At 39.2% G+C, this 72,089-nt stretch overlaps 2 protein-coding genes, 1 non-coding gene and 1 pseudogene across 3 annotated transcripts; 2 read left to right on the top strand and 2 right to left on the bottom strand.

Annotated features, from left to right (window-relative positions):
• The first annotated feature begins 18,254 nt into the window (after positions 1-18,254).
• Positions 18,255-18,361, top strand: LOC133058112 (U6 spliceosomal RNA). Its single transcript, XR_009693232.1, has one exon. It is a non-coding gene; the product is annotated as a U6 spliceosomal RNA (small nuclear RNA).
• A 4,909-nt stretch (positions 18,362-23,270) lies between these two features.
• LOC133055595 (small ribosomal subunit protein eS1-like) lies at positions 23,271-24,001 on the bottom strand (annotated as a pseudogene).
• Positions 24,002-29,488: 5,487 nt separating this feature from the next.
• On the top strand, positions 29,489-55,159 carry NUFIP2 (nuclear FMR1 interacting protein 2). The gene is made up of 4 exons (XM_061142962.1): positions 29,489-29,874; positions 34,507-36,234; positions 46,840-46,872; positions 48,745-55,159. The coding sequence occupies exons 1-4, from the start codon at positions 29,586-29,588 to the stop codon at positions 48,795-48,797; spliced, it is 2,103 nt and encodes a 700-aa protein (XP_060998945.1). The 5' UTR covers positions 29,489-29,585; the 3' UTR covers positions 48,798-55,159.
• Positions 55,160-57,732: 2,573 nt separating this feature from the next.
• Positions 57,733-64,772, bottom strand: CRYBA1 (crystallin beta A1). The gene is made up of 6 exons (XM_061142963.1): positions 64,742-64,772; positions 63,081-63,145; positions 61,960-62,078; positions 60,479-60,620; positions 58,763-58,905; positions 57,733-58,177 (listed from the first exon to the last, which is right to left on the bottom strand). Exons 1-6 carry the CDS (start codon positions 64,770-64,772, stop codon positions 58,030-58,032), a joined length of 648 nt encoding a protein of 215 aa, XP_060998946.1. The 3' UTR covers positions 57,733-58,029.
• Positions 64,773-72,089: the final 7,317 nt, after the last annotated feature.

The following is a 72,089-nucleotide window of genomic DNA, read 5'->3' as shown; positions in this document are numbered from 1 at the left end:
CAGCTGCTTCATTGGCAAATATTTTCTCCCATTCTGAGGGTTGTCCTTTCGTCTTGTTTATGGTTTCCTTTGTTGTGCAAAAGTTTTTAAGTTTGATTAGGTTCCATTTGTATATATTTGTTTTTATTTTCATTACTCTAGGAGGTGGATCAAAAAACAGCTTGCTGTGATTTATTTGTATCTCATCTTTATTTATTTATTAAAAAAAATTTTTTTTGTATCTCATCTTTAGTGAACTTGTCCTACCCATGTCCCCTAGAAGAGAGGGTAACATGAAGCAAACTAGACCAATCAGATTCCCTCTCCCAAGAATTTGGAATTGCGAAGCCAAGAGACTGAGGCAACTAGTAGGTGGTGGGTACTTGAATGAAAAAGTACCATTGAGACTAGGCCACAGATCAAAACCATGTGAGGATCAAAATTTGGTGGATGCACTGAAACTCATCTGCAGAGAAAATGGAGACAGTAGACCAAGCAGTACTATGAGAGGTGAAGTGAGGAGCCCAGTTTACCACTCAATTGGTTGTCCTGTTCTGAACTGGTAGGGTCTAATTTTAAGTGATAAAATTTGTCTTATACTTCTTTGATATCACGAATCTGTTCACTATCTTCATTACCACTGTTATCACCACAGACTAAAGCCTCCTTGTCTCCTCATCTTTTTTTTTTCCAACTAAATTTCTGGCATAGCATCTCTATCTTTTGAACACTTTCTATTTTTATTTATTTTTAAAATTCATTTATGTTTGTCTGCACTAGGTCTTTATTGCTTTGCTTATAAATTTCTCTAGCTGCAGAGAGCACGGGCTTCTCACTGCAGTGGTTTCTCTTATTGCAGAGCATGGGGTCTATGCATACAGGCTTAGCAGCTGTGGCACACGGGCTTAATTGCTCTGCAGTATGTGGGATCTTCCTGGACCAGGGATTGAACCCATGTCCCCTGCATTGGCAGGTGGATTCTTAGCCACTTCTCCACTAGAGAAATCCAAGCCTCATCTTTCACCTGGAGTGTTCCAATTGTCTCCTCATCGGTCTTCTTGCTTCAACTCTTGCCCAACCTATTTGCCATGTTACAGTCAGAGCAAGCTTGAGAAACAAATTAGAATGTGCTACATCTCAGCTTAAAACCCTTAATGACCTCTAGTACTTTAAAATGAAAACTAAGCTTCCTTATATGACTTCAAGTAACTATGACTGGTCCCTTGCTTCCCTCTCTAATCACGTCATATATCACTCCTCTCCAAACTCATTATTTTCATATCTATAGCCTATTTGTGTTTGTATGTGCTGTAGTCTACTTCCCTACCTGGAATATACTTCACTAGTTTTAAAGGTTTATTTATGTCTTGTCTTTCAGGTCTCAATTCATGTCACAAGCTCTAAGAGGTACTACTTTAATGCAGTGGTTCTTAACTGGGGGTGATTTTTGTCCCCCAGAGATTTGGCAACATTTAGAGACTTTTTTTTTGGTTTTCGCTATTTTATTTTAAAAAAATTTTAGACAGTGCCATGAGGCATACAGGATCTTAATTGCCCAACCAGGAATAGCACCTCACTCCCCGCAGCCCCTGCCCCTCAACGGAAATGAGGAGTCTACCAGTGGACCGTCAGGAAAGCCCTGAGATATTTCTATCATAACCGGAAGGGTCGTTACTGGCATCTAGTGGACAGAGGCCAGAAATGTTATTAAACATCCTACTGTGCACAGGACGGCCCCCTGCAAACAAGAATTATCCATTCCAAAATGACAATAGTGCACAAGTTGAGAAACCCTACAAATAACACTTTAAATAACACCCTTATGAGAGTGACTCTCTTTCATTGCCCTGTTTATTTCCTTCACAGTACTCATCCCAATCTGAATTTACCTTTTTGTTTGCTTGTTTGTTTGCTGATTCTCTCCATGTCCCATTAAAACATAAGCTTCGAGATCCTCATTTGCCTGTTCAATGCTGAATGAATGAATTTCATGCACCTGTAGCTACTCATTGTATTTCCCCACTATTTAAAGTTTCAGTTTACAAATTAATCTAATTCATTTCCAAAAGCAGCTACTTTCATTCATTACTTCAACCATTATTTTTTGAGTACCAGTTCAATGTGCCAAGCAATGAGCTAGGTGAAAGTGAAAGTCACCCTGTCATGTCCAACTCTTTGCGATCCCATGGACTATACAGTCCATGGAATTCTTCAGGCTAGAATACTGGAGTGGGTAGCCATTCCCTTTTCCAGGGGATCTTCCCAACCCAGGGATCGAACCCAGATGTTCTGCACTGGAGGCAGATTCTTTACTAGCTGAGCCACAAGGGAAGCCCAAGAATAGTGGAGTGGGTAACCTATCCCTTCTCCAGCAGATCTTCCCGACCCAGGGTCTACTACTTTGCAGGCAGATTCTTTACCAACTAAGCTATTAGGGAAGCCCGTGAGCTATGTATTGGGTATATAAAAGGGTACAAGACATGGCCCTTGGTCTTAAAAAGCTTATAAGTCAAGAGTCTGTAGGGGAAGGATACCTGTAAGTAAAAAGGCCATTTATAGTTTGGAATGCTATAGGGAATCAGGGAGAATATATGTTCTCTGCTCACAAGGGGCTTAATCTCTTCTGGGGGAAGGGAAGGTGGATAAAAGATGCATACGAACAACCATATATACCAGGAAAGAACACGAATAAAAAAAGCAAGAAATGTACTCGCAGTGGAAATCAGGGAAAGCTTTGTGGAAGAGGTGTTATTTGATTTGAGACATATAGGAAGAGAGATGGGATAGAATAGAAGGAGGAAATGGAGAAAAGGGGAGAGGGCATTCCAGGCAGAGATGGCAAGAGCCAAGGCACAGAAGTGTGTGTGCCAGGAACAAGTAGACGTGTTTGGCTAAAGCACAGGAGACGAGCGAGAGCTCAGGCTGCAGGAAGACTGGGTCCAAAGTGGGTCAGTTGAATATGAATACAAATGACCCAAATCTTGCCCATGTTTCCCATAATTTAGGGCAGCATTCCCCCCATGCACACTGGGAAAGGGAAGCTTACAGAAATCTGGTGACTCACAAGTCATCAGTAGACCTTTACTGTTTTGATCGCCAGTTTTCGGGGGAAGTTCCTGCCTTACCATACTTCCATGATGACACTCATGGAGGGACAGAATTTCTGTATAATAGACACTTCCCGTCTCAATGTATGAGCAAACAAAGTGTTACTGGATTTTATTGGGGAGGAGGAGATAAAAAGTCTCAAAAAAGAATACTTTTCCTTTTCATTCCAAGGTATGATGGGAAGGTAACAAAGGGAGGATAAGGGAAACAGGAGGGGAACCAAAGAATGGAAAGAATAGGTCAGTTTGTTTGAGAAACAAGCTATGCTGAAGTATTTATTTGCAAAATTCCAGTTGCCATAGCAATTGGGTGCTGCTTTTTCCTCTGTTCCTCTCTCTATCGTTTGCATGGCCTTTAAAGAAGTCATTTCCGAGGCACATGTAGTCCTCACCATTTATCTTAAAGAAGAGTTTGGAACATTTCTTTCCACCTGCTTTTCCTCTTCCTTTCTTTTGAAGTCCAAATTCAGCCACTTATCCCGGAAGAGCCAGATGGTGCTGGCCATTTCAGGAGCAGGATCTTAGGATCAGAGAAGCATAACAAAGGCAGATCCACGTGGAAATGCCCAGGTGCTTCTTTCTGTAGCATCTCAGCATATACGTAAGTGATTAGTACAAGCATTAGGTAAGATGAAGAATGGGTTTAAAAAAAAAAAAAAAAACCGAAACAACTTGCAGGTTACAGACACTGTAGTCCAAATTCTCTAAAACCCAAGGTCAGAATAACCCTCCATAGGGAGGGAACAATAATGATGATGAGTATCATACTGTCTTATCCTACTGGATCCTTACGACAAAATATGAGCCAACCCTACGAGTGCTTACTCTGTGCCGGAAACTCTTCAGATCCTGTGTTGTCTAAGCTCTCACTGCAACCTTTGTTGCAGATAATTATCCTTATTTCCAAATTGAAAGAAGATTTAACAGTTATTGAACACATAGTTGACCCTTGAACAACACTTGTTTGAACTATGTAGGTTCACTTACACATGGATTTTTTCGAGTAAATACTACAGTACTACATAATATGATTTGCAGTTAACTGAATCCCCAGACGTGGAACTGTGGCTAGGGAGTACCAACTGTAAATTAAACATGGATTTGTCCACTACATGAAGGGTCAGTACTCCTAATGCCCGCGTTGTTCAGTGGTCATCTTACTATGTGCCAAGGCACTGTGCTAAATCTAGACAGCATATTAAAAAGCAGAGACATCACTTTGCCAACAAAGGTTCATATAGTCAAAGCTATGGTTTTCCGAGTGGTCATGTACAGATGTGAGAGTGGACCATAAAGAAGGCTGAGCACCAAAGAATTGATGCTTTCCAATTGTGGTGCTGGAAAGACTCTTGAGAGTCTCTTGGACAGCAAGGAGATCAAACCCGTCACTCCTAAAGGAAATCAACCTTGAATATTAATTGGAAGGACTGATGCTGAAACTGAAGCTCCGGTACTTTGGCTACCTTATACGAAGAGCTGACTCATGGGAAAAGACTCTGATACTGGGAAAGATTGAGGGTGGGAGATGGGGGAGGATGAGATGGTTGGATGGTATCACAGATTCAATGGACGTGAGTTTGAGCAAACTCTGGGAGATAGTGAAGGATAGGGAAGCCTGGCATGCTGCAGTCTATGTGGTTACAGAGAGTCGGACACGACTGAGTGGCTGAACAACTGTGCTAACACTTGACATGCATTTTCCCAAGACAAACTTCTGAAGTGGGTCTCTATTTTACTGAGGATAAAGAAGGTTAAATAGCTTGCCCAAGTCTACATGTCAAAGAAGAAAAAGCAATTTTCAGAGCTTGGTTTTCTTATTCCAAAAAGCTCATGAGTTTGAACACTCCAAAAATAGAAATGAAAGTTCAGAGGGTTTAAGAGACTTGCCCAGTTTTACACAGCCAGCAAATCACAGACTGGTATCTGAATCCAGGTTTGTCTGATTCCAGAATTAAAATGCTGACATTTTGCAGGAAGAAAAATTACGGAAAAATAATTTAGTTCTCTGATTTGAAGCTAATTCTGAAAGTATAGCAATCTAACTGGGTTTTATTTCATTGTACTCTTTGAATATAGTTCCTGTAGGAGTTAGTTTGTAAATCATTAGCCAGACTCTTTGGTATTTGACTACTAAACTGTAAACTTACAGGACAAATAGTTTCTATCCTAAAGGTGTTTATTGCCTAATTAAGGGAACCAGACATTTAAAAAGAAAAGGAAAGAAGGGAAGAGAGACAGGCAGATAAGAAATGAGGAAGGAAGTCAGGGGATAAAAATAATAAGAACATGAAATGAGATAGATGGAGTATTTACTTTTCAAAAATTTATTTATTTATCTTCGTTGTTGCATGCTGGCTTTCTCTAGTTGCAATGAGTGGGGGTGATTCTCTAGTTGCAGTACTTGGGCTTCTCATTGCAGCATCCTCTCTTGTTGAGGAACATGCGCTCTAGGTGTGTGGGCTTCAGTAGCTGCAGCACATGGGCTTAGTTGTTCTGTCACATGAGAAATCTTCCTAGACCCATGTCCTCTGCATTGGCAGGTAGACTCTTAACCACTGGACCACCCGGGAAATCCTGGAGCATTTAACTTCATCTTTAACTTCTGTAGTTAGCAAAGAAGGATTTTTACTACCTACATTTTGTAGGTGAGACCAGGATGGATTTTACTAATAATCGGTGAATGTTCAAACTCAGTGCTTTTTAAACTTTAGTGTATGGATGAATCATTCAGAGGGCCTTGCTAAATGCAGATTCTGATTCAGTACATCTAGGGTGGGGGCTGAGATTCTGTATTTCCGATGGGATCCCAGAAGATGTTGATGCAGGTAGTTGTGGATCATACTTTGAGTGTCAAGGCTCTAGCTTAAGAAATGTGATTTATTTCAACTCAAAAATTTTGAACATAAATATTTTAGAAGGAAAAATGCTAATTCACCTTAAATTCTAAGCATTGATATTTACCTTATTGTTTAAAGATTGTAATGAAGGTCTGCTTCCTCCAAAATATAATCTCCACTGACCTGACCCAGCATCCAACATTTCTTACTCTGATATAGTTCTCCTTTGGGCTAGAGTACCCACTCTTAAAAGGTAAACATAACTAGCTTGCTTTCTTGATTGCCGTCTTGCACTCCTGACTTACTCTCCTCCTGAATAATTCAATTAAAATGTCAGGACTTCCCTGATGGTCCAGCGGTTAAGACTGTGCTTCTGATGCAGGGGATATGGCTTCAATCCCTGGTTGGGGAACTAATCCCACATGCCACACAATCAAAAGAATAAATTTTTTTCAAAAGCCATTATGTGGGGGCCAAGCAAGGTAGATGTCCGCAGGAAAGGAGGAAGAAGGGCAGTGTTAACCAGGTGCAGGCTGTTGAAAGAAGAGTAGGATGAAGAGAATGTTTGCCTGGAAAGCAGGTATTATGATTTGGACAATTAGTCACTTTGCGGAATATTGGAGGGATTGATTCAATGAGTAAATATCAAAGATATTTGCAATGGGAATTACAAATACGGAAGTGGAGAAAACTAGAATGCCCTCTAATGTTATATTAGAATTGAACTTATCAGTGTGAACACATGGTTTAAAATATAGAGACATGGTCCAGGGGTTAAGAATCCGCCTGCCAATGCAGGGGGCACGGGTTTGATCCCTGGTCAGGGAAGATTCCACTTGCTGCGGGGCAACTAAGCCTATGTGCCACAACTACTGTGCCTGAGCTCTAGAGCCCATGAGCTGCAACTACTGAAGCCCTTGCGCCTAGAGCCCATGCTCTGCAACTAAAGAAGCCACTGCAATGAGAAGCCTGCATGTCGCAAATAAAGAAAGCCCAACTGAAGCAAGGAAGACCCAGCACAGCCAAAAATAAAATAAATACTTAAAATAGAGAGACATAAAAACAAATATAAATAAACATATGCATACTTAAAAATACGTATAAGAGATATATATGTATATACATAAAGGATACTAATACTGCTAGCTATGTGATTTGTAATTTCACATGTTTTACAAAATTGCTGTTTCTTATATTACCAAATGTGTGACTGTAAAATAATATAGAGTTCCATATGATATAGATGATTGCAATAATACAACTCTAGGTATAGGAAGAAGCAACAAGAGGAAATATTTTCCTGCACTGCAAGAGGCTAGTAAGACAGGTGGTCCAGAGAATTTTGGATACTGTTTCACGGCCTAGTCCAATAACAGCACATTTCATGGCTTATCACAAAATTTTTGCCAGAACTGGGAATGAGCATTCCAGTACCATGGGATGAAATGGTCATGAAATGCCCCCCTCAAACCATGGTCAAATTTATAACCATGAAGGGGCCCTGCTAACTGGAAACTGGCACTTGCTATCTCTCTCTACAAAGATTAAATCAGGGTTACTGCAGCTGTTGACCTTCAACACCCCATGAGAGGCGTTCAGCCTGGAAATCAGGAATGAGGCACTCTGTGCTCTAGGAAAAACTGGCAGAATAGGCCCGAGAGTTAGATATTTTCAGGAGAAGATTTGATGAGTTCCAGTTCTTGTATCTTCTCATACCTAGAGAAACACTAACATCGTTAACAGTGACATCAGCTTTGGCTCTTAAGGAGAATATTACAATTAAGAGTCAAAATAGAGTAGATACGGTTCAGACACCCAAGGAAATGACTATGTGACACTATGAGTATAATTTCAGACTAGTCCTTGTACTGCTAAGAACTTGAGTTTTCTGAATTGTGTCAAACTTAGATGTCACTGGACATTCTCAAAACAATGTCTGCTGGCAGCTAGTAACTGCAGCCTTACTTTTTATAAAACTAGGTAATTGGCTACCTGGCTACAAGTCTCCCAGAGTGCCAGGTCCAGACTGGATCTCAGGCCTATTCTTCTGAAAAGAAATGAAATTTATTTTGCCTATTAAAATTCTAGTTGTCACTCCTCTAACTACTTCTAACTGGGTCTGTTCCTTGGTGGCTCAGACAGTAAAGAATCCACCTGCAGTGCAGGAGACCCAGTTTCAATCCTTGAGTCGGTAAAATCCCCTGGAGAAGGGAATGGATATGCACTCCAGTATCATTGCCTGGAGAATCCCATGGACAGAGGCACCTGGCAGGCTACAGTCCACGGGGTCTCAAAGAGTCGGACACAACTGAGCGACTAAACAAAAGCACATGAGCACAATAAGGGATATGTGTGGGTGTGTATGTATATAGAAAAGGGATATATATATATATATATAACTAATAAAAAATATATACATATAACTAATAAATGTAGAAAGAATACTGGAATTAGAAAATCACCATTTGGCAACCTATAGTGATATTTAATTCAGCCAAGAAATATCGTGGATACTAAAGTTAATGGGAGAAAATTTGATGAGGAAAAAGAAATTTACATAGTCTCAAAATATCCCCTTACAAAACACTTAATTACGAAGTGAAAAAGAGTAATTTTGGAATGGAGCATCCTGGTAAATATCGCATTAACCAAGTGATGAAAGTTAATGGGGCACACTGAAGTTGTGTACCACCTGATAGGATGCAATGAAAAAAAACACTGTACCACTTTGTCATAATTCTGTCAAAAATGTGTTACCTGAATCTAATCATTAGCAAACATGAGACTAACCCAGACTGAGTGATATTCTACAAAATAATTGGTATGTAATCTTCAAAAGTGTAAAGTATTGAAAGTCAAGGAAAGATTGAGGAAATACTATTCTAGATTGAAGGTCACAACTGAACAACATATGATCTTGGATCCTGTATCTACAAAGAGCATTACTGGGACAATGGCTGAAAATGGAATAAATTCTGAGTATTAGGTGGTGATCATGTGTCAGTTTTGATGGTTGTATTGTGGTCATGTAGGAAAATACTCATGTTTTTAAGAACTATATTTTGAAGTATTTCTGAATAATGGGGCATCATGTGGGCAACTTTTACCCAAATGGATTGGGACTGGAGGAGGAGTTATCTGTATTATTCTTGCCCTCCCCAAAAGTAAACCTATAATGTTGAAGAAGTTTCATTAAAAGCTCCATTATCAATGACATCGATCGTGTATGTGCTGTGCTAAGTCATTTAAGTCATGTCCAGTTCTTTGCAACCCCATGGACTGTAGCTTGCCAGGATCCTCTGTCCAGGATATTAATATTAGCCTATGAGCAAGATGACATCAAATAACAGCTATTTAGAAGTGTGGTAGACCCTGTTTGTTGCCTACCCAACTGTAGTTCGGTTTTCCATTCTTTCTTGCTAACAGAACCCCAGTTTTATTAAGATATAGATATATAGGTCCTTCATATCTCTAGGATGTGAATTTTTATTGACCTAAGGGAATCATAACTTTAAGCTTGGACATGTAAAGAAATTCTAGCTAGTGATACATGAAAACAGGTCTTCTGGGTGCTTTGGGGGAAAGGGGTATGTTTGGGGGAAGATTTTTTGTAGGAGTGTCATATTATTAACAAGGAAAAACCATTAAGTTTCTAGAAACATCATGTTAAGCTTCATGTGTGAACTAAATAAGTGATCAGTTCACTATCTTCTTCTACGAGCTCAAATTCCACCCAAATTTGTGGAAATAGAGTACATGTGAGTCTGTTTAGGCAGAGGGATATTTCTCTTAGGGGAACTAGATCTGCCTTAGAAAATCAGTGGGCTAAAAATTTCTCTTGGCAGACTTTCTCAATTAGGCTGCTTTTGATTACAGGAAACAGAAAACTCCAGCTCAAATTATTTAAATAAAGGAAATGTATTATCTCACATAATAAGCAAGAGATAGGGTAGTTACTAGGCTGGTTAATTTAGCAGCAAATAACATTATCAAGGATGGAGGATTTTTGTATTTTTTTCCCCTAACTGTCTGCTCTTCAGTGTATTGGTTTTTGTCCTCAGGCTTATCTCCTCATGGTTGGTTGTAAGATGGCTGCCATGCTTCCAGGGTACCACATGTAGACATAATCACATCAAGTAGTCTATTTAATGCCACATTTTTGCACTTTCTGTTGGTGATTTCCCTACTTACTATGTCCCCCAAGCATATTGCTGAAGTGCAGTCCACTGTTCCTAGATGCAAGAGGGCTGCTATGAAGAAGAGATGGACAAAATAAACATTAGATACAGGCATGAGTTATAAGGCTGTTGGCCATGAGTTCAATGTTAAGGAATCAATAGTATATAATAAATACAGTGTCTTTAAACAGAGACACACATAAACTAAGATTATGTATTTGTCCATTGATGAAAATATTATGACTAGAGGTTTAAATTAGGAACCTAACCCTCTGTTTCCATTAGGAGCAATGGTTTGATAGTCATTAATTTGGTGTTTGTGGCCACTCTATAGAATATACCGATAATTACCAAAAGGAATGAGAATTGACACATATGACTCTCATACGGTTGTTACAGCAGGGCTTAACTGAAAACTATGGCAGGAAACTGTTCAGCATTGTTCCCAGCACATTTGGGGTGAGGGTGAGACTATGGATGCATTATTTTCAGTTTGATTGTGGCACTTGTCTAAGTACCACACAGTCTAAAGCAGGAGTATAGAGTGAAAGACTTGAAGATGTAGAAACTTCACAATAAAACTCTAGGCTAAGTTAACGGATTTCCCTTGAGAAAGTTTCGAATAGACCACTCTCTTGCAAATAACAGTTTACTTTCACAAAAATAGATGACCTAGCTCATGATTGTAATCAGTCTTCTGGAATTGAATGACAATTGCAAATGAGTGAATATAGTTCTCTTTTCACTTTCGTAAACATGTGGGTAGCTCCTACTCTTTTTCCTCAGGATGTGCATTTGTAACATCATAAAAAGGGCAAGTATTTTACAGATTAAATACAATGAAATTTCAAAGAGGTTCAAGAAGGAAATCCATTAATTCTCATTTTGAAGATGCTGAAACAAAGTCCAGACATAAGCAGCTAAGTGATAGACCTGATTGAGACCTGTGCTGCTGCCACCTGCGCCTTATCTCATTGCCTTGTGCTCTGTTCTCACTGGAATGAGGAAAAGTGGAGCCTAGACATGCCTTTCCATAAGAGATCGCACCAGTTTTGCAATTACTCCTAAGGCTTCAAGCTTTTTTCTACCTTATGGTATTTGCATATGCCACTTTCCCTTCCTAGAATACTCCACTCTTCCCCTGACTCTTGCTCATCTTTTGACTGAAATGTCACTTACTCTGAGAGATCAGGTCTGACGACTCTCTTCATCTACCCCCGAAACATCTCCTCTGCCAACTCCCTTCCTTTTTTTTTTTTAAAGATTGATTTATTTGGCTGTGGTGTCCGACTCTTTGCAACCCTATGAACTATAGCCTGCCAGGCTCCTCTGTCCATGGGATTCTCTAGGCAAGAATATTGAAGTGGGTTGCCATGCCCTCCTCCAGGGGAATCTTCCTGACCCAGGGATCAAACCTGCATCTATTATGTCTCCTGCATTAGCAGGGAGATTCTTTATTACTAGCACCAACTGGGAAGCTCTAGCCTCTCTCAATTTGGAGACTGATGTTTGGAACAGATATATGTACCAGAACTGATTCAGTTTGTAGGGTTTAGGCTTGGAAGTTCTTACTGACATAAAGTTTGATTTCATATTATTTTGGAGTCACTCCAGGCATTCACCATTCAATGTGAATAATTCAATATTATTCTGGAGTAACTCCAAGGCATTCACTATTCAGAGGAAAAGACATTTGTTTTGTTTTGCTAAAACTGAACCCAAGCTATATGAAAGACACTTCTGTATTTATAGATAATTTTGTGCATTTTAGGTGTTTAAGAATGGATATTGCTTTTGGACAGTTATATTTTTCTATTTATGTTGATATCCAACAGACTTTTTGCTATGTATTTTAATTTTAATTAATCTCTTTTTATGATTGTAAAGCAAGCATATTCTTTGTAGGCATTTTGAAAAATGCAAAAAAGCATGGAGGAGAAACAAATATAAAGAAATTTTTAAAAAATCTGACTTCTACCACCTAGAGATAACCATAGTTTTTTTTTAAATCGAAGTATATTTGATTTACAAAGTTGTTGGTTTTAGAGATAACCATTGTTAACAATTTGATTTAATTCTTCTTGGCCCTATTTCTATGTGTATGTGTGTATAGGCACACATCTATATTGTATATATTACACATGACACATACATACATATATGTATAACATGCATTTTGCAAACATGTTATTTATATTTCAAATATATGTACACACATATATGAATAATTTATGTGTATATATACATATATTATATATAAATAATACACACAAATATATGATAGTTATTAAGTGGGTATGTCAGATATCTTGATTTCCTTTTATACAGTTTTTCTCTTGTAATCCTTTCAATAGTTTTATGAGAAGATACTATTATTCTTACTTTATAGATGAGTAAATGGAGGCTGAGAGTATTAAATTGTTTGACTAAGGTCAATAGTCAGTAAATGGTGAATTTGAGATACAAATCTAGATCCAATTCTAAAGTTTATCACCTCAACCATTAGGCTGTATGACTGCCTGTACTTTTCCATGTCTTAAATCAAATTGGAATTGCTATAGAAATAATTTTGATTCTGTTTTTTGACCTTTTATTATATTTTCTATATAACATTTCATTATCTTCTACTAACCTAATTTTAATGGCTTTATGATACTCCATAAGATTATTGAAACAATAGCTGAATGAATGAAAATATCATTTATTACACACTACTTGGGTAAAGAATGGATTAGGTAGATACTCTGATGTTTTAGATTCTTTCTGTCATCTTATTTTCTTAATTTGTTTCATATTCTGCAATGATTTTTTTTGTTTCTCTTGTCTCTCACTATATGAACTATGTATGTTTGCTTTTGAAATTCTGTGTCATACTTTGGATGTCACACATCCTGTTTTTATTCTCAAAATGCTTACCTCTAGGTTAAAGAAAAACACCTTATTTTCAATATCACAATGCAATAATATCTTTTTATTTCTCTTGTTAAAGATGGTGTGTGTAGCACAATTTTTTAGCACATTTTTATTTCCCTTCATTTTTTTACCTTCCACTCCTCCAGGCTTGGTTTTTGTTCATTCAATTTGTCCTTTTTGACCTTGATTATCTCTCTTGGAAAAAGACATTTCTTTCCTACATTATGTACTTTCTGTTATGAGAGTTATTTTAGACATTTAAATAAAGTTCTTTTATGCGTAAGTTTTTATGTTCTGACTCTTTCTTCCTCCTTATTCTTTTTTTTGGCCACACCACATGGAATGTGAGATCTTAGTTCCTTGATCCAGGATCGAAGCCACAACCCCTGCATTGGAAGCACAGAGTCTTAACCACTGGACCGCCAGGGAAGTCCCTCTTCTTCCTTATTCTTGACTTCTCATTCAGTAGTACATGTTTGAGAAGTTTTTTCTTTCAGAGCAGGTAACTGGGTAGTGTAATTTTTGAGCACTTTGTATCTTAGTACTTATTCCCAGATGACTCAGTGGTAAAGAATCCTCCTGTAAGTGCAGGAGATATCAGAGACAGGGGTTTGATCCCTGAGTTGGGAAGATCCCCTGGAGGAGGAAATGGCAATCCACTCTAGGATTCTTGCTAGGAAAATCCCAGGGACAGAGGAGCCTGGCAGGCTACAGTCCATGGGATAGGAAAGAGTTGGACATGACTGAGTACATGCGTGCACGCGCGCACACACACACACACACACACACATACACACACACACACACTTATTTAAGAGGTCTTCACAACTTTATAACAACTTTGCTGAGTGTAAAATTCTTAAATTATAAACATTTACCCTCAGAATTCTGTAGGATGTGCTTTATTGATTTGTGTCTTAGAGTGCACAATTCTGAGGCCATTTTGAATTTAGTACCTTTGGAGATAATCTGCTCCCTCCCCAAACCCCTCCTCCTTTCCCAGCCTGAATCCTTGAAGGCTTTTTTCTTTACCCCAGAAATATTTTAAAATGTCACCTTGCTGGTCTAGGTGTTGCTTTTGTTTCATTCATTTTGCCAGCAGGTTTAAGTCTTAGGAAAATTATTTAATTATTGCTTCTATTCCTATTCTGTTTCCTCCTTCTGAGATTCCTAAATGTATTCAGTCAATTTACTCAGTAACTATTCTATGCTAGACACTAATTTGGGTACTGGGGATATATCATCAGGGAACATAAATGCTTACATTTTTGTTGTTTGGATCTTCTGACTCTACTGTGTATACCAACCACCTTTGTTCTGATTTTTCAAGGAGACCTCATCCTTTGAGCTGAAGCGTATTTTCATAGTCCTATGGGTTTTTTCCACTAGCTCATCTTAACATGGAGAGGTCTATATGCGTCCAGCTTTCGTTAATATTTAAGTAGGAATTGCTAAGGGTTCTGTCAGAGACTGAAGCGGATCTGAGTATATGCCCTGCCTTGCTCTCCATCTACTTTCATCTAGCCTTCAACCTTGAGTAAGGGGTTGTTCACGGAATTCTATTGGGGTGATAATATATTTTACAGAAGTGGAATATTGGACTGACCATTCCTCCTAATTGAGCCCTTCTACACTCTAACTAGAAGACAGTCCTCCAAGTTTCTGGCATACGGAAGGTTTTTCCCTCTATTTTTATTCCTTTGATCTTTTCTATGTGAATTTAGAATGAGGCAATTTAGAAGTCTGTCCTCACAAAGACATTTTTATTTAAAAACCACAAAGTAATATTTTTTTCCTCTGTGTTAAGAGGGTTAGAAAAAATGTTCAAGACTGATAATTATATGTAGTTTTGAATTTTTTCATAAAGGGTCTTAAACCCCTTGGGAAACTACATGGTCTAGAGAGGTCGGGGGAATGGAGTCTGACTGTGGTATGTAATTTCACTGTGGCTTTGAATAAACTATCTGAACTCCAGGTTCTCTAATCTCAGATCTTCTGACATCATAGCATGACAGGGAAAGTACCAGAAAAAAATAAATGTGGAAGCTCTTTGAACTCTTCAAAGATAGAAACCATGGAAATCTGAGGACTTTTTGTTGTTTGAATGCTATTATAGCTTTGAGCACTTTCAAGCTAGCCTGAAGAGTACCTGCTGGGGGCATAACAAATGAGGTCTGGTTGCTGGGAAGCCCAGGTATGCAAAGCAGTTCTGAAGTATGGCCAGGAAGCCGCATTGCTTTGCACGCTGTCATGTCATGTAAGATCCAAGAGAGTGTTAAATGTGGACCCATTTTTCTGTTCGGTCAAATAACTATGCCTGGGTAATGTGAAATTAGTTTGTTTCTCCTCTTCACGGAAATGAAGGCTTCTGGGTGGGTGAATCATGCCTTAATAAACAACTTTTGTACTTCTGGCCAGCACAGGCAGCAGATGTTGTCTATCTTTGTGAGATGACTTGGAAGAGTACAAAGAGAAACATCTGTATGGTTGTTTCCGAAGCTTAAAGAAAATATCTTACTGCCTCCGGGCCAAACTTTTCAGGTTCTACCCCTTCCTACTATGAATCCTTTCTGTATTTTATGACTCAATTTCTTTATGAAACTCCTGTAAGATTCAGTATTAAATTTCCCTAATCGTGGGAAAAAATATTGTCTATATTAAGGTCCATGACACTGCAGCTGTTTCGGCACTATGGAGATAAATGGCTATGTCATTAGTCTCAGACAGTGACTTTTTTTTTTTTCATAATGGACATGAAATGGAGGAATTAGAATTTTTCCCTCCTAAGCAACATTGTGCGAATGCATCATACTTGTAACACATAGACTGAGACAGAATAAGGTGCCTTAATTTAGTCAACAACTGATTAATCACCTGCTGTGTGCCAGACACCACACTAGGGACTAGATATGCCTTAGTGAACAAGACGCAGTTCCTGCCCTCACGTTGCCTCAAATCTAGTAGAGAAGACCAGTCAAAATATATTAATTGGGATAAAGTGCTATGAAGAGACTATGTAGGATACAATAAATGCAAATAAGACTAGGAGAGGAGATGAGCAATTGTATACCAAAGAATTGGACCTATAAGAAATGGACAAGTTTCTAGAAACATACAGGCCACCAAAACTGAATCATGAAGAAATAAATATTTGAGCAGACCAATCACTAGAAGTGAAATAGAATCTGTAATTTTAAAGCTCCCTGCAAAAACAAAAGGCTATGACCAGATGGTTTCACTGGGGAATTCTATCAAACATACAAAGAAGAACTTAACACTGATCCTTCTCAAACTCTTCCAAAAGACGCTGAGGAGGGAGCACTACTAAAGACGCCACACAAAAACTACTAGAATGGATAAACGAGTTCAGCCAGGTAGCAGGATACAAGATTAACACACAGAAATTGGCTGTATTTCTTCTTTTAAATTTATTTTTTAATTGAAGGATAATTGCTTTACAGAATTTTGTTGTTTTCTGTCAAACCTCAATATGAATCAGCCATAGGTGTACATATATCCCCTCCCTTTTGAACCTCTGTCCCATCTCCCTCCCCATCCCACCCCTCTAGGTTGATACAGAGCCCCTGTTTGAGTATCCTGAGCCACACAGAAAATTCCCTTTGGCTATCTGTTTTACATATAGTAAGTTTCCATGTTACTCTCTCCGTACATCTCACCCTCTCCTCCCTTCTCCCCAAGTCCACTAAGTCTATTCTCTATGTCTGTTTCTCCATTGCTGTCCTGTAAATAAATTTTTCAGTACCATTTTTCTAGATTCTGTATATATGCGCTAGGATACGATATTTATCTTCCACTTTCTGACTTACTTCACTCTGTATAATAGGTTCTAGGTTCATCCACCTCATTAGAACTGACTCAAATGCACTCCTTTTTATGGCTGAGTAATATTCCATTGTGTATATGTACCACAACTTCTTTATCCATTCACCTGTCAATGGACATCTAGGTTGCTTCCATGTTTTAGGTATTGTAAATAGTGCTGTAATGAACAGTGGGATACATGTGTCTTTTTCAATTTTTGTTTCCTCAGGGTATATGTCTAGGAGTGGGATTGCTGGGTCATATGGTGGTTTTATTCCTAATTTTTTAAGGAATCTCCATATCATCTTCCATAGTGGCTGCATCAATGTACATTCCCACCAACAATGCAAGAGCATTTCCTTTTCTCCACACCCTCTCCAGCATTTATTGTTTGTGACTTTTTGATGATGGCCATTCTGACTGGTGTGAGGTGATATCTCATTGTAGTTTCGATTTGCATGTTTCTAATAATGAGTGATGTTAAGCATCTGTTCATGTGTTTGTTAGGCATCTGTATGTCTTTGGAGAAATGTCTGTTTAGGTCTTTTTCCCACTTTTTGATTGAGTTGTTTGTTTTTCTGGTATTGAATGTAAGAGCTGCTTGTATATTTTAGAAATTAATCCTGTGTCAGCTGTTTCATTTGCTATTATTTTCTCCCATTCTGAGGATTGTCTTTTCACCTTGCTTATAGTTTCCTTTGCTGTGCAAACGCTTTTAAGTTTAATCAGGTCCCACTTGTTTACTTTTGTGTTTATTTCCATTACTGTTAGAGGTGGGTCATAGAGGATCTTGCTTTGATTTATGTCATTGAGTGTTCTGCCTATGTTTTCCTCTAAGAGTTTTATAGTTTCTGGTCTTATATTTACGTCTTTAATCCATTTTGAGTTTATCTTTGTGTATGCTGTTAGGAAGGCTGCATTTCTTTATACTTACAATGAAATATCAGAAAGGGAAAGTACAAAAATAATCTCTTTTAAAATTGCATCCCCCCCCAAAAAAAACCAAACTTACCAATAAACCTGACCAAGAAGATGAAATACTTATATGCTCAGAACTATAAAACATTGATAAAGAAAATTGAAGATGATTCAAAGAAGTGGAAAGATATCCTATGCTCTTGGATTGGAAGAATTAATATGTTAAATGGCCATACTACCCAAAGCAATCTACAGATTTAATGCAATCCCTACCAAATTACCCATGACATTTTTCGCAGAACTAGAACAAATAATCCTAAAATTTATATAGAACCATCAGTTAAGTTGCTCAGTCATGTCTGACTCTTTGCAACCCCATGAGCCGTAAAGACCCATAATTGCCAAAGTGACCCTGAGGGAAAAGAATGAAGCTGGAGGCATAACCCACCCAGACTTCAGGCAATACTACAAAGCTACAGAAATCAAAACAGGGTGGTATTGTGCTTGCTTTGGCAGCACATACACTAAAATTGGAATAACACAGAGAAGATTGGCATGGTCCCCGTGCAAGGATAACAAAAAACCAAAACAAAACAGTGTGGTATTGGCACAAAAACAGACATATGGATCAATGGAACAGAATAGAGAGCCCAGAAATAAACCCACATACCTACAGTCAATTAATCTTCAACAAAGAAGGTAAGAATATACATAGAAAAATGAGTCTCTTCAGCAAGTAATGTTGGGAAAGCTGGATAGTCACATGTAAAACAATGAAATCAAACACTCCCTCACACCATATGTAAAAATAAACTCAAAATTGCTTAAAGACTGAAATATAAGACATGGTATCATGAAACTCCTAGGAGAGAACATAGACAAGATATTCAGACATATACCAATATTTTCTTAGGTCAGTCTCCTAAAGCAATAGAAATAAAAGCAAAAATAAACAAATGGTACCTAATTAAACTTATAAACTTTTGCACAGAAAAGGAAACAATAAGCAAAATGAAAAGACAACCTATGGACTGACAGAAAATATTTGCAAATTATGTGACCAACAAGGTTTAATTTCCAAAATACACAAACAGTTCACACAACTAAAAAAAAAAAAAGATAGACATTTCTGTAAAGAAGACACACAGATTGTCAATAGGCACATGAAAAGATGTTCAACATTGCTAATTATTAAAGAAATGTAAATCAAAACTTCAAAAAGGTACCACCTCACATCAGTCAAAATGGCCATCTTTAAGTAGTCTACAAATAAATGCTGGAGATATGATCCTGCAGTCCTACTCTTGGGCATATATCTGGAGAAAACTCTAATTCGAAAAGGTACATGCAGCCCAATGTTCACAGCTGCACTCAGTCGAGACACGGAAGCAACCTAAATGACCACAGATAGATGAATGGATAAAGATGTAGGATGATCCCCTGGAAAAGGGCATGGCAATATTCTTGCCTGGAGAATCCCCATGGATAGAAGAGCCTGGCAGGTTATAGTCCATGGGGTCGCAAAGAGCCGGACACAACTGAAGTGACTTAGCATGCATGCACATGTGATAAATTTGAAATGCCTGTGATGTTTCTAAGATAGAACAGTAGGCAGCTGAGAGTCTGGAGCAAAGAGGAGAGGATTAGGGACGTATTTTAGAAATAACACTGTAGGGATAAGATTTTAGACTTGGAGATGGGTCAGATCTCCTAGGAAGAAAGAGTAAAGGGAGAAGAAAGGAAAGCTAGAGATTGAGCCTGGAGAACTAGCCAGGTGTAGAGCTATGCCACTAAAAGAAATGTTGACGGCAATTAAGAGGAGCAGGTGGTTTGGAGAGGCTTCCCCAGTTGCTCAGCAGTAAAGGACCAGCCTTCAATGCAGGAGCCACAGGAGATGCAGGTTCAATCGCTGGGTCGGGAAGATGCCCTGGAGGACGACATGGCAACCCACTCCAATATTCTTGCCTGGAGAATCCCATGGACAGAGGAGCCTGGCAGACTACAGTCCATAGGGTCACAAAGAGTCGGACATGACCGAAGCGACTTAGCACTCACACATGTGTGGTTTGGAAAGGAAACTGATGATTTATATTCGGAACTTGCTAAGTTTGAGGTGCACACTAAAGTCTTGTAACTTCTAGTGTCATGCCTGGGCAAAATGCGTAGGTCCCCTTCAAAATGTGAATGCCATATTTATATTTTACTTTGTGATTTGGTCTTATGATATCTCTGTGAATTTCCCGCATAAAACATTACTAATCATGTTCATGATGGAGTTTGGAGCAGTAGAAACAATTCTGCTAAGATCCATGACACTGCAGCTGTTTCTGAATTATAGAGATAAATAATTTTCTATGTCACCAGTCCTAAACAATAAGTGGCTATTTCATTTTGAGTAATGGACAGGAGATGAAGAAAAAAGAGTTGTCCAACATTGAGCCAATGTGCTTTACGGGAAGTACACAAGCTGAGAATGCAATGAAAATTGAACATTTACCATGTGCCAGGTTCTGTGCTGGGTTTGGGGGATAATTCAGAGAACAAGACATAAAAGTCTTAGATCTTACAAATAAGTAAGGGAGAAGGGAAAAAATTAACCTGCAAATAAAATAACCACAATGTGTGGCAAGTGCTGTGAAAGAAACAAACAGATACAGGAAATACGTGGGAGAGGTGGTATGGCACTTCGAGTCTAGAAAGAGTCTTTAGAGAAATTTTCCTTGGGTAGGTGACATTTATTTAAGTCGATTTCTGAAGGATGAGGAGTCAGTCATATCAAGATGTGGTGACATGGTTTGCTATTGATAAATCACCAAATTGTTTTTTTGCAGAATTTGTCCCTGAAAAGTTAAAGCAGGCCGAAGAGCTCATACTAGGATACAGGCAGTATGGGCACACTGAGGGTGGGGGAAGCTGTGGGAAATGGTCTGCCCCCACGAGTAGTGTTTTATCATTGACATTGTTTAAAATTGCGTGCACAAGGTGATAACAAAAAGTAGACTGATATTTAGTCAATTTTACTATTATTTAAAAAATTTTTTACAGACAACAGCCCCGTCGTGGGCTGAATGATGGCCCTCAAAAAGCTGTGTCTAAAAAAAAAAAAAAAAAAAAGCTGTGTCTATATTCTAATTACTAGAACCTGTGAATATTACCTTACATAGTAAAAGAGTAAATATTCCCTTATATAAAAAGATGTGATTAAGGATTTTGAGACCATGTATCAGATTATCCTTTCATAAGCTGAATGCAGATATTAGATTGAAAAATTAAGCTACCTAGTTCTTAAAATAAATAGATACATGTTTTAATACAGTTATCACTGTAGAATTCAATGCCATGTTGGGAGAAATGCTTTTTTTTATTTGGCTGCACCAGGTCTTAGCTGCATGTGGGATCTAGCTCCCCGATCAGGCATTGAACCTGTGTCCCCTGCATTGGGAGCACAGAGTCTTAATCATTGGACCACCAGGAAGTCCCCAAGGAGAAATGTTTCTTACATACAAGTTTGCTTACAGTCAAGTTACTTAACCCAAGTTAACTTGCCTGGCCATGTAGGTATTTTTCTTCGTTTGTTTAATATTTATTTATTTATTTAGCTGTGCCATGTCTTCATTGCGGCATGTGGGATCTGTAATTGGGGCACGTGAATTCATAGTTGTGGCATTGTGGGATCTAGTTCCCTGGCCAGGGATTGAACACTGACCCACTGCATTAGGAGCATGGCGTCTTAGCCACTGGACCACCAGGGAAGCCCCCATGTAGGTGTTTTATATTGTCATTCCTATTGGAGAAGGAGGCCTCCTGATAGCTCAGGTGGGCCCTCTCAAAGCAGGACTACAGTCCTGGGCCTGGTCACAAGTTTAGGTTTAGATATTAATACTTATCAGCATTAGGAAGACTGAATCACACTTACCAAACTCACAAGGCCAGCAGGTGACAAAATTCAAGTGTTTAAAAATATATACTAATTTAATAAATGATGAGGAACTTCTGTGTGTTATTCAGTGTACTCTCTCTGCTTACAAACAAATGACATATAAGGTGAGATTACATTTGGAATTACAGCTGGTGATGACATCAGAGCAAGCAAAGGAAGTTTAATGAATGGTTTTATACCTGCGGTAGACAAGCTCTGAGATGACCTTCAATGATCTCTTTAATGAAAGTACAGTATTCATGCCCTCCTGTGATCCCCTCCCCTTGTGTATAGGTGTGTACTCACTTCTACTGAATAGAATGCAGCAGAAGGAATGTCATATCTGAGATAAGGTTACAAAAAGACTATGGCTTCATCTTGAGAGCTCCCTCTTGTTCTATTGCTCACTCTGAGGAGAGACAATTGCTATGTTGTGGGTTGCCCTATAGAGAGGCCTCTGGTTAACGACCAGTGAGGAACTGAGGTCTTCGGCCAAAATCTCACGAGGAACTGAATCCTACCATCAACCACATGAGTGACCTCGGAAGCAGATGCTCCCAGCAATTTCACGAGACCTTGAGCCAGAGGCACCCAACTAAGTAGCACCCAAATTCCTGACCCTCAGAAGCTGTGAGATAATAAATGTTTGCTGTTTTAAGGCACTAAGGTTTGGGGTAAATTGTTACCCAGCAATAAATAACACAGCACCAAACATATAACTTTTGAAGTACTAATTAAAAAATACTAAAAGACAATAAGGAGGGAAATAAAACTGAGTAACAACTACAATGGTAGTTTTCATGGATACACTATTTATTTTAATAGCTTCTTAGGCAGTCTAATCACACTCACTAGATTCCCTATTAGTGGTTAATTTCATCCAGTTTATGTTGAGTCTTACTAGTTTTATTCTCAGGGAGTGACATTTTATCCAACTTCTGGATGCATCTAACTTTGGACTCCAAAAAACTAAGTATACACACTGATAACTAAATATTTATTGATTCATTCACAAATAAATTTATTTTGTCTACTGGAGACTAGAAAAGAATCCAAAATGGCATACTAATTCCCTAGCCTTTTTTATTATTTATTTATTTATTTATTTTTTCCATTTATTTTTATTAGTTGGAGGCTAATTACTTTACAGTATTGTAGTGGTTTTTGCCATACATTGACATGAATCAGTCATGGATTTACATGTGTTCCCCATCCTGAACCCCTCACCCACCTCCCTCCCCTCCCTGATCTTTTTTAAAATTAATGTTCACAGGACAGACAGATGTTTAATTCATTTTTTTAAAAAAATACTCTTTTTTAACAAAAGGAATAAATGTACAATGTGCAACTTTAAAAAAAAAAAAATAGAGAAGCTAAGAAGAAAAAAGTGAAAGATAACTTTGAACCTGCTACTCAGAAAGGACTGTTACTGAACACACTATTGATTTTAGTTGACAACAGCTGCCCATTCGATTTTTTTAAACATCACAAATAAGACTTTTTTTTCGTCACCATTAAATATCTGAATTTTGAACAGATTCTTGAATCTGATATGAACCACGAGGCTCATATCCATCATCTCATTCAAGTTTAGCATTCAACTCATCCCCAAACTACTACCTTTACTATGAAGCTCCATTAGTTCACCCAATTCAAATTTTTGCTTCTTAGGATTTTTACTTTTCTAACAAGTAATCATAGACAGGATAAAATGATTGGCAAGGCCTTTTCTATATCTTTCTCAATGCTATCTGCAATCAATTTATTGACAACTTTTTTTCAAGTTGTTTGTCTGCACTTCTCAGGTCATGATTCCAACCATCTTCTTCTGGATTTGGTGAACTTGTTGGTGCTTCCTTAACACAAGAGGTCTTCCAAATCTGACTATTGTGGTTTTTAGTAAAACCAACACAGAATAGATGAAGCAAATAACCATTGGTAGTCTTGACATCAACATGAGATTCAATCATGGCCTGCCACTTTTGGAACATTTTGGAACACAGTTTATCACAGCTACGATCCATACCATGGAAGTTGATTGGCAGTTTTTGCCCTAAACGTTCTCAACACTTAGTTTGTATTTTCTAAATGAAACTCCATTATTCTGCAGATTAGCAAAGCTCACTTTTAAAATATGACCCTGAGGCCATCAGATGCAATTTTGATTCCTTGAGTTTTCCTGACTAGTGTTTATTCAGCATTTCATATACTGAACATAGCTGCTACTTTCACATCATACCAATCTTTCCTAGAGAATGGATTAACCACTTTCTTCTTGGCAACCTTTTTGCCACTTTTCAGAAGGCACTTGTTTTTGCCCCCTGCCATGGTGCTCTCCAACAGCCAAAAGGCCTATTTGTTTATTCTTTTAAAAATTGGGAAAACATTCTATTCTTGGTTAACTTGCTAATTGATTTTTCTAAAACTGTTTCCTTAATGAAATATCATATCTGAAAGTTTAACTTTATATATCTAATATTTAATAAATTTAATAGCATTTAAATTATATCACTAATATTAATATTTAGTACCACTTAACTAACATTATAAACACTTTACTCAACAAATTTATTTACATTATCTAATTTGACTTTCATTATAACTTGTGAGGTAGGCATTAATATTACTTTCATTTTCAGAAAAGTAAACTGAGGCTTAGAGAGGAAAAATAATTCGCTCACACAGGATCACAAAGCTAAGCAGTTTCAGAATAGATTCCATTCTAGTTCTGTCTGACTACAAAATTTACACTCATACCATTCTGCTATAGTTTCTCCCTCAAACTTTTCCCCATAATATTTTTCATTAAAAAAAAGTAATTTTAAAAAACTTTCATATTTAGAAAAGTCGTCATATCCCAGTTATTAAAAGACCAACTTAATTTACCCATACCTCTGTTCAATTCCTTTGAAAGTTTTTTGAAGTTAGTGTCTCAAGGCAAAAATATTGAGATCTAAAGGAAATATACATGAATAAAATTCTTTCTCTGCTGAAATAAACCAGTGGATGTTACCAGTGATTTGCCTTGTTTGAAATTGGAACTATCATCAGAGAACCAATTTCCATTTATATAAAACTACATAATTCTGCTTCTGATTATAATTTCTGTAAAGTTATAATCAATTGTTACAGTTGAAAAACTAGATTTTTATCAGCTACATTTCTTGCTGCTGTATAGTCCATTATAATGAAATAAAGGGGTAATCTGGAAAGAAAGAGCAGTGATAATGATTATGGAATGTTAAGAGTGGGAAGAAATTTGGAGGCCACTTTGCCCATTCTCCAAATTTTGAGAATTCAGAGGTCCAGAGATTCAAATATCTCTGCATCTCTTAAGTGGTCATAGTAGACAAAGGGTAAGAATAAAGGTATATGAAAAATGACTTTCATCTGACAATTAAGACAGTGTCGCCAACATATTTACCCAAGTTCCAAACCTCTATCAATAAGAGAAATTAATTTAAAAAAATCCCAAATAACAAAAAGCATAAGACCTGGTACATAAACAGTACCTAATATATATTTGCGAATGAACAAATGAATAAAAAGGTTTTATTGCTTTCAAGTTCCCTCAGTCCTTGAATTCACATTTTATATGCAATCATAATGTATACATATAATTTATTATCTTGCTTTTTGCCCTTGAGTTATAGCATTTTTCCATGTTGTTATAAAACATGACTATAACCTTTTAAAGTACCTATTGAAGTTACAACACCACTGAGTCAGATTCCCAAATGATTGTTAAAAATCACTATTAACAGGGGTGAATCCAGGTTTTGGGGAGGGCCCTTATGAAGGAAAAAATACAAAATGATATTACTTTAAAAATTTTTACATGGAGAAGGAAATGGCAACCCACTCCAGTATTCTTGCCTGGAAAAGTCCATGGACAGAGGAGCCTGGCAGGCTGAAGTCCATGGGATTACATGACTGAGCACGTGTGCATGAGGGTGGAGGGAGATGGGTTGGTAGCAATAAAGTGGTAGAACTAAAAAAAAAAAAATTTTTTTTTTACAAAGTAAAATACCTAGCTCTTTCAAGAGATCATTTCTAGGACCCCTCCAGGGCCTTGGAGGCCCTGCCTCTGTTGATAACCAGATACTACCTTCATGGGGGTTATGATATAGCTTGAATGTTTTTCAGAGGTTACTACAATTTTAGAAATGTATACCACACTTGATAGTGTTAAAAATTCTTTCTATCCAGCTGACCTGGAATCTGCTTCAGGCTCCAATATAAACTTGGTGGCTTTTAAATTATAAGCAAGTCTCTTTTAACTTCTTCAGGTCTTACATGCCTCATCTGTAGAATGGTCTTAATATCTACCTCAAGGAATTGCACATGAAAACAAAGATAAAATAGTTCAGTTCCTGACACATCATAAATGCTCCATAGATGTTATGAAAACGGTGATAGTTAAAACATTAGCCTACCTTATATAGGAACCGCCTGTTTCTCCATTACAACTTCCTACATTGACTGTAGGTAAAATACGGTGTAAAATGAATTTTAAAGATTGTGTAGATTCAATCTTTTATTATTTTAATTACTTTTTTTGGCCTCAGCATGAAGCATGTGGGATCTCAGTTCCCTGACCAGGAATCAAATAAGGGAAGTCCCTTATTTTAATTTTTAAAAATAACGTTATTATGAAAAGTAGTGACTATGTAACAGCACATTTGGAAAATAGAAGAAAAAAAATAGCACCCATAATTTCTCCAGACTTATACTACATTTCCTTAATGTGTTTTTTTCCCCTTAATGCAGATTTTATTTAAAATATAAAAACATGCTTGAAGTAAGGAGATCAGTCCTGGGTGTTCACTGGAAGGACTGATGTTGAAGCTGAAACTCCAATACTTTGGCTACCTGATGAGAAGAGCTGACTCATTGGAAAAGACCCTGATGCTGGGAAAGATTGAGGGCAGGAAGAGAAGGGGATGACAGAGGATGAGATGGTTGGATGGCATCACTGACTCAATGGACATGAGGCTGAGTGAACTCCGGGAGTTGGTGATGGACAGGGAGGCCTGGCGTGCTGCGGTTCGTGGGGTCACAAAGAGTCGGACACAACTGAGCAACTGAATTGAACTGAAGTAAACCCAATTATTCTCTTTTCAAGGAAGTTTGGTATTATGGCATTATTTTTTTCAAATACATGGCAAATCTTAGAATATGTTTTACATAAAACTATTTTAGAAAAATCAGCAGGAAGAAAAGTTACACATTCTACTGTTGTTGTTCCATACTTACGAGCTGTGCAATGCAGCCAAAGTAAACAAATAAGTAAACAAAGATTCATGTTTTTATAAGGTTATAATCTTACTGTACATAGAATTTAGTACTCTGCATTTTTTTCTTACATTATATCACAAGTCTTTTTCCATACTATTGCACACTACTACAGCAACATTCATAGTTACTAGAGCATATGAGAGCAAGGCTTAGTTTCCTAAACTTCATATAACTGTGTGAAGACACCAAGGCAGGCCAAAGATGTGAAAGGCCAGAAGCTCAGAAAGAGTGTTCTTGGTTTGCTTGCAACTATAATGCAGAAAATATATTAAGAGAAATTATGACTCAAGGATTTTTGATTTTCAATCAAATGTCCAAATCAGCAAAAGAATATAAAGCCCTATCAACATAGTCCTAAATTTCATAAACACGTTTATTTCTTTAAGAGATGGGAAAGTGGTACAATACTATTCAACAGCAAGGACTTATTTGTCACGACATGTTATTAGGATTTTAGTTCTCACAATTGGGTAAACGTATACCCCTTTTACCCAAAGGGGTCTTTCTTTAAAATTTAGTAAGGCAACACAAATCCTCACTATAAAGAATGAGTCAACATCTGGACATGGTTGTCTGAATTCAGTGACACTTGCTCTTGGAAAAAGAGTTTTATTTTTTAATTATTCTTTTGTGCTGATATTCATTAATTGCAAAGTACAACTTTTTTCTTTTAAGCTTCTTTGCTCCTTTAACATGGTCCTGCTGTAGAAATTCAAGCCACATCTAAAAAATTGTTAAGATATACACTAAGGAAGCAATCCACATGTTCATTGCTGAATGAATGGGAAAACAAAATGTGGCATATGCATACAATGGAATGTTATTCAGTGTTAAAAAGGAAGGAAATTCTGATATATACCACAACATGGATGAACCTTGAAGACATTATGTTAAGTGAAATAAGCCAGACACAAAAGGACAAATATTGTATGATTCCACTTATATGAAGTATCATAGAGATAGAAAAATAATTGTTATCAGGGCATGGGGGGAAGGAATGGGGAGTTATTGTTTAATGTGTATAGAGTTTCAATTTCTGATGATGAAAAGTTCTGGAAATGGACGGTGGTGATGGACGCATAAAATGTGAGTGTCCTTACCGACACTGGGCTGCATGCCGAAAAATGAGTAAAATGGTAAATCTTGTGTATTTTACGGTAAATTTTAAAAAATGCCCCCAATATAACACAGACTGAGAAAAAATGTATAATGTAACATTCATGGGCTTCCCTGGTGGCTCAGACAGTAAAGAATTTGCCTGTAATGCAGGAGACCCTATGTCAGGAAGATACCGTGGAGAAGGGAATGGCTGCCCATTCCCGTATTCTTGTCTGGAGAATTCCATGGACAGAGGAGCCTGGTGGGCTAGAGTCTATGGGGTATGGACTGCAAACAGTCCAACATGACTGAGCCACTCACAGTGATGCATACATATTCAGTAAGAAATAATTATACAGCAAATATATCTGTAACCACTATCTAGGTCAAGAAATAAAGACTATCAGAGTGCACCCTCCTGCCCCCATCACAACCCTTTCCTCCTTCCTGAGTAACCACTCTCTTGACTAAACGTTTACTTTTAAAAATCAGGCTGTAATGTGATAAGCCGGATAAGCTAAACCAATGTTACACAACGCAATAGAGTATTTCTTTACATTCCAATATTTTCCATATATGCAAAGCATTTTTTAAAACTTAACTTCTAAAGTGCTCTTTCCCTCTTTCTCTCTTGAAACTTTGCATTCTAAAATCTTTCTTGAATTCACCGTTGACCTCACCTGCAGAGTTAAAAAAAAAAACCACCACCACCAAACAACTGCTTCTGTGTAGATTTTTAGATTTTCATTCCTCCCGCTCTCCCTTGCCTCCAACTACAAAGAAACAATGATTTAAACCCTTTGTGCCCTTTTAGAAAATTACACAGATACCCCATTGTGGAATCCTATAATCCCTTCGTGGAAAGGAAGAGATTAGCATATGAATACAAAGCAAAATGAATCCAGAATACAAAATGATCTACTGGATTGTGAAGCTCTTGTATTCTTAAAAATGTATTTATTTCTTCTTTTTGATTTGCCCCTTTAGTGGTCTCAGGGTTAAGGGAATTGAGCTTCCCCTCTGGTTACCCGGAAAAGGATTTAGAGGGGAAAAAAAAAAAAAGCCAATAGATTCTAGGAGCTGCAAAACCAACAGATGGCTCCCAGAGCCAGTGGAATCGCCAGTGGAATCTGCTGCCCTCGACATGAGCTAGCTTGCTGGCGAGCAGTGTAGAAAGTGCTGTTCGCAGACTGCGCGGTGAAGGAGAGAAAGCGACACAAGAGAGAGCCATAGTGCTGACGTTGAAGGCCCGGCCCTGTGAGGTTGCATAGGGTAAGTGGCGTTGGCCGCGGCTGTGGCGAAGGGGAAGGAAAGAGGATTTGGGCTAGGGGCGGGGCCAGAGGCGCAGCGTGGCTCCTGATTGCTGGGGTGCGGCTGCCAATCTCGCAGAATCGCTCTGTTAACCAGTGCGCTGGCGAGACGCGCTCAGATATACTGAGTGAGCCCTGAGAAGCAGTCTCAGATCCTGACGGTGCAGCAGCCCGCAGCCTCAGTCAGAGAGTCCCAGCCGCTTTCAATGGAGGAGAAGCCCGGCCAGCCACAGTCTCAGCACCATCACAGCCACCACCATCCGCACCATCACCCCCAGCAGCAGCAGCAGCAGCAGCAGCAGCAGCCGCACCACCATCACCATTATTATTTCTACAACCACAGCCACAACCACCATCACCACCACCATCACCAGCAGCCTCACCAATACCTGCAGCATGGAGCCGAGGGCAGCCCCAAGGCCCAGCCAAAGCCGCTGAAACATGAGCAGAAACACGCCCTCCAGCAGCACCAGGAAACGCCGAAGAAGAAAACAGGTCCGGGAGGGAGGACGAGTGGGGGAAGGGGGATGGGGTGGGGGGGTGCGGGAGATGGGGGTGGGGCTGGATCGGAAAAGCGCGGAAGGGGTCGGGGTGTGTGTGCTTGCGTGCGGGTGTCCTGCGGGTGTGGGGAAGCCCCCTTTCATTCTCCGAAAGCTCGGGCTGGGCCTCACGGTTTGCAGCGCCCTCTTCTCCTCAGCATGGGAGAGGCCCAACCAGGCCAGTGTGACCTTCCCGGCCCCCGCCCGGGCTGGAGGGAAACCCGGAGGGTCGGCCTTGGAAGTCTGGCCTTTATATTCCTCTCTCGTTTACCTTCCTGCGGCCCAGGAGGGACCCTAATTTGAGGGCCCTGAGTTGGGGGTGAACCCAGCCCCCCAAAATGCTTCGGGGTGTAACTCAGGAAGGCCTAGCGAATTCCGACTCGGGTGGCGTCGCGAGACCCTTTTGCAGAAGGCGAGGAGAGGGTAGTGGGGCAGAGTTGAGGAAGTGTCCTCCCTCACCCGCCACCCCAAGCCCACCTGTGGCCTTGGGGTTCCCCGTCTGGGGGGGGGCGGTTGGGACCCCTCGTCTCTCGGGTCATTTCCACCCCTAGACGCTTCTTTCGGGCACCGGACCTCCCAGTTTGTCCCTGCGGCTCATTCCGAGGCCGGCGCCCCGGGCCCGCTCCCCCCAGAGCCGGCGCGGCTGGAATGTTCTCTCCTCCTCGCGGGGCCGCTTCCTGTCCGCCATGTTGGAAGCCGATTCCTGTCACCGACTCCGGCCCACTGAAGAGCGGAGGGGGAAGGGTGTCGAGGGGCGCCCGGCGCGGCTGAGCCGGGTGCCTCGGGATCCCCCCCCGCGTCACCTCGCCCCCAGCATTGTGGGGGCGCCGGCGCCCCGGGCCCTCGGCCGCCCCTCCCCCCCCCCCCCGCCGTCGCTGGCCGGGTTGTGTAACCCGGTGGCGGCCGCGCGGCCCCGGGCGGGTCCCTGGGGTGAGGGGCGGGGGCGGTTGGGGTGGGGGAGGGAAGCGGCCACGAGGGGAGCGGCCTGCGCCGGGCCCCGCGCGCCGGCGGCCGCGTTTCCCGCTCCCGGGTGCGGCGGGAGGCGCGGGCGGTCGGGGCGGGGAGCCGGCCTCAAAGCTGACGCGAGGGAGAAGGAGGCCGCGGGCGGCGGCCGCGGGCGCTCCTCTGGGCAGGAGGGCTGGGGGGGCCGAGGGGGGATACATTTTGGGTAGAGGCGGTGCCTGAAGGCCGGGTGGGGTACCCAGCGGGAACCAGGCTCCCCGGTCACGAGTTTCTCTGCCACAGGAACCTCGTCTCCTGCCAGGTTCGCTCACGACTCCGCCTCTCAGGCTTTCACTTGGGTCGTTTTCTTCTAGCAGCTCATTTTTACAAAAAAAGCTTGTTTTATCTTCCTCCAACAACCCCCCCTCCCCCCAACATTTACCTTGTGGGCTTGGGCAGTGGTTTTGAGGAATGAGATTAGAAGAGTGTTTGATTGAATGGAAGAGAGGATGAGGTTTTTTTGACCCCTTTTTCTTGCCCTTAGGGGTGAACCGAGGTGCCTCATCCACGAGGTTTGTGCACTACCATCTTGCCTGGGATGAGACTTATTTCATGTTAATAAGGAAAGATGTTTTCCCATTTTAAAACCGATATGAATCCCCAAACTCTTCTCTTTAACAAATGTTAAATTGAGGGCAAAAGTCATTTTAGAAAACATTTGAGAAGAAATGAACTTAAAAGTTTATAACCATACAGATTTTAGTTGTTCTGTTTATAAGTTGAAGTTGTAAGAAAATATTAAACCCAGGGTGTCAGATTTGATATAAGCTGTTACTGAGAGCTGAAGAAAAACTATTTCTATTACAGAGTTAATAGTACTTGAAGACTGAAATCGATGTATCAGATTTTCCATTTTGGAGGGTGATAGGGACTGATGATGTGCAGTAGAAAAGAACATTAAATTTGTTGAGTGCTTAATCCTAAGGGTTTGGAACAGTTTAAAAGCTGTTAGAAACTGTACATCCTATATTTCTTTTAAACGTTAAATCTTTTTCAGCTTCAGGTGGAAAAAACATCTTAACTATGCTTACTTGGACTCTAAGGCAGTATTACAGTTCAGATTGGAAAATTCAGTTTTGTCTGTCAGGTATTAGTATACTCCCCGCAGGACTTCTCTCTACTTATGGAAGTATCCCCTGAGCTTTATCCTGAAAGGGGATAAATAGTGGAAACTGGGTTTAACAGTTATGAGAGAATGTAAACTGTGGGGGGAGCAACTTTTCTTGTGTGTCCTGGCCATATTACTGTTGCTTCAACATGCATAGGTCTAATTTATTAGGAAAACTGTGAGGATTTTTGAAATGTGTCTGTAGCTTGTTGAGGGGGCTTTTATGACCCATTACCCACAAACCTATAAAGAGGAACAGTTTTTCTTTATCCAGAAGAGGGCGCAAGAGAGGGAGAAATGCAAATATATTCGGTAATTTCAGATACTAATCTAGATTTTTTCAGGACTCGAGTTTTGCTGAGTCCTTTTGAAGTAGGGTTAGATGCTTTAGCATGGCAACCCTAAATAATGAAAGCACTAGGAGGCCTTTGATTTTTCTCAGTAATTCTATAATGTTTACATTTTTTAATACCTAAATTTAAAAAGTTAGACATTTTGCATACCAACAAGGTTACCATGGGAATTTTTGTTTGTTTGTTTTGGTGGAAAATTTTTAATACAGTTAAATGAGAAATACTTTTTGTCATTAAAACTTGGAGGTAAAAGTATAGTGGCTTCTGGGTGGTTTTTAAATCGGTAATTTCTGATATCAGCAACTAAATAGTAAAAATTATTCCAGTTAATTTTAAAGTCTTGGCTTTGGTCCAACTTGATTTGCACTTTGGATTATTTATTTATTTACTTTTGTGTTTAAGACTGCTTATCTTAGAGATGTGAAAAGCTATGACTAATTGGCCCAAGAGTACAAGCCTTTGTTTTAGCCAGTTAGTACATTAATGGTGTATGTAGTTCTGGTTAGTCTAGAGTGGTACACGAGTAAACTTATATCTGTTAAAAATGTTGAGAGTTTGTTGAAGTTTCTGATTCTGGGGAAAAACAAACCTTTAGAAAACATCCTAAGCAGCTCTCTCTCCTGTTTCATAGTTAGAATTTTTTCACCAGAAGTTTCATTTGATTGGTTATCATGCTTTTTTCAGCCAGACGAAAAGTAAAATATAACTCTAGTGGAAGTTAAGAACTTTTTACAAATATATTCTCTCATGGAACAGGTTCTGTGCCACTCTTGCTCAAGAACGGTTATGCCTTAAGTATGTTTTCCTGAGTTATTTTCTGAAAGTTAATATAATTTGCTCATTTCACTGATACAGAGTAAGTGACTTAAAATTATAGCAAACCCTGTTGTGAATCTTCTCAGTGTGTTCTGTTTCACATCAATTTTTTTTTTAAACAATGGTTCTCAAACTTAAAAAAAAAATCTTACTGTTCTTTATCCTCTGAAAATATATGAAGAGGTAATCATATGGGTTATGTTTATTGCTGTTTACCATATTGGATATTAAAACAAAATTTGAAAACAAAAATATACAATCTCATGTGCTTTTTAGCCTTTACAGGCTACAGGCCCAAGAGAATGAATGAAAATGACAAATTATTTAGTATTTTTATTGCAATACTAATACCAAATACTATTGGATTCCCCCCATCCCCCTGAAAAGCTGCTTTAAATGTATGAGAGCGTGTGTGTGTGTGTGAGTCTTATCCTTAACTTTATCTTGTATCTCTTTCTAATGACTTGACCTCACGATGCTGTAGGGAATGTTTCATAGTAAGGTACTTTACTAGTGTCACTATTTTACTAGTGAGGAAATGAGAAAAGTTGTTGACCCAATTGAATTATGTGTAATAATAAACTGATTATGGTGATTGAAGTTCTTAAATTAAACTTGAATACCTTAACATTTTTTTAAATTAGATACCTTTCATTTGTTAGTATTTTCTTACTGAATCATTTGGTTAGGCAGTATAGTATAATGAAATGAAGAAAAATGTAGTAAGAGTCGGCAGATAGGTGTTCTGGTTTCATACAATAACAGTATGATAGAATGTATGGGATGTGTCGAGTTTAACATCATTTTCAAAAAAGTTCACAACTGTTAGATTTTTTGTTTGACAGAATGCAATTAGGAACTTCTTACGGTGACCACCAGACATTTATGGTTTCATAGAAGTTCAGTCTTTATTTTTCCTGTAGTACTTAGATTTACTGTATCCATTTAATTTGATTTTGCCCAAAGGGTAGCTCTGTTCTTAATGGTAAAGGAAATTTTATAACAGCCTTGTGAGAATGATGAGAAGGTTGATGCTGTTAGAGAAAAGATATGCTTAAGAAGTTACATTATTTCTGACTTTGAACTCTGGTTTGATCCTAGGTCAGTTCTGTCTCTTACTTAGTAAACTTCCTAATCTGTAAATGGGGCTAACAAGTGTTTTCTCATAGTTATTAAATAGTAAGATAAAGCTGAAGCTTATAGCGAAGAGTCTAGCACATTGTAAATATTAAATAGTCCTTAAATGTTAGGTACTACTGTAATTTACATATTCTAATTTTTTTTTTTTTTTTAACTTTTTCCCCCCTAGGTTACGGTGAACTAAATGGTAATGCTGGAGAAAGAGAAATATCTTTAAAGAACCTGGGTTCTGAGGAAGCTGCCAACCCTATTTCCAGGGTCCTCAATGGCAACCAACAAGTTGTAGACACTAATCTGAAGCAGACTGTAAAGTCCAGCACCTTTGGGAAAGCAGGAATTAAAACCAGGAATTTTATTCAGAAAAACAGTATGGACAAAAAGAATGGGAAGTCTTACGAAAATAAATCTGGAGAGAACCAATCTATAGACAAGACTGATACCATAGCAATTCCAAATGGTGTTGTAACAAATAATTCTGGCTATATTACTAATGGTTATATGGGCAAAGGAGCAGATAATGATGGTAGTGGATCTGAGAGCGGATATACCACTCCTAAAAAAAGGAAAGCTAGGCGCAATAGTGCCAAGGGTTGTGAAAACCTTAATTTAGTGCAGGACAAAATAATGCAACAAGAGACCAATGTCCCAACCTTAAAACAGGGACTTGAAACTTTCAAGCCTGACTACAGTGAACAAAAGGGAAATCGAGTAGATGGTTCAAAGCCTATTTGGAAGTATGAAACTGGGCCTGGAGGAACAAGTCGAGGAAAACCTGCTGTGGGTGATATGCTGCGGAAAAGCTCTGATATTAAGCCTGGTGTGAGCAGCAAAAAGTTTGATGATCGGCCCAAAGGAAAGCATACTTCTGCTGTTGCCTCCAAAGAGGACTCGTGGACCCTGTTTAAACCACCCCCAGTTTTTCCAGTGGACAATAGCAGTGCTAAAATCGTTCCTAAAATAAGTTATGCAAGCAAAGTTAAGGAAAACCTCAACAAAACTGTACAGAACTCTTCTGTGTCACCATCTTCATCTTCATCCTCCTCATCATCTACTGGGGAAACTCAGACCCAATCTTCAAGTCGATTATCCCAGGTCCCTATGTCAGCGCTGAAATCTGTTACTTCGGCCAGCTTTTCTAATGGGCCAGTTTTAGCAGGGACTGATGCAAGTGTGTATTCTCCAGGGGGTCAGCCACTGCTAACTACTGCTGCTAATACTCTAACACCCATCTCTTCTGGGACTGATTCAGTTCTCCAAGACATGAGTCTGACTTCAGCAGCTGTTGAACAAATTAAGTCCAGCCTTTTTATCTACCCTTCAAATATGCAAACTGTGCTGTTGAGCACAGCACAAGTGGATCTGCCCTCTCAGACAGATCAGCAAAACCTGGGGGATATCTTCCAAAATCAGTGGGGTTTATCATTTATCAATGAGCCCAGTGCTGGCCCTGAAACTGTTACTGGGAAGTCATCATCAGATCATAAAGTGATGGAGGTGACATTTCAAGGGGAATATCCTGCCACTTTGGTTTCACAGGGTGCTGAAATAATCCCCTCAGGAACTGAGCATCCTGTGTTTCCCAAGGCATATGAGCTGGAAAAACGGACTAGTCCTCAAGTTCTGGGTAGCATTCTAAAATCTGGGACTACTAGTGAGAGTGGAGCCTTATCCTTGGAACCCAGTCATATAGGTGACCTGCAAAAAGCAGACACCAGTAGTCAAGGTGCTTTAGTGTTTCTCTCAAAGGACTATGAGATAGAAAATCAAAATCCTCTGGCGTCTCCTACGAACACTTTGTTAGGCTCCGCCAAAGAACAGAGATACCAGAGAGGCCTAGAAAGGAATGATAGCTGGGGTTCTTTTGACCTGAGGGCTGCTATTGTATATCACACTAAAGGTAACTTGTTTGTTTCCTATATGAAATTTCTTACTGGTCGTTTATTAATACATTTATTGGCTGTTATATTAAGGGTGAATTTTGGAAGCTGCTATGAGATTCTTTAGGGATTGCAGAGCTTAGTTGAGAATAACATTATGGATAAGCAGCTGGTATCAAACAATTCAGGGTCTTTGGAAATAGTATGGCTGAAGTTTAGAAGGAATATTCACTTCTGCAACTTAACATTTGTTTTTATATAAACAAGTTATAATCAAGCTCTTGCCTTTTGTTCAGGGAATAAAGAAGTGTGGGGGTGCTAAAGGGATGATGTTTTATTTTCTCTTAAACACTCATAAGAATTCTTTTAATTTTTTTCTTTGAATAGATGTCTCTCCTTTGCTTTTTATATCATATGCTTATTAGTGAGCTCAATTAGTAGTTCTAATTTGCCTAAAATGAATAGGAACAGTGTTTTGGAGAAGTCCAAAAATTAAGAGTGTCAGCTCTTTTGTGTTCTTATAAGAAGGAGTAATGGGTGCTAAAGGTAACTAGAAAATAAACTACACTTACAGGTACAGTTAGCATTATAGGGACCAGGTTTTAGGAAGTCTCTGTATCTCATAGCCCCAAAGCCCATGTTAAAAAGGAACCAGATATCTTTCAAGCTCCATGTTAATAACTTTTTAAGGATATGGTTTATTTGTGCCTTAAAGGAAAATTTGTTTTATGGTGTAAGTAATTTAAATCCTTAAAACAATGTTTTCTTGTTTGTTTTTGCAGTGTTTAAGTAGCAGTTTTTTAAAAACTTATTTTTGAATTGAAGTGTAGTTGAATTAGTGTATTACTGCTCTGCAGCAAAATATCTTTTTCATATTTTCTTTTATGGTATATCACAAGATATTGAGTGTAGTTCCCTGTGCTATACAGTAGGACCTTGTTTATTAGTCCATATATATGCCATATCCCAAACTCCGAACAGTGTTATTTGTTCTGTGAATGATGTTTACAAATGATGTTACAAGCACCTCTTTGCTTTGGAGAACAGTGGTTTTCAGTTTTCCTTCTGTCTCCCGCACCTCCCCTGAAAGAAATCCTTACCCCCTGCATGCATGCGCACACCTAATATATACTGCACAGCCCCATTTTGAACAGTAACTCATTTAGGCAATGATTTGCAACTATAAGGAAGAGGTAGCATATCTGATCAGGTGGTGATGAAGCAATTCATATTTTCCTTAGAAGAATCACTGCCTTATAGATGAATAACAAAGCTATTTATGTGACTTCTAAGCAAATTATCTAGTCTCCATACCTCTCTATCTGCAGATTGTAAAACATTTAGTAGTAAACAGATACCCATTAAAATTTTTCTTCCTTTAAAAAATGGGAATAAATAGAATTGCCTATGGGACTTTAGGAGTGGAAATCCTGGCAGATAAAATTATCTGTCTTCATTTTTCTCTAGCACTGCTCTTTGGAAGTAAATATATGTTAACTAAGAGCTGTATATTTTTAGGAAAGTTTAGGGGAAAAATAAATAGTTTTTTAAGACATTGGTTAATTATAAGTTAAATTCTGCCAGGGTGTTTGTTGTAATATTTTCTGTGCCATCTGGCCTCCAGAGACCACTATACTTGGAAAGTCTTTGCCAAAGTATTTTACAGCCATGGTGGTTGTGTGAACCTGAGAGGATGTATGGTTATGTTATGATCTCCCACAACCTGGAAGAATTCTGGGGCAAGTTGTTCCATTAGGTACTTGGTTGGTGATATGTCTGATTATTATGGAAAAAAGGCAGACCTTTTTAAATGAGAGTATTAATTCTTGTTTATTCTTAGATATTATGTGTATGTATTTGTCCTCCAGATGGGCTAAACAGATATGAAATCAGTGATACTTATAGAAACTAAATACCCCTACATGGATGCAGTTATATTTAGTTTTGGTGATGTTACTGAAAGATTAGCTTTAGTAAAAGTGCATCAGTTTGAGTTTTGTAGTTGGACATTATTGAGAAGAAATTGGTATTGTTTTTTTTCTACCTAGAACAAACAGTGTTCAGTTCAGTGAGGTCACAAAGTGGCAGATTCTTTGAATTTCTGCCAAATGTAGATTGATCCATCAGGTCACTAATTTTTCTTTTATTTGAATTTTGTTTTGTGTCACAACCTTTGAAAGATAGGAAGATCTTTTTAAATTAAGGCAAGTTTTCTAAAACTCTAAAAGAGGTAATCGGTGGGGCTTTTTGGAATACCCTTTGAAAGATCCTTTGTCCTTTAAAAGAATCCTTTAGTATGGTCTTTTCAAGTGTTCAAAAGTAATCGGTAAGTAAAGTTGATTGAAGTTCATCTTTGTTTAATTGCTAAGTGGTGTCTGACTCTTTTGTGACCCCATGAGCTATAGCCCAACAGGCTCCTGTGTGCATGGAATTTCCCAGGGACGAATACTGGAGTGGGTTGCCATTTCCTACTTCAGGGGATCTTCCTGACCCAAGGATCAAACCTGTGTCTCCTGCATTGGCAGGTGGATTCTTTACCATTGTGTGTCCTCAGTCACTTTAATCATGGCTGACTCTTTGTGATCCCATGGACTGTAGCCCACCAGGCTCCTCTGTCCATGGTATTCTCTAGGCAAGAACACTGGAGTGGGTTGCCATTCTCTTCTCCAGGGAATCTTGCCGACCCAGGGATCGAACCCATGTCTCTTAACATGTCCTGCATTGGCAGGCAGTTTCTTTACCACTACTGCCAACTGGGAAGCCTCTTGATGATTGAGCCACCAGGGAAGTGCTGGGTAAAGTTGGGAGTCAGGATTTTATTCATTGACACTTTTGAGTATGTTATAGAGAGGTGGCTTTTAATGAACATACCCAAGACATATAACCATTGCCACCTTCAAAGTAGTTACTCAGAAATGTTAATTTGTTATCTGAGGCTTAAAATTTTAGATTTCTAACTTTCTGAGGTGATGTCATTGATTTTGAAATGGTCTAAACTTATTTGAAGCCAAGTCTTCAGAAGTAACATTGATTTGTGTTTGGTTATAGTGTTAAACTGGTTAATTTACCTTGCCTGGCTAATATTGCACTAAATGATATCAGGCATTCAAAATGCTGACATTTTGGAGTATTCATTAAATACTTTGATATGGTAAGTTTTATCCAACACATAGAACTGTAGGGGGGGATAAATTTTAATTTTTGATGGTTGGGGTAAGTCAAAGTGAAAGTTATCTAGTATAAAATATTCCTGAGGCAATTCTAGGCTATTGCATGAAAATAACTATTGCTATTTTTCTGGTGACTGAAAAAATTTCTCTATTACCTCCACAGCTGGCAGGTTATTGGCATAAGTGGTTTGATCCAGTAGATCTGAGTTGAACCCTGAATTTAAAAAAAAGATTTTAACTCACTGAGTGATGCTAATTACAGACTAGGATTGGAACTCTAGGTCTGTAGGGAGGTTTCCTCAGCTTAATCTTTTTTTTTTTTTCTGTCATAGTTTTCCATACTACTGAAGAGTTGTACAATAAATTGTTTTCCTTTCCCTTGTATTGTACCTTCATAGGCAGAGTACTTTGCTTAGTTATGAAAGACTTGCTTTTTCAGGGTGAGTCTTTTCCTTTAAAGAACTTCAGTACAGGAGAAAATAATACACAGGTTTTAAGGCATGGATTTTAAATGTTTTAAGAAGGGTACAGATAAGAGATTTTAGTGAGGGGAGAGAGAATTTCTTTTTTGGGGGGGCAGGGAGAGAGAATTTCTAATGGAGTAAAGGTAGGAAGAGTAAGTGCAGGGTATGTTTTCCTGGAGACAGTGGCATTTAAGCTGGATTTTGATGGATGAGGGAAGACTTTTTACTTAATGAAAATGCAGAGAACGAAACATAAAGAACAGAAAAGTTGGAAAACAAGAGTGATGTGAATCTTGAAAGGTATCCACTTTGGATGTGGTGAGAGGACACACACACACACACATATAAAAGAGAAGAAAGGTAAATTACTGTCAAATCATGGAGGCTTTTAATTCCCATCAGAGGGCAGGGGGAGCCTCTGAGTATCGGAGATAGATTGGTAGTATGTAACTTAAACTGACAAAAGACAGGGGTATTAATGCTGCTATTCCTGACTCCTGTGTGCTTGGGCAAATCATTTATCATTTTTAAGCCTGGGTTTCATAATATAAAATGCCAGCTTTTGTTTTGTCTTACCAGATTGTACTCAACTGCTGTGAAAACTGAGTTGCTCTTAAACAGTTGACTTGTAGGTCTGTGTTCAGGTAGATTAATGTAGCACCAATTTGTAGGGTAGATTAGAAGGCATTTTTCTGGTGACTAGAAGTAAAAGATCAGTCAGATTATTGGGACAGTCCAGGCAGAGAAATAACAAAAGATTTTCCTCTTGTATTTTCAGTCTTCTGACTGTATTACTTATCCAGAAATAAAACAGGCATTTCAAAAAGTTTTTAGATTGGGTAAGGGCAAGAGAGAACTGATAAATAATTTCTACATCTACAGGATATGGGAAATAGGATATTGAGGAGACGAGTTATGGTTAATTAAACTGATGGAAACTATTCATACAGTTTAGACATTTGTTCATGAAAAGATCTGAATATTAAATTTTCTCTTGTTAACGCGGTGCTTGATAACCATTTTCAGTGCTTTCAGTGCTTTTTATTGCATTTGCCCATAATTGTGCCATCAAAGCTATCTTCCTAACAATCTTATAAACAAGTACCTGCAGATTTGACTTGGGTTTCAGTCCGAATTGAACATCCTAGATTTGGGAAGAGTCCTTTTTTTCTCTCTGTAATATGAGACATATAGGAATATTTATGACAAGTAATTCTTAACATTGTGTAAGATCCTTTTTACCAGTGACTTTCCATTTTAACAGCCATACTGGGTACTTGATTTCTCATTAATTCTGCTTTACGAGTACACTAGTTACTTTGCTGCTAATCTGGAAGGTAACTTTGAAGGAATTTAATAGAAGCTAAAATTTAACTCTTAGGTTTTGTTAGCCTAAATCCTGAGGGAAAGGGAAGTAATTACCCATGCTAGAGGAGCAGAAATTGTCTGTTACTGTCATAGCAGCAGTTTCATTCTTTTTTTTTAGCAGTTTCATTCTAAGCAACTTAAATTTTATATTTTACCATTAAAAGTAATAGAATAAGTGCTCCAGGTTTCTATTGTGTGTATTTAGAGGTGGTCTTGACAATTGGGCTGTCTCTTGGTGTAGCTCCAAGTTGGGAATATAGGATTGAAATTGATCTACTGAAGAGTTAATTTACCATTTACTGAAAAGGTGGTGATTTACAAATACCTTAATCCGCTTACTTGAAAATGTACTGTATTTCTTTATGGGTACAGTCTAAATGAAAAAAGGATAGGGAGAAATTTCTGACAACCAAAAGAATAGGCAGATTGGTACAATGAGTGCTTGAGGAGAAGGTACAATAACAAAACACAGTGTTGGGATAGCCAGAAATCATCAAAAGGATGAGTAAATCTGAACTAGGAAGAGAAGCAGAATTTAAATTTATGTCACCACCCCTGCAGGATTTTATAGAATTTGATCTAAAATGTCTTAATAAGGGATTGGAAGGCATGATTACTGATAAATTGATCTAGGGGTTCACAGTTGTGGGAGTCAGCTTGTTTGGCCTTATGTGTGATTTGATTCTTTTTGGAGGGTGCCATTATGTACTTAAAATGTTAAGTGTTTTTAAATATGTTCTGTTAACTGGGGCAGTAGTATCTTTCAATTTTAAAGAGAAAAGTTAAGCTTCTATTTAGTTTTAACCCTCTTAGGTTTGGTCTTTTTCTTTGAAGAATTTTAGAATTAAAATATGAATCTATATGAAATTGCTTTTTGTAGGTCAAGAGATTGAATAATAGTTTCAAATGGGTCTACCTGAAACATTTTCTATATTATTACTTCCTTGACTGATTTATGAGTAGTATTCTGTTCAAATCAATGTTTTATTTATTGTGCCAAGTACTGTGTGAAGCATTGGTGATAAGTAGATGAAAACAGTGTTCATGTTATTAAGAAACTCAGTGTAATGGGAAAGATATATATCACTAATGTGACTGTTCTGTAGAAAACAGCATTTGAAATACAGAGAAAACACTAAGGTTGAGTGGGTGGGGTCAGGGGACAAAGGTAGTTAGAATTCAAAGAAGTGAATGTTGGCTTATTGTAGAAGGAGAGTCAGAATATTTTAGGTGAAAACGGCTTATGTTTGAATTTTGCCAGTCACTCAGTTTCAGGAAAGGTGAATGGTGCATGTTAAAAACCTTTAATTTATCGAGTTGTTAATGTACCTATTCTAGAAATAAATTTTATATCAGACACACACAACTCATCTCCATGTTGGCAAATGGGAATCCACTGAAATGTTTTGAGCAATGTGATCAATTTCAGATTTATATTTTTAAAGAAAGAGAATTATAACCATAGTGGAGAAGATAGAAACTGAGACTCAATTAATGGTCTCTAGATAAAAGACAACTTCAGAAATCTGCATAAGACACCACTGCTTGAACCAGGGCAGTGGCACTGTCCAAGAGAAAGGCGAATGGGTAACTGCTGCCTGCAGTGCAGGAGGCATGGGTTGGATCCCTGGGTGGGAAGATCCCCTGGAGAAGGAAATGGCAACCCACTCCAGTATTCTTGCCTGGGAAGACCCTGGTGGGCTGCAGTCCTTAGGGTCGCAGAGAGTCAACACGACTTAGTGACTAAGCACGCACACATGTGCATATGTTGTGGGATGTGGTGTGTGACAACTTTAGGTGAGAGTTGCAGTTGTGAATACTCTCTCCTTACATTCTCTAACTCTATCTACTTTTCTTACTTTTGTATGTTTGATGCGACATTCCTGGTCTTCTTGGTATTATCATTCTCTTTTTCTCAAATAATGTTGTTCTTCAGTCCCCTTTTCAGGCTTTGAGACTCCTCTGGGTAATCTAATCCTGTTTCTGTGAATTAGTTAAGACTTCTTCAGCTGCTTTTATGCTGAGTTCAGACCACATGTATTCAATGTCACTCCAGTGCTGTGTGTATAAAACTGAATTCATTTTTTCCCCCAAAACTGCCCTTTCTTGGCTTCGCCTTTAGTGAATTAACACACAACCCTTGTCATTAGGTTTATATGGATCTTCTCTAACATCTTCATTCTTTTCCATCTCTAATACAACTGCCCTAATTTCTTCACTTTTGCAATAACATTTTTTTGGGCGTTTTCTATTTTCATTTCATCCATTCCTAGCATGTACTATAATAACTTCATTTCTTCAGTGACTTCCCTTCACCTATGTGACTAAATAATAAACTTTCTTTCATGAATGCTTTGTGCTCTTTCCCACAAATACCAAAATGGCATTTTTGTCTGAATCTTTCCTTCGTGGCAACTTTTAGCTCTGTTCCCTGAATGGTGGTGTTCTTTGTCTAAATCTTTTCATCTTACTGACTTACTAAATTACTTGTGACTGCTGAAGCCTGAGTCATTGAACTTGTTTTATAAAAGATCAGATAGTAAATATCTTAGTCTTTGCGAGACATAGAGTTTCTGTTGTCATTTAGTTCTGCTTTGTACAAAAGAGCACTGGGTGAGGTTCTATTCCAGTAAGATTTTATTTGCAAAAACAGGTGGTATGTAGAACCCAGTTGGCTGACTGCTATAAGTTAGCACACGTTGTTTAATGCCATCAAGCTTTGTTTGTGTTGATGCTTCTACCTAGAAAAGTTACCTACCTACTCTACTGAGCTCACAGAGAGTATTTCTTTCTGTTTTTGCATCTGTATCCCTATTCACTAAGTAATGCCTTTTAATCAACTTGGAGTTAAGAACTTGTATTTAATTGGATGTTTACTCCAGGAAGCCTTGTGATAAGGACTATTTCAAAGTTGTCTGCTTTAGGAAATTGAATGTTAAATTTTCTTCATTTGAGCGGCATTACTTGAGGAAATTTAATTTGATGTAAAAATTCAATTGTATTTGAATTTTTAAAATTTTGACACAGTAAAATCTCAAATTTGTATGGTAATGGTCTAAATGACAGGATTTTGGCAAAATTGACTACTAAGTTTGGCCCTGTGGCCATTTCTCAATAACTGTTTGCATAATTGGATGCTGTGATGCCTGTTTTATTTATTTATTTTTGTGTGTGTGATGCCTGTTTTAAAACAACTGGGATGTTAAAGACTTGGATGTTTGTGTGTGTGTGTGTGTGTGTGTGTTTGTAAAAGAGGGCAGTATTAAAAGTAAAAAGATTAATTACTATGTTGTGATTCTGTATAGTTCTATAGCCTTCTTTATACTGTTCAGCTTCTCTTGTGATAGTTAAAACAAGATTATACAGAGAAACTCATTTTATATTTAACAGCTGAATCCTAACTTGTAACCTAAAAAGGGCAAAATGTCATTCACTTCTTTCCCATGTGCTCTGTATCACTAGCTTCTGGTTAGTCTTTTTAGAGTGGTTTAAACATGGCATATAACCATACAAACAGTATTTGATTTATTTCCTCTTTTACATCTTAACTTGGAGTTTCATAGAAACATTAAAATTCTAATCAAGGAAATCAAGTTGCTGCCAGTTACAGAAGTAATATTAAATAGCAGGAAGGGAAATTGCATTCATTTCTTAGTACAACACTTCAGATAATGCTGATTTCCTGACTGGAAGCTAGGCTGGCCCATGACTAATTTTTTAGCTAGGTCAGACCATCCCTTTTCCCTCCTCATGAAGAGAGTCACTACTCCAGAGCCCATATTTGAGGGCAATAAGATTTTTACAGTATTAGAGTAAAATGTAAAGCTGAATGTCCTAGTTGAAGTTAAGGAAATGTCTTCAGTCCATTAAAGAAATGAAGTGTTTGCAAATAGCTATTGTTGTTTTTATTCAAAACATGTATATTTACTCTGCTTTTAAAGTCGTGTGGCTGCTGCTGTGACTCTTGAATATAGCACCCTCCCCATCACCTAAAAAAAGAGTAGGGCAGGGATAGGTTGAAGATTTCTTTGGTGGGGAAGGGAAAGGAAAATGTTACAGCCTAGGTGGGCTATATGACACTGGAAAGTTTTATTGTTCCTTTCTTCTCTCAACATACAACTAAATATAGATTTCTTTGCATTAAGCAAACTTTGAATAATGAGCATCAAGGAACCTGTAAATACAGAACACCTCAAGAATTTTTGTTGCAAATGTGGTATTGTACTTTAGAAGGGAAAATGTGGTTGGGTTGATGTTCTTGTAGTGATGTTAACCAGGAAAAGGCTTATCTTTGGACTTGTTAAAATAAGCTATTCTGAGATCTAGAAATTTGTCGATAACAGCTTTAATGACTCTTGCAGCTCCTCCTAATTATTTGAAACTAATAGGGTTAGAAATTGTATTGATGTGATAGTTGAGTGCCATGACTAGAAATGCTTTCCTGATATATCTTCGTGTCCCCCCCCCCCCCCCATTAGATTGGTTGCAGTTCTCTCTCCTTAGACCTCCTAGGAGATGGGAATTTTCCTGCCAGTCTTTTTCCCTGCCCCCATCCGTACACATCAAATAAAAAGTAGTAATTTTAGATCTGTACACACTGTTTTAGCCCCAGGGAGCCATTATGTTGTACATTAACTATAATTCATGTTTAAAAAGTCCATGTTCAGCTATATCTGATCTTAACGAGCTCCAATTTCATTTTTCTTTAACTATGGTTGATTGCTGATAAGTTATAGAATACAAAAAAGTTATAGAATACGGAACATCCAGTTATACAGAATAAAAATCACTTTTTTGTCTTTTCAGAATGGTAGTTATCTGGCCGTGGAAGAGCATTTATTCTCAGTGTTAGTTCTAGGTCATTCCTATTACTCAGTACAGTCCTTTGGTTCTTATGCTGTAATAGTCATCTACTGTCTTACTCCTCAAGACTTAAATATCCCTTCTGTGAAGCTTTCTCTGTGCTTTCAGGTAGTTTTCCTTGTCCTCTCCCTATAATGTCACTATAGTTTCTTCATGTATATACTTATTCTAAGATACTAAAGTAGGCATGTTATATATAAATCACATTTGAGTTGAGCAGATAAAGGTTGAATGCTATTAATAAATAGGCATGCATTGGCATTTTGACCTTTGGGCTTAAATATGAGTAGGTTGGGTTCAGAGGAGAGAACTACTTACATATAGCAAAGAGTTAAGTAAAATTTTAATAAGGCATTTTAAGGTCTAGTTTGATTAAATTTGATGATGGTTCCTTCAAAAGAGCTAGGCACCTTGTTGAAAGATGTTGGGTTGTTTTTAATAAGTTTTGTTTTTAATCATTTACCTATAGCATGCATCTGCAAATCTTTGCTGTTTGTGCATATAAAATTGTTCTCTTGGTGGTTTGATTTCAGGTAATAATTGACTTTCTGTAATCAACATTTCAGAGCATCTTAGTGACACTCAACAACTAAAGGAAAATATGAGTGTTTTGTCTGGGTTTCCTAGAACTGTGTTATTTCAACCCTTCCTCCAGCCCAGCAATAGTCAGTCTATATATCTTAAAGTGAAAAGTGCAGCTTTAAACTTTGCTCTGCAAAATTTAGTATTTAAAAATAATTCTTTTTTTCCTTCTTTGCAGAAATGGAATCTGTTTGGAATTTGCAGAAGCAAGGTAAGAATGGTTAGGTTACCTGAAATGTTAGTACTAATCACTACTTACGGTACATTATTTTTGGGTGGGAATAAAATGAATAGTGGCCCACCAAATAAGTAGACTTTGTATTTTAAAGTTATTTAATAATAACTACAATCAAAGGACAGTAGCTGCCATACCGGGACTGCTAAAGACAAGGTAATACTGTAAGTGAAAAGAATGTATGTGAGTGTAGTTTTTACCTGCTGTGTAAAGAATGTGAATATTTTTCCTCCCTGAATATGAAGGTAAGACAGACCAAAAATATTTTTTAATCTAGAAAACCAACATAAATAAGTGTTTCCACTTATGGCCAATCTTTATCTGTGTTGGAGTTCTCAAAAAACTGAAATTGGTTGTCCTAATTACTGAGTACCTTCTGTCCAAATATAATAAAATATATTTGTTGTGGGATACCTGAAATAGAAGTGAGTTTTAGTTTACAGAGTTGGTCACTAACACTGATAGGTTAATATTGATAGGTTTTGGCTTTCAGAGCTCTGTAACTGAATTGGATCCCACTTTCCATCTACTTTGCTGGTTAAAATAAGTGAATTTCGGACGAATGTGAAAGTCCTAGATTTTCAGAACTTGAGAGACATTAGAAATTCTATTTTCTTATTACAAATTAGGAAACAGGCACAGAGAGGTTATTATGTAAGCTGTGTAAACTAGAGTGTAAAGTGTCCAGACTAAAAAGTAAGTTTCCCTGATTTTCCAACATTGCTCGCTCTTATTCTTAGTCGGATATTTTTTGTCTAACACAGCTGTGGCCTGAAAATAACTAACAAGTTCTTAAATTATTTTGTGTTGCTCTCTGTGTACCTTTTTATTCAAACAAATTTAAACACGTCTATAAAATATACTCTGCAAAAGTAAACCTACCTGTTTTTCACTTTAAATGGTTATTAACTATTAAGAATGAACATTATCTTCACAGCAAGTTGCTAGTGGATGTCCCTTGGAGTTCTAGAAAAGATATTGTTTCTGGACAAAATTAGATTGATTCTTGGCCTGAGGTGAGCTTGAGTTTTTTGATATTATTTTCAGGCCTTTATACTTTTCTGTTAGATAGCAAGTTTAATTGGTTTCCTATTTTTTTACTAAAGCATGTGTATGATTAAAAGTTCTTAGGATAGATAGATGTAGTATGTGAATGCAATCTTTGCTCTCCAGAAGATGGGGGCATACAGATAAATAACGGGAATTTAAAATGACGCTGGAATGTTTGGCCAAACACATTCTGACTGTTTTATAGTCGAGCCCAGGATATCCACAGGTTTTTCTGTTGTTGAGAATAAAGTCTGGAGGTACTGTGGGAAATTAAAAGGAAGAAATAAGTCATAATTAAAACTGAAATGATAGTTCTGCCAGACTTAAGTTAACCTGAAGTTTTTGGTGTTAGGTGTTAACTTGAACATTTCTTTGCTAGACAATCCACACTGCTTAAAATAAATTTTGACTTCATTTTGTCAGGAACAAAAGAAAATAAATCTGAGTTTTTATTTAAAGTATTGGATTATTGATGACTTAAATTTTTTCTGCTTTTTCCAAATGTGCTGCTTTTATAGTCAGTAGAAGCACATTGTCCTGGTTAACTGAACTCAACCCTCTAATATGAGGTCTCCCTCACTGGCAAGAGGACCTTTTGCCTGGGAATCCATTGAAATGGGTTGAGGAAAAGTGGGTCACACGTGTGTTAATACAAAGAGGAAATGGTCTTTAAATTGTGTTTTCATAAAAGCGGGCAGTTTACATGATGGTTATTGGGATTTATTTTTTGAACATGGGCATTTGGGAATTTTAGACTTTGTTTTTATTTATATGTTTATGTTTTAACCTTCCCTCCAGATCCCAAAAGGATAATCACTTACAATGAAGCCATGGATAGTCCAGATCAATGAAGGACCAGACTGCCTATTTGTAACCTTTCTGCAGCATTAGAGCCACCGTTCATGGGGGACACAAGGCTTTTATGCTCCTAGATCTTCAACGCAGCAGAGGAACCATAAGTAGAATCACAGGATAATATATACAAATATATATATATATATACATTATATATATATAGTTATTTAAAAAAGGCAACTGAAAGTAATTAGACTTCTTAAGGAAACAAATTTATTTCAAGAGACTACACATGGTTATTTAATCTCCGGTACTGAATAGTTTTGTTTTGTTTTGTTTTTAGTTTTTGTTTTTAAGTGTGAATGCAAGTGATTAATGAATATGGACTTATTAACAAGCGTGGTTCTAAAGTTCCTGCTGTCATCACCTTGGGCAACAAATGACCCACTGGAAAGGCAAATCCACTTTTAAAGATCCCTGTATCTTGTTCTGTGACTAAAGTGATACACTAATCACGGGGAACCAAGAATGATTCAACATTTTCCCCCACTCCTCCCTTGATCTTTTGGTTTTACTTTGAGCCCTGCGAGAATGCTGGATAAAATGCCTTGAAGTTTGCAGGGGTTTTTTTTTTTTCTTTTTTTTAAAGCGAATATGATTTGCATGTCTTGCCAGGAGTAAGCAGCCTCTGTGGTGTGTTGGGAAATATTTTCTTTGTTTCCTTTTATTTTTTTTGTGGGGAGGGATAGGGGAGGGCATTGAAGTTCTACAGTTCTGAAATAGTTGGTGGTACATATAGTTCACTTGGCTTTGGTTACATATTGGACTTTAACAAGTAAAAACTTCATGAGTGTCATTTAAACAAAAGTTACAGAACAAACAATTGGCTTTAGGTATTTAATCTGGAAAAATACTCCTGTGCCCATGTTTTAATGTAATTGTGTAAGTGGGAGCAAAAATATATTCTGCTTTTCAACCGTAGGTGCTCCAGACTTGCTCTCTGTCACTAACACTAAATGTGCTATTTTTCTTGTTTTTCATCAAACATCTGAAGAGAAACTTCTGTACCTTTCTGTAAATTCTCTTTAATTTCTCAGAAATCTAAAAGGGGAAGAAAAAAGTCCATGAAAACTAAAACTTCATGTTTTTAGCCAGTGAGGAGGTAATAAACCCTGCCTATAGAAGGTGTGTTTTCATGCAAACTATACTTCTGAGCTTATTAGCTTCTAATTATATCTTAATAAATATATTTTATTACTAGAGCAAATGGGTTTTTTTAAGGAAAATAATGTGAAATTCTGGAAATTTTCTTTTGGGCAGAGAAGAGCATCAGCCCTGTCTTATCACATTACCATCCTGTTGCACTGCAGCTTGTATATAGCATGCTAAAATAAATTTTTTTGTGTGTGCAGAAACTAAGGGTCCAATTAAAGGTTGGGTGATGTTAGTGGCATAAAAACAAGTTCTCTGGCCTGACATAGCATCGTGTCTCACACACACACACACACACAAACACAGAAATTAGTATATCCATGTATGTCAAATACAGGTTAAAATAGCAGGGTATTTATACAGAGAGATGTAGTCTTCTAATAAAAGTAGACTGGATCCCCAGGGTTATTTGGGGAGGAAGTAGCTACTTTTGCTCAGCCCTTTTGTTTAAGAAATGTCCAGTTTTGAGCGACTGTAGTATGGATGAGTTTTCTTGTTTTGTTTGATTATTTGAGGCTTTTAACAAGTAGTTTGTGAAAGAAGCTGTTGGACTCAGCATAGAGTAGAGAAAATACCTTTATAGTCTGGATTTCTGCCCTGCTTAGATTTTAAAAGTATAAGCATGGATTGCCAATTCCACTTGATGTAAACAAAACTTTTATACATAATATATATATATATAAGATAACTTATTGTATCAGTCCAGGTTCAGAAACTTGTGGTAGGCCAGTTCCAGATAGTTTCATTTCACCTGTAAACTGTATCACTTTTACGGATATTGTAATTTTCAAATGTATAATATGTTTACAGATGTGCCCTGCATTTAGTCTGCCTTGTTCTATTTTGATTTTTGTTGAGTCTCCTGCCTGCTTGCCAAAAGCTAGGATGCTTCAGGCCCATGTACAATTGAAAGCAGAGGCATCCTTGAGCTTTAAAGCATTGAACAAACTGGAAAATGCATCATACCACATACTGAAGTGAAAGAAGTCTGTGTTTTGTGTTTTTTTTTTAAATAAAAATTTTCAAAAGGTTAAAAAAAAAAAGATAACAAGGTTGATTAAAGGAAAAAAAAGGCTCCAGTTTGTTTTATAGGTTTTAAAGTTCTGCTGTGTGTTCAATTGCCTTGTGTAACCACTTGTCGCCTTAGGGCCAGATTCTCTCCCTCTCTTCTCGTCCTCATCCCCACCCCCACCCCCCACCTTATTTTAAGCATCTATTTTGCTTGCCTGGTATTTGAAAGCTCTTCTGTCTCACAACTCACAAGAAACTTTCTGGGTTTGTGATATACAGAGGTTGAATGAATATATATTTTAAAAGGAATTAGAAAAACAGCCCCCATCTGAATTTTTAATTTAGAAGCAACGCTTAACTTTAAAATATCTTTGACAAGCTGTTGTTGCTTTCCTATTTCCCTTCCATATCCCTCAGGCCTCCCTGTTTAGAGAAGCCAAAAAGAGAATGTATCCCTTCTCTATCCAAAGGTTTTTGAGTCTCACTTCTAAATGAATCAATGCAACATTTCACTTTGATTTCCCCCACTGAAATTTCCTTGATTATATGGTTAGAGGTATAGAGTTAGGGATGTCTCTTTACCTTCTGGAACCCTAGTGCCCCATTATATTAACTGTCAGTATTTTGGGGGCATTGGGTTAATGGACTTACTTGCCTAGGTACAAGCAGGACTTTGGGACATATCTCCTTTGTGCTGTTTGGTAACACTTAACTCTACTTGTTGCAATCTTTCTTCTTAGGTCCTCACACAATTCCTTACAGAGCACTTATTAAAAAAAAAAAAATCTTAAAAGAGTTGATCTGTTTCCTGATTATTTTGTGTAAGCTTCTAAACTTCAGCTGTGATTAATTTAGCACATTTAAATAATGTTGATGTGTTATTGTTTGGTATAAAGAATTTTTCTTCAACTCAGAGTATTAGTACTGTAGCATAAACCAAATACAGTCTAGAGGGTATTTTTAACATCCCTCCATTATAAAGACTGAAAAGGTGTGTGTCTGTGTGTGTGTTGAGTGCTTGTGTGTGTATGAGAGAAGGAAATATTAAAAATTAGTAAGTGAATGTGTGCAAGACATATTAGTATTCAGAGAATGAACTTGTATTTATTTTGTGCCATTTGTTTTCATTACACAGAATAAAGTCAGGTGGTTTTAATCCTTAAAAGGGTAGTATTTGAAAAATGGCACTAAGAATGAAATCATGACCTATTTTTTTAATAGCTATGAAGATACTAATTATGGGTGAAGATTTCTTTTTTAAATCTGTCTTGATCGTAGGTGTCTGCGTCACATACCACTCTCGTAGATGTCTTGAATAATTCCCCTTCCCCTCAAAAGACAGGGTGTATTTATCTTTCTCTTCATTCACCCCGCTTTAATGAACTGAAGTTAATTCCATAGCCTTTCCTCTGACTTTAGCAATGAGCTTTCACATACAGTGTATTTACAGCATCTATAGTTAGCACTTCCTCTCCTTTCTAGGAGAGGGGATAGACAATAACTAGAAATTTGTTAATGCCAGTTTGTTTTTTCTCGAAATAAATGGCTGGAGAGGTTTAGAATTTTGCTGTTTTCCTTAATCTGCTTTCCTAATCACAGAATCTTGCAAAAACTTTATAAAGGAAAAAAAAAAGTGCTGCATTGTTTTTTCAAATAACAGTTTCTAGGGGAAATAATGGCAAACCTCAATTATGAGTGTTGTCCACAATACAAAATGTGTTTCTTCACAAAACATTACATAGCAGCAGTAGTTTTGTGCTTGGTGGTTAGGCTTGTTGCTAACCCAACTGGAGGCATCTAATGGTTTATTTTTTGCTGTAACCTTTTTTAAATATAAAAAAGCCATTTAGTGTGAAATTTGTCATGTACCAAATGGCCACAGTCAAGGAAATTTGGAAGAGAAGTTGTTTGATTTTAAACTCCTCTAAGGAGGAAGTCATCATTTCAAGACTTTCTTCCTCCAGTTCTAGAAATAGATTAAAAGTCCACAGTTTCCAAGGATTATGAGTATAGTTATATCACTGGGCCATATCCTCAAATAACACATGATCCCTCTTGTATACCTATGCTAACTGTATACAACAGACTATAGTGGGACAAATACATATTATGATCAGGTTCATTAATGCTGCACCAGTTGTAGATTCTGATCAGGCAGTGTCTTTCAGTGGTCCTACCCATAATTTTACTGTTGAATTTTTAAAAGAAATTAGAATTTGCTCATCTTCCCCCCCACCCCCCACCCCCCCACCCAGAGTGTTACTTGTTTAAGGGGAGGGGCCAGAGGATAAGACTAGGAGAAACACTGCTTTTTGTTTGCAGAGATGCTTTAGGTTATTAGCTCTTAATAAGGATGTTATTTTCATTAACTGACAGCACCAGGATTCTTTTATAGTGAGAAAGTTGGGCTTCTGCTTCTAATTATCTTAAAATGTTTTTTAAAAAATATACATCAATCTGTTCAGATGTGTGAGAACAAGGACCACCATGGGTTGGTTTAAAGAAGGATGAGTCAGTCATTGGCTTCATTCAAAAGCAAAATTTCACATCACTCAAAAGTTTACTGGGTTTTAATAAATTTCACATCATTCTGCTACTCAAGAAGGAGCTTACAAATAGAAGTTTTAAATTGTCTGCACAACAAAAACACCCAGTGAAGTATGAATGGTATGTTGCTTTTGCATTACTGGGAGAGTCAAATAGCAATTCCGGGCTAGAAATGTTATGAAACAGCCATCCTCACAAATGGGATTGTTAATTCGTACTTCTCTATAAAGTTTTGTTTATGTCCAGAGTTCTAAAGCCATTTTATAATACTGCAGTATCCCTTTTCTACAGCCTTATTAAAATAGCTGCAAACATTTATTTTCCAGTCCAGTTTCACTTTGATTGCATATTGAAATTTTATTCTAAAGACCAACAAGCCAACTTGAGGTAAATTATAGCTTTCCATATATCCTCTCCTCAGGTGCTAAACTAGGCTCCAAAAATGGATACTGCTTTAGTAATGTCTGCTTTATCCTTAAATATTACTTTTGCTAGGTGTAAAGATTTGGTGTTAACAAAAGTGGTTTTAATATGTAAATATGATGAATGCCTTTAGTTTGCCCCTGTTTGTCTATTAATCTGTTTCATTTATCCTCCATGAAGGAGGATCCTTTCATGATATTGAATACATTTCATTAGGTATTGTTGCATTTTAGGATGAAAATACAACTATTTTCTGTCTTGGAATAATCCTGCTGCTGCTATGAAAAACTGAAAAATCAAGAATGTGATGCACTTTTTACGTGACTGTATACCATACCTTTGTAGGTTGCTTTGATACCTTTCCTGTAGCACAGCCACTAGCAAAAGTGATTGGATTTAAAAATTCCCTTTGGGAGGAGATCAGTACAAAAAGTTTTTTATGGTATTGGCCTGTGAAGGATATTAACTTAGGAAAATACAAATTCTGTTAGTATTACACATTTTGGCCTTAAAATGTCTTCTACTACTGAAAATCTTTTAATTTTGCTTCTGTTATTCCCTCTGCCTCAAAAAGAGAAGTTGGGAACAATGGCTTAAAGGAAATAGTAGTATTGGTTTGTTGCTGATCTTTTAGAAGGAAAGCAATTGTCTACTATATATACTGGGGAGTTAATTTTGTTTGTATACAAAGGAGAAGTAACATTGCCCCAAGCCAATCCAATTTAGTTTAATCAAATCAATCAAAACCAACTATTCTGCTTCTCTAGTGTATTTTTACTTAGCAAAGATAAACTTATGCTACTTGACATGAGGAAAAGTCATTTCTCAAGCACATACTTGAAGGAGATTGAACCCAATTATGATGGAGGAAAAACACCAAATGGGGTGGAGGAATATGAGAAAGATATGTGGTCCAAAGCTATCTGATTATATTTTGATGTTGCCAATATTGCAAAGCCAAAATTTTAATTTGCTTATTTAATATATTTGTTGGCCAGAGATCTATTTTTATATCAATGTGCCTTGCATGTATATTTTAAAAAAAAAATAAAATTGGAAAGGCCATGTTACAATGCCTGAGATAGTTGATGGTTCTTAACCACCTCACTAATTTTTATGCAGTATGAGATGTTCATTCTATCGCCCAACTGGTGCTCTCTGTTTCAAGTTATAGATCTTGTCACAAACTGGAACTGTTTTATAAACTGGGAAGTGATTTAAGTTACTTTTTCAGTTGTTTCTTTTTCTTTTTTCTTTTCGTTCTTAGTCTGTTAGTGGCTGTTCTGTAGTGGGAAATAGTAAAAAGATTCTTCCCTTCCCTCCCCGCTCAGCACCTTCTTCAAGTAATGTGATGACACCACTTCTTGCGTGCTTTGAAAAAGTTTCAGCTTGCTGTTTCCTTTAGTGTTATAAAGTGTTATAAAAAGCATTGTTTGCAAAATCTAGGGAGATAAGAGTCCACTTTAATTTGGAATTCTATGTGAGCTATGATCCAAGTTATTAGCTCTTTGCAACTTCAAAATTTTTTATTGTTAAAGCACCTTGCTTAGGAAATTTTAAATATTTATGTCTGCAACAACTGTCTCAAAATAATGAACTGTGCAATTCTTGTCATTAAAAAAAGAAAAGATCTGAACTCTCCCTACTGTGGCTTGTTAGTTTCTCTGTATTTTCTGCCAGTGTAAATGTGAAAAGCTTTGCTTGCATTACGTTTTAGAAATGCATTTTGCACACTCGAATTTTGCCGAAGCTCCATGAAAAGGTTAGATCTAAGTAGATGAATAAAGCTATGCACATGTTTTGAAAATTTAATTTGTGTGTCATTACCAAAAGTGACCTATCCTTATTACTTTGCTGCTCTTAGCTTTACCGTCTGTAGAAACGTGGCTCAAAGTTAGAGTTCTGGGCTAGTTCATCATTGGAACTAGAAGAGAGAAAAATTGGCACCTATTTTAATAACATAGTTTTAAAATGAGAGCTTGACTCGTGTCTGCTAAAGGGCTTTTTTTTTTTTTTTTGAAACAGGGCAGTTTTATCAGCTTTACAAACTGTTGGATATTCCAATGAAATTTTGGTTTATTTGATCAAATAGAAATGAAAAGTGGTTGAAACTGAAATGAAGGAAGGACCTTTGCCACATGGAGTTTTGTGACAATTTTATGTTTTAAACCTGGTTTAAAGGTAGGATGAGCTTTTTACCTTTGCTTTAGCATAAATTTGGTTTACTGAATGATTGACTTGAGATTTAGAATCATTCAGTTGTTTAAAGATCAAAGCACAAGTTAAAATAATGTGTATCTCTTTAAAACTGCCCAAGCTGATAGAACAAGTTTAGAAATTGAGCTGATTTGATTTCATTGCTGCAGTCTGCATGTACTAAATAGCTTTACTTCACATGTTTGTGTACTTAAAGGATTGTGTAGATGTACTGGCCAGGTTTTGTCAAATCATCTTTTAAAAGATTGTTTTATATTTTCTTCCGGACCCTTGTAGAAGAGGCTAATGTGTTTAAGTAGAGATAATACTAATGGTATTTTCCCCTTGCTCCTAGATATAAAAGAAATATTTCCGTTTTATGTTTTTCCTATGTATAGAAGAGGATTACCTTGTCTATCATCAAGTGTGCTCTTAATGTATGTTGACTGAAAACACAGCAAGCCCGCCCTTCTGTGTCTTCCTTGGAAGTGACAGTTAAAAACGAAGTCTACTAGTCAGAATGCAAAAGGTGGCCCATAATGCATGGCCTTAAAAGGCATGAATGCAGGAGCATACCATCATCTTTGATGGTTATGGCTACTCCTCAGCATCTGTCAGTAGTTCACATGTTCAGTCTTGGAATGTATTGGAGGAGCGAAGTAATTTCTGTGTCTTGTGTGCATTAGCACTTAGGAGCTGTTACCTCTTAATCTGGAAGAAAGGACAATTAGTGGGCTGCGATTATGTGGGAGGATTTTTTTCCTTCTGTCTCCCAATTTAAAAAATGTTCTTTCAGTGTTTGTTTTGCCCAGTCAAAAAGATAGGCCTTTTCTAGATAATAAGAACAGTGGCCAGAGATTTCCTCTTTTGCTAAATGCTTAGGTATTTGCCATAGCTGTTTTTGATGTCATGGATTCTGAGGAAGTGTCAGTTATGTGATCTTCCTTTATTGATGTCTTACTTCATGTTCAGTGTTTTAAAAATATAAATTACAAGCACTCTACATCCATACCCAGATTGACTTATTTTATCAGAAAAAAAAAAAAAAAACTTGAGAAATTTGTAGATCAAATTAAGAGACAATAAGTGTACATTGTTGAATAAAAAAAATTTTAAAGTTTCCAAGGTGTTTGTGTTATCATCTTTTGTGTGCTTTGATTCAAAAAAAATCTACTGAGCACTAAGGTAAGATTGTGACATTGGTAATATTTTTCAAATGGGTCAAATGTACAAATAATTTAAGCCTTAAATATAACATGGTCATAAGTCACAGATTTTCTTTTCCTAATCAGGTTATTAAGGTGCTTAGAATTGGCATATGTACGGAAAAATCACCTGTGTGAGAATAGCTGTGCTGTGTTTTGTCATGACACCGAACCTTATGTTCTTACAGTTGAAATAAGCTGAAATTGAGCTAAACAATATGACAATTTGAGAAGCTTCTTAAGTTTGTTTAGCAATGATCTGTCACAGGTGAAAAAAAAGCAGTGCTAACATCAGTGTTGGAATGGGGGTAAGGAGAGGAAGAAAGAAAAGATGCAAAAACAGTTACCAAAAGTGTGTCTGTCACTATATAGACTGATAGATTTGGGTTATATATGTTAATGTTCTTTGAAATAGAGGATCATTGTCCTTGGTCTGGTAAGTGACTTACTTGCAAGGACACCAAAGGGAACTTGGGTTTTATGGAAGCTTGTCTTTAAAGACTCTTGGCCATGTAAATGTGATTTCTATAAAGCATTCAGTCTACAAAGTTGTTGGGTTTTTTTTTTTAATGACATTTATTGTGGATTTCAGCAGCTAACATTTGGAAGCAATATCAGCAGAACATATATTTTATTCTAGATTGTTTAGGAAGGTCTCATGCTTGAGGAATTCTTACTTGGAGCTTTTAATCCACTACTGTTGGATACGGCGAATGGATTGAATCTGGGAAGTCTGGGCATGAGAACCCCACTCTCTCCAGTGTTTGTAGTCTCCTCCATGATGGTCACATTCCAAGATATACTGATAGCCACGGTACCCAGGATACTGGTAGCAAACCCAGCTGGAAAACCCAGAGGATATCAGATTATTAAAACTAGCTAGAAACCTGGTAAACAACCCCCAAGCCTGAGCCTCTGGTTTCCCTAACACAATGGTACAGAATGCTTTTAGGCTTAAAAATTAATAGCAATCCTATGGGGAAGGAGGTGGGAAGGGGATCGGGATGGGGAACACATGTAAATCCATGGCTGATTCATATCAATGTATGGCAAAAACCACTATAATATTGTAATCAGCCTCAACTAATACAAATAAAGGAAAAATAAGAAAAAACAGTAATCCTAAATATACCAGGCAGCATGTATGAACAGGTGCCTACAACCAGCTGAAAGTTGTGGAAAAGAGGTATGAGAGTAGTCAAGTCCTTCCATAGTGGAATGTTTGTGGGAGAAAAAGCTGAGGTTAAATGATAGTGGTACCAAAATATTGAGATTCAGAGTTCTAATAGCTAGAATGTGACAGTCATACCAATGGGACATCAATGTGTGAATTCAGATAAGATATGACCATTGATATATTAATATTCATAAGGTTTACAACTGCAAGAGTTTTTTAAATGTGCTCCAACCCTGTTTTTTGCACTTACGCTCCACATTGTATCTTCATGGAGCCAACTTCGTTGTTCAACCAACCCATGGCTTGCAAGGAGGGGTAATCGTCACTGATTTCCCATTGGCGTCCAATGAAATTTTCTTTCTCAAAAATGGTAATCTTAGACTCCTTATGATTCTGTAATACAGAAGTTTTTTTTCAGTTTAGCACCAGTGTTAAGGCTCGTCATCAATTCTTTACCACATTTGTCACACTCAAAATGCCCCTGGTTTACAGAAGGAAGTACATGTAAAAATATTTCATGCAATACAGAGATTTTAAAAATTACCCTGTTTAATCCAGTGATCCTGTTTAATCCAGTTTAATACTATGACATTAAAAATGTACAAATAACTGGTATAGTTTGGAACCACGAGAGACCAGTGAAAGAAAATACGACGGCCGGAAAAAATATTTGAGACAGCCAACCAAGGATTAATAGTAATGTGGAAAAGGTTCTACAAGTTGAGAGGAAAAGTAAGTCTGTGTGTGTTGTGAGTGGGGTGGGTACATGCACACAGCATTGGAAAAAACGTAAATGTCTGGTAGGGGACATGAGGACTACACAAGCGTTGAGAAGGCAGAGACTAATCTTTATGAAGTTCAGAAACGGGCAAAATTAGCCCTAGTGATAGTGGAAAGGAGCAATTGGAAAGGGACACCAGGTAATTTTATGAGGCAATGGATTTGGGTGTTCTGTGGGTATGGATGTTTTTCAAAACTCATAAGAAAATACAGTTAGAATTTGTGCATTTTACTATATGTAAAGTATACGTTTGAGCGGGGGGCGGGGGGTGGGGGGAGTTAAAATGAAAACACATCCAGATAGGGAAATACTTGTTCTAGAGCTCTTTAGCATCTCCACTGCTTTAATTTTGGTAGGACTTTAAGATAAGATTGTTAACTAAAATCATGAGAAAAATCACATGATACAGATGAGTATTTGAAAAGGTTTTAGCCCAACCTTATTCCCAATATAGGGATCATTTTTCAACACACCCCTGAAGATCACCCTGCTTGTGCTTGCGTTCTCCACAGAGGAGAAGCATCCCATTCTGATGCATAATTGAGTAATGCTTAGTGTTAGAAACAAGAAAGTTATGAATCAAAGATAAGAGGCACTGGAAGTCTTGCCTATTTCTTCAGTCATCCCATGTACTAAAGGGTTACTTCACCTTTTCCTTGTTTCTAGGTAAAATAGTATATGGATTGAAATTTAACTTCAAGGATTTACTACATGCCAAGTGCTCTAATTATCCTACTGCACTTTTGAAGATCTGAGTATCCGCTTCCTGCCACCTCTTAAGAAGGCCTTTTGTTGTTTAGTCACTAAGTTGTATCCGGCTCTTTGTGACCCCATGGACTGTAGCCCGCCAGGCTTCTCTGTCCATGGGATTTCCCAGGCAAGAACCCTGGAATGGGCTGCTATTTCCTTCTGCAGAGGATCTTCCCGACCCAAGGCCTGCATTGATAGGCGAGTTCTTTACTGTCTCAGCTCCCAGGGAAGCCCAGGAAGGCCCGCCCTTTTGGCTTAATGAAAATATCTAGGACAGAAAAAAATAAAATGGCAGACTTCTGTTTTTCTCTTCATACTTTTATCTTCTTCCTACCACATTTCAGCATAACCAACCGATGGGAAATAAGTCAGTCCATATGCACCCTCTCTTATCCATCCCCCACATGCACAGAAATGAAAATCTCAAGGACTCACAGCTGAACAGATGGGGCGGAAGGACATGAGGCGCTCGATGTGATAGGCATTGCTCCCACTCCAGGCATCCCAGCGAGGGTACTCTCCTCTCTCCAGGACAAACTGTTGCCCACAGAAGCTGGTATGCTCATAACCAACCCAGCTGCCAAAGACAAGTAATGGTGTTTGTTCATGTTGTTCAGAGCTTACATGGCCTCAGGGAGAAAGCATCTTTGTTTTAGATGTTAACAGTGGGTAAAATAGCCAGTTCCAACAGAGCCATACAAAGTCATACATTTATCACAAGAGGTGGGGGATGAGCTGGCAGCTGCACTGTGCAGGTTTGTAAATATATTTGTTTTGGGATTATCTACTGAAGAGGTCCACTTCACTGGCTTGAGTAATGAGTAATGACTGCCAAAGTCATTCTGAAATTATATTTCCTTTCTCCTCAAGGTACTATATTCTCTACTTAGAGCTCCAGGTTCAGGATCTAGTGACTAGGGCATTCATTTTAGTTCAGTCGTTCAGTCGTGTCCCTTTGCGACCCCAGGCTATGACATTGGCTCCAGCCAAACCTATTGGCTTCTTTCTAAGGAAGCAAAGAGATGAATAAACAGCAGATGGATGACCAAGTCTCTTGTTTCCTTATCACTTCGTGGGTTCTTTCTCCTGCAGACGTCTATATGCCTGATTTATTTTTGCCTTATTTATTAAAACAGCTCAGATTGACCTTTATCAACCAGGTCTTAGTTACTGATGACACTTTAAAGTATTTCACTTTGGGGGTTGCAGAGCTCTAAGTTGGGGGTGAGCAACTTGTAGAAGCCTATCTACATACACAGCCAGTTCTGCCTAGACCTAGCCTTTGTGTTTTCAGGCTCAGTGAAATGTTTTCAGATGATCAAGGACTCAACTAACGTGCCAAGAGCAGGAAGACAAAACAAGAGAGGGTCTTCCTTGCCAAGGAAACTAATCACCACCAATAAACTCCTGGAAGACTAGCTAGAAACTAATATGACTCTCTGGAGTTGAGTTCCTTTGTATATAGAAAAATTAGCTCATAGTGTCTGCTCTGGGACATGTAGAAGGGAAGTTAGCTTTGAAGAGGCTATAGCTTGATAGTTTCCTCTCTATTTTCTATAGGCAAGAAAAACTCAAGGGGCCTGTGGCTTGTTTTGATAGAACCCCAAGCAGAAGTCTATGGGCTCCAGAAGCACAAAACTGGTTACCTTCACTGCCCCACTCCATGATATGTATTTCTTTAATCTCCCCCAGATCCAATTCCAAGCCATGAAGAATCTCATGTTCTTCTAGCTTTGAGTTACTGAATTGCACGTGTAGTAAAATTTTTTTGAGATTACTTAAGTATGGACGCTTCTCTCCCAGAAATTATTAGAGTATGGGGGAATATCTTTCTTCTCTGATCTCCATCTTTATGGTTGCATGTCTGAAGGGATCATAAATAGAAGGCCTGAGATTCTGCTGAGGTTGATACTCACGCTCCACATTCCACCTTGAGAGACCGGACATTGTCAAAATTGCGCTCAGAGACATTTGGGCAGGAGCTAGTGAATTCCATTCTCTTGCCCTGGAAATTCTCCTGGTCATAGATGGTTATCTGAAATGGGATTAAATGGGAGAATAGAGTTAGAACATGGTCCATCAGGAAAAACAGAGGCCCAGGCCAACATCTTAACCTGTGTCTGACCCAGTGTTTTTCATCACTAGCTGTAGCCCAGGAGGCCTGATGAGGTCTCTTCCAGTGTAGACAGGGTAAGAAGGGGTTTGAAGTAATATCACTGGTTGGCAGTGTTCACATGCCCATAGGGATGAGTTGTGGGGCCAGGTTTCTGATAGGAATCGTCTGCTGGGGATGATAGCTGGCCCTGTGGACATACCAAGGATTTGTGGACTCATTCCAACATGCTTTCTGCCTAAGTGTGGCCCCAAAGCCAGGATTCTGGAAGCTCCAAGGGCTCCCTGTGAATTAACTTTTAGCTTCTTCAGCCATACCTGCTATAGAAACTTAATGTGTAAAGGGAGAGTTGTGGTAAACCCCTTTCATACCCTGAACTAGAAATTGACTTTTGAACCTGGCTAGAGGACAGCTCCCAAAACTGTGAACCAGACTTAGAGTTGATCCACTGAGGAGGTTAAGGGTGCTGAGGGAAACAGTGGCTGAGGATCAGCCACTTCAGGTAGTGGTTACAGTCAGCCTCAGGTTGGGGTCAGGAGACCATGATCCAATCATTGATTTGGGATCTGATGGCAAGTTTCTCATTTCTAGGCCCTCAGTTTCTCCACATCATAACCCACTTGGGCTGCTCTATTTTAAGATAACTTTAGCAGTATGGAGGACAGTTGACCTAGAAAACTAGATAACATCTCCCACCCAACAAGGGTTTCCAGGATCATCCTTCTGTCCAAATGGGAGCATAATGAGAGAGCCTTCCTGAGACAGCATCTAGACTTTGGTTGGACCCTTCCTTTACAAACTGATGTTTTACTGGCTGGTCACTGTCCCATGGAAAAGCATAGCTCTGGGTCCTACTCTGAGGTTGTATCACACCCCCTGCCCTGATGGATTCCTCAATTTTCCATGTGATGGAGATGAGCTTACCTTCCATGGCCCCACAGACCCCGGCATGGGGTTAGTTTGAGCCATCTTGGTGGTTGGAAGGGATTCTGGAAGACAGAACACACACCAGTGTCATGGCCTCTGGGGTGAGGGATGAGGGGCACAGGTGAAAGTTAAAGAGGCTTGAAGTCCAATAAACAGACTTTGGGTGGGGTCCAGGCTCTGCCTCTCACTAGCTGAGCCTCAGTCATTTTGCATCAGTAAAACTTCAATGCACAGAGTTATTATAAGGATGAGAAGCAATGATGCAGATAAAGCACTGCACAGATACCAGGACCACTTAACAAACGTGGCTCTCATTCTCTTGCCTGCCTCCAGGCACCTGTGATAGCCTTGCCTCATTTTCACATACCCCGATATAAACCCCTTGGCAACCATCTGGTCCAGACCCCTCATATCACCAATGCATGGTCTCACTTTTATCTCGCTCTGCCTAGCCCTCAAACTGACCAGCTGTCCACAGCCATGCTCCCATTTCCCTCCCTGCCTCTCTGTCTTCTAGACCTATCCAGCCTCGATCTTGCTTCCCAAGACTTTGCTGCTTTCCCCAGCCTATGGCAACTTGCTTTCTTTCCTCCTTCCCAGCACTCATCACAGCACTGATCCATGTTCCTATTGAACATGTCCTGGGTGAATATCTCAGTAGCAGGGACTGGGTCTCCAGAGTGATTGATGGAGGACCACACTGAACGCATGGTGAGGGTTGGAGGAGTGGGACAGGTGGCACTGAAAGACTTATTGAAGGAAAGTGAAGAAGAAAAGAGGATGATAATAATAGCTAACGCTTAACCATGCCTCAGGGCTTCCCTGGTGGCTCAGATGGTAAAGAATCTGTCTGCCATGCAGGAGACTTGGGTCTGATCCCTGGGTCAGGAAGATGCCCTGGAGAAGGGAATGGCTCCCCACTCCAGTATTCTTGCTTAGAAAGTTCCATGGCCAGAGGAGCCTGGCAGGCTACAGTCCTTGGGGTCCCAAAGAGCTGGACACAACTGAGCGACTAACACACACACACCCATGGCTCGCTATGTGCCAGATCCTGTTCTTTGCGCTCTACCCGCTGGAACACATTTAATCTTCACAATGAACCTATGAGGTAAGCCCTAGCATTATCCCCATTTTACAGATGAGGATACTGAGGCTCGTAGAGGAGAGGTAGACAGAAAAGATGATAGGGAGAGTAAAGGAAGGGAGGACAGTGGGGAGGGGACAAGGAGAGAGGGAAGAAAGACAGACACATGTGCATCGATTTTCTTAATTCAAAACAGCCATTCATGGCTTTCCTCTCTGACGGGTATTGGCCCAGGGACGAATGCATGTAAACTCTGTGATGTATCATCTTTCCCTTCTGAACCTCTGAACAAGCATTTCCTACCTCTGCCCCCTCCCCAACTTCCCTCCGTGCCTCAGAAGCCTGTCATTTCTGGGACCCCCAAGTCCCCTCCCAGCCATGGTGGCTAGGGCAGTGGTTATGGTCATGTAAGTGACTCCTTTGGGGTGGCAAGAGAAGTCTGCTTCCCCCCAGAGTTCCCCAGTCTTCTCCAGCCATCCTGGGAGGCTCTGATCACAAGGCAGGAAGATGGGGCCCCAGTCCTGAGCAGGGGGAGGAGAGGAAAGACCAGAGCACCCCTCGGGGCCTTACTCACCCAGCTCCTGCTGCACAGTCTGGGTCTCCATCTGGTGCCGCTTCCTCGGTGGCTCCCACTCTTTATAGCCCCGCGGCCGGCAGCCTCTGGCCCCGTCAGCACTCTGCTTTCCCTTGGCTTTTGTTCCCCCTGATCCCGGAGCTTTGGTGGCTCAGCCTGCTGGGCGGGCATCCCCCAGGGCTTTGTTTAAACCTGGGATACAGAAATCCAGGGAGGCCCCACTGCTGTGGGCCAGGCTGGCAGTGCGGGCCCTGCTGCTGTGGACTTGCTCTCAGAGCAGATGGGATGCAAGGACAGGTCTGCGTGAGTTCTTGTCCCCCGCTCTTCTCCAGGTTCCTCTCGCCACCCCAGGACCTTCCTAAGACCTCATGTTGTATCAACACATCAAATGCACCTCCCTTCTCATACGGGGTATACATTTGTTTAAAAAGTGGTTCACCAAAAAAAAAAAAAAAAAAGAAAAGAAAAGAAAGAAAATAGCTCACTGTGTGCTTGGAAATCTTTATTATCTCATATTTATATGTATTGGGTTGGACAAAAATTTTGAGTTTTTCCATAAGATAGTACAGAAAAACCCAAATGAAGCTTTTGCCCAACCCAATATAACTATGTAAGAGTTTAATTCAATTATATCGTCAACTAGTAGATATGAATCTCCCTATAGCTGTGCTATTTAATATTTATTCATTTTAATTTTGCAGTTTTCTTTTTAATATTTGGAGCCAAAAAAGTATTTTTTGGTGTTTGTTTTAATATTGATATACTGCTTTTAGCCCATAGCAGTCTCTCAAACCCAAGATACACTAACAGGTAAAATGATTGCTCCCTGGAAGTTCAGGGCTCCTGGTGAGAGTAGTGTGGGGTAATTGAGGGGCCTGCCCAGGAGGAGAGGAGGGTGTCTTGTAGAAGGGGAGGATGTCTTGTTCAGGCCTCGTAGCTGCTGTGAGGAGCAGGAAGATGCCGTGTGTGAGGAGGGCTCTGAGCCTGGCGGATGTGAGTTCCAATCCTAACCTCCCTGGGTGGGTGACCAGGCAAGTCATTCAGCCTTCTCTCAACACTGCCCCTCTCCCTCCAAAAAAAAAGAGACTATCTGCTTGACACGTTGTAGGTTTATTATTACATATCACCCTACTCTCTTTTTGGTGACGGATACTATAAAAAATCTCATAGCAGCTTGGAAAGAGGAACGAACTCTTCCTAGTAAAGTTCTCTTAATCCCTCTGAGAATCTCTCCAGCCTGTGACTTGGGTTTATCTGAGCCCTCTTTTCTCAGAACCAAAAATCCATTTGCAGATTTAACAGAACATTCCCAGTGGACAGTTCTTATGCTAACACAATGTGCCACCCTAGGATGTTTCTGCTACGTGATTAGCTGGTGGCATCTGGATCAATGGCTGGCAAGGGACGGAGTGGCCTTGAGCATCATAGCAGGTGCTGCTGGCTGCTGGCTGTGCAAGCGCTTAAGGCACCAGCTGTTCGTGGCTGGAGGTTCTTCCTCAACTTCCCTTTGCTTCCTCCTCAGAGTTGAGGATCTTAGGGAAACACTTATTTGTTCATTGATTCATTCTTTCTTTCTTTCTTTCCTTAACCCCTGGACTGGCTTAGGTACCCCCATCAAGTGCTCTCATGGCACCCTGTACTTATTGATTATTGCATGGGTTTCAATAATCAATTATTCAAGAACTCAACAGGGGCTTGAATTGTGTGGAATTATTGCACGTTTGGAAACTGCTGTAGAAACCAGAAATACTGGGCTCCAAGGACAGAAACAAGACGCAACTTGGGGCTTGGATATAGAATAAAACTTTTCATAGTATACTTCTCTGTATTTTTCAAGTTTTGGACAATGTGGACGTATTTTCTATAGAAACAAGGCTATTTTTGAAAACAAAGAAACTGATTGCTTAATTATCGCTTCTTCCTCTAGACACCATCCTTTATGAGGGTAAGAACTCTGTCTTGTTTATTGTTGCATCTTCAGCTTTGGACAAAAGTCTTAGCTCAATAAATACGTTCTGAATAAATGAATGAATGAATGGCATCCAGTGGCAGGGTTACGTGACTCTGGGGACAGAGATGAAACCGACATACAGTCCTTACCAGCTCTAGCCACAACTGACATGCTTGTGTCGTCTTTGTGCTTCATATACTCTCAGCATCTCCATTTGGGAGCTTTATACCCTATTGAAGTGTTAGAACCATGAAGACTGATGGAATCAAATTTTTTTTTTAGCCAATTTTTAATTTTTGAAGAAAAAATGGAGCATTTATGTTTGATTGAAAAGTCCAAATACATGAACAAAGATATTGTGAGGGGGACAATGAGGGTCACTGTGCAAACAATTTACAAATATCCATCCAATTTTCCTAGTTATAAGCATCCCCAGCCTGTCCTCCAACCGTTTTCCTCAATTATCTTAAGTTCAAGGAAGCCAGAAAAGGATCACCCATCTCCAGGGCTACCACCATGCTCTGCAAATAGCACCTGAATATGGTTTTTTACCAAGTTCTATAGGATGCCCCCTCTGACATTGTCTGAAGCTGCTGCTTCCCTAGCCCCCTTGTGGTTATGGCCTCCAAGCTCCAATTACCTCCACCATCTCTTTCCAGGAAAGTCAGGGCAGAGCCACTCCAAGAGTGGGAATGAAGGGAGCAAACCAGCTTGTGTCCCCTCCTCCCAAACTGAGCTTTGGTCTCTCCTCTTCATCTTTAATAACAATAACTACAATGTATGAAGCATCTACTGTGAACCAGACACTGCCTCCTTTATCCTCACAACAACCCCAAGAAGTAGGTCATTATGATACCCATTTTACTGATGAGTTAATTGCGGTCCTGAGGAACCAAGTTCTGGGCCAGGGAACTCAACAGGGGCTTGAATGTGTGTCTATCTGCTCCAAAAGCTGTAATCTTTCCTCCGGGCAACCCTGCCTCTCTGGCATTAAGTCAGATTATAATACCTACCTGACCTGTTGCTGTCAGATGAAGGGAAATGAAGGCATTTAGGTCAGTAATGGGACCCAGTGCTATCAATAAATGGTAACTATATTATTGATTGTTCCAAATCAGAATCTTGTGCCACAGAGATTAGTGGGAGCAAGCAGCAAAGATGTTAAGAGATATTTATCAGGTAAAAAATATTTCCTTTGGGGAATTCCTCGACAGTCAATGGGACTGGTTGGGACTCTGCGATTTCACTGCCGGGGCCTGGGTACCTGGTTGGGGAGCTAAGATCCTGCAAACTGCGAGGCATGGCCAAAAACCAAAAATTTTTTCTTTGAATTTGGAACAGACCACATTTGTTCATTTTTTCCCCCAATATTTTTCTCTATTCCATCTTAACAGCACCTGGTGGCTCAGACAGTAAAGAATCCCCCTGTAATGCAGGAGACCTGGGTCTGATCCCTGTGTTGGGAAGATCCCCTGGAGAAGGGAATGGCAACCCACTCCAGTATTCTTGCCTGAGAATTCCATGGACAGAGGAGCCTGTTGGACCACAGTTCATGAAGGCGTAAAGAGACGGACACGATTGAGTGACTAACATTTTCACTTTTCTCTCTTATTTTCTGTACACCATTGATCTATGGCGGACATGAATTGTGAAGTCTGTTCCAAGTCCACACATTCATTGCATGAACAGGTGGGGTAACTGTCTGCCCAGTGGGATGGGCTTTAAGATTTGGAGGTGATAAGAGACGTTAAGGGACTTCCCAGTTGGCACAGTGGTAAAGAGTCTGCCTGCAATGGTAAAGAGTCTGCCTGCAGACTCTCTGTAGGAGACGCAAGAGACGTGGGTTCAATCCCTGGGTTGGGAAGATGCCCTGGAGGAGGAAATGGCAACCCTCTCCAGTATTCTTGCCCAGAGATCCCACGGACAGAGGAGCCTGGCGGGCTACAGTGCAAAGGGTCTCAAAGAGTCGGACACGACTTAGCGACTGAACACACACACACACACACACACACACACACACACACACACACACACACACACACACCCCAGACATTAAGGAGAATGAGACCACCCCCAAATGTAACATGGTCGATTTGAACCTTGAATTTCTCGACACTAGGGCTACGTGCCAGGCATGAGAGAGGCTCAGTAGAACTTTATGAATGGCTTGGATCCCCTGGCCTTGCCTCTGGACCCAGGGAGCCTCACAGGATGAGGCCCAGGGCGGGAGGGGTGAGGTCATGGGGCCAGGGTGGCCCCTGGACTCAGCACTTTCTGGCAAGAGCATAATGGGGCTGACCAGGCGGCTGAGCAGCACTTCTGTTGTTTGGGAATAAGCAGGCTGAGTACAAAGCAAAGGGCCCAGTCAGCATTCAGCCAGCACCTACCTCCCCCATGAGGGGCTGCTCCTGGGGGATCTTTTTTGCCCTAGACCTTGCTACACCTTTCAACAAGTAGGAGAGGCAGGATCTGGCTGGGCCTGAGAAGGCTTGAGTACTGGGAGAGAATTTGGGAGGCATCTCAAGCCTCCAGATCTTTCTGAGCTCTCTCTGCATTCATCCATCCCTCTGCTTCCAGGCAAAAATGGATGCCTGCCTGCCTGCAAGGGACGGCTGCTGTCCTAAGGGGTCAAGCTCCCAGCCTGCTTCTTCTGTGTTTAACGAGCTGGAGGACATCTCAATTCCATTCAGTCTTACTGAATTTCTCAGTTGTTGTTGTGCAGTTGCTAAGTCGTTTCCACATCTTTGCAACCTCATGACTGCAGCACACCAGGATTCTCTGTCTTCCACTTTCTCCCTGAGTTTGCTCAAATTCATGTCCATTGAGTTAGTGATGTTACCTAACCATCTAATCCTCTGTCGCCCCCTTGTCCTTTTGCCTTCAATCTTTCCCAGCATCAGGGTATTTTCCAATGAGTCGGCTCTTCGCATCAGGTGGCCAAAGTATTGGAGTTTCAGCTTCAGCATCAATCCTTCCAATGAATATTCAGGATTGATTTCCTTTAGGATTGACTGGTTTGATCTCTTTACAGCCCAAGGGACTCTCAAGAGTCTTCTCCAGCACAATTCAAAAGTATCAGTTCTTCAGTGCTCAGCCTTCTTTATGGTCCAGCTCTCCTGTCTATACATGACTATTGGAAAAACCACAGCTTTCTTAGTACTGCAGCTTAAAGTCATTTCCTGTCAACTGGAACCCTGTGAAGCTATTAGAAAAATAGGTACCAATAACAATAGAAAAACAGGTATCCTATTGCATGGCACTCAGCCCACTCTCTCAAATACAACCAAGTAGTTCAATTCTCTCTCTTTCTCTATTTATTTTTCACGCCCCATAGTATATGGGTTGTTAGTTCCCCAACCAGGGATTGAACCCGTGGCCCCTGCAGTGGAAGCATGGTGTTTCAACCATTAGACCACTAGGGAAGTCTGTCTCATTTAGAGCAGCCAGGTTTAGCAAATAAAGATATAGGACACCCAGGTAAATTTGAATTCCAGATAAATGATTACTATTTTGAAATATACAGGCCCCAAACATTTTTTATGTTGTTTTTGTTGTCTATCTTTTGGCCTCACCACACAGCATGTGGAATCTTAGTTCCCTGACCAGGGATCGAACTCACAGCCCCTGTGTTGGCAGTGCAGTCTTAACCACTGGGCCACCAGGGAAGCCCCCCAAACATCTTTTATGCTAAAAAATTACCTGTTGTTTATCTGAAATGGGCTTCCCTGGTGGCTCAGCTGGTAAAGAATCCGCCTGCTATGCAGGAGACCTGGATTCGATCCCTGAGTTGGGAAGCTCTCCTGGAGAAGGGAATGGCTACCCACTTCAGTATTCTGGCCTGGAGAATTTCATGGACTATTCCATGGGGTCACAAAGAGTCAGACACAGCTGAGTGACTTCCACTTTCACTACACTTATCTGAAATTCGAACTGAACGGGATGTCCTGCATTTTATCTGCCAACACCAGTCTCCTTCCAACTCTATCTGGAGCACCCTATGATGTCCCTCAGCCAATCTGCTTCTCTTTTTTCCTTTGGAGAAGACAGTGTGAAAAAAAAGTCACCATTCTCATGATCATTTTCCTGGCATACCCTGTCCCACCAACCACCCTACAACATCTTTTGATAAAATGGAGAACGGGAGGGAATCTGGATGTTTTAAAGTGTTTTCTCAAATGTTATCTTATTTAATCCTCCCAAGTAAACCTGCGAGATATGTCTGTGTGTTAGTTGCTCAGTCGTGTCCGACTCTTTGCGACTCCATGGACTGTAGCCCGCCAGGCTCCTCTGTCCATGGAATTCTCCTGGCAAGAATACTGGAGTGGGTTGCCATTTCCTCCTCCAGGGGATCTTCCCAACCCAGGGATCAAACCCATGTCTACTGTGTCTCCTGTATTGGCAGGCAAATTCATTGCCATCTGAGTCACCAGGGAAGCCTGAAAGATCTGCTTTAATTAACCCCATTTTACAGTAGAAACCTCAGACTCAGAAAGAGTATGTTACTTACCCAAGGTTACAATGCTGGGAAGTGGCAGAACCAGATTTCAAACTCAATTCTCTTTGGTTCCAAAATCTATATTCTTTAGCATGCTGTTTACAGGAATCCCTCGCCCTTCATTTGTTTAAACAGGCATGACTCATGGTGAGTAGACATAAAAGCAAATTTATTTTCATTTCCTCTGCCTCGTTATGTTTTTCCATTGGGGCTAATTTCTTTCCCTTGCCCTGGATGTAAACCTGGGCAGTCCCATGACTTTTTGTGGCCATTTTTAGGTAATTAAAAAGTTGGATGGTACTTTGAAGCATAAAAGACAGCCTCCATTTAAAATGAGAATGTTCAATCTATCATCAAAATGTCAATCTCCATTCGAAGGTAAGTCTCCTCCCTGCTACCTCAGATAGGACCTGGGTTGGGCAGAAAGCCTGCACCCAGGTTAAGGGTACTCTTTTTTCTCTCTCCTGCTTACTCACTGACTTCTGATCCTTCAAAGATTGGAGGGTACAGAGAGAAAGGAGAGCAGGACATTCCTTACTCAATGGTTCTGTGATAAGATGGCTTCACACTCTATGCCCAGCAACACTCTACAGCTGCCTGGCTGTGGGCACTTCCTGGTTCTTGGGAGAGTTCCACCTACAATAACCTTGACCCAGGTCTATGCCTCTCCGCTCTGGCTATTGTTCCTTTTACCGCCCCAAGGCCCCTGGTGGTCCACCGCTAGTTCCACTCTGCAGAGGACCCCTCCATCCTTGGAATTCTGCTGGACTAAATCTGCTCCAGCCCCATTCCAGTTCCTTCTGAGGCATGACCCACCTCAGAAACCCAGACCCACATGGGAAACACTTGCACATGCTTTGCCTCAGCAAATTCTGGAATGCAGGCTGATTGTTACTTAGGCT

Source organism: Dama dama, chromosome 5 (assembly GCF_033118175.1).
Source record: "Dama dama isolate Ldn47 chromosome 5, ASM3311817v1, whole genome shotgun sequence".
Taxonomy (NCBI): domain Eukaryota; kingdom Metazoa; phylum Chordata; class Mammalia; order Artiodactyla; family Cervidae; genus Dama; species Dama dama.
This window is presented reverse-complemented; position numbering and strand designations above follow the sequence as displayed.

Bases quoted from the DNA above. Each gene is read 5' to 3' on its own strand.
- NUFIP2 (XM_061142962.1), top strand. From the start codon at position 29,586: ATGGAGGAGAAGCCCGGCCAGCCACAGTCTCAGCACCATCACAGCCAC. The intron at 29,875-34,506 runs GTCCGGGAGGGA...TTTCCCCCCTAG, and splicing joins AACGCCGAAGAAGAAAACAG to GTTACGGTGAACTAAATGGT. The intron at 36,235-46,839 runs GTAACTTGTTTG...CCTTCTTTGCAG, and splicing joins TATTGTATATCACACTAAAG to AAATGGAATCTGTTTGGAAT.
- CRYBA1 (XM_061142963.1), bottom strand. From the start codon at position 64,772: ATGGAGACCCAGACTGTGCAGCAGGAGCTGG. The intron at 62,079-63,080 runs GTAAGCTCATCT...ATCCCATTTCAG, and splicing joins GGTCTGTGGGGCCATGGAAG to ATAACCATCTATGACCAGGA. The intron at 60,621-61,959 runs GTGAGTATCAAC...TGTCTTTGGCAG, and splicing joins CTCAAGGTGGAATGTGGAGC to CTGGGTTGGTTATGAGCATA.